The sequence below is a fragment of the Rhodamnia argentea genome, chromosome 6 (genome assembly GCF_020921035.1).
Source record: "Rhodamnia argentea isolate NSW1041297 chromosome 6, ASM2092103v1, whole genome shotgun sequence".
Taxonomy (NCBI): domain Eukaryota; kingdom Viridiplantae; phylum Streptophyta; class Magnoliopsida; order Myrtales; family Myrtaceae; genus Rhodamnia; species Rhodamnia argentea.
In genome coordinates this window covers 15,827,467-15,894,837 of record NC_063155.1, presented here as the reverse complement: position 1 = coordinate 15,894,837, position 67,371 = coordinate 15,827,467, and the positions used below count along the sequence as shown (strand labels likewise).

Below are 67,371 nucleotides of genomic sequence, written 5' to 3'. Positions count from 1 at the left end.
TGAAAATGGAGACTTGAGATAGAATCAAGCTGGATGAAAATTACCAAAGAGTTTCATTGAGGGAAGTTTAAAAAAAAATTGTGGTGAAATGGTTAGTCACAACTCACAGCCATCATCCGGCAATGATGGCATTCGACATTCGGCACCGATGGCATTCGACCAACTAATCAAAGACAACCAACATAATGAGAGAGTACTGAGTGGGCTGATTGAAGGGCAACACACAAAGGCGATGCCACAACCGCTAGATCGAGAGAGAGGCGAGATGAGCATCGACCGAAGTGAGACTTGAGAGAGGAAGCTCGAAGGGTGTCACCAGCGAACAAAGACATATAGAGGCCAGATCTGAGAGTCACAACTAGAAAATGTTTTAAATTCAAGACATTTTAGGGTTTGGTTTTGGCTCACTAGAATTGTTCTTACAAGGCTGCAGAGGCTTTATGTCATTTACAACAACTTTATATGGCGAACATATGGACTTGTCTTCTACTAGTAAAGTGACATGAAAAAATTTGAATTGGACAAACAAACGAGATAAACAATAACCCAATTCAAATGACATAATACACAATTAGTCCAACAGAGAACAAGGTCTAGCATCCTAGTCCAACATCCACATCAAACTAAGCAGGCAAAATCATACTTGTTTCAGGGTCAAAATTTATGAACAGAGAGCAAGCTCCGAGAAAAATACAGTCCATAGCAATATCACCAACCCTATCACTCTCACAATTGGTCCAGAAGGAGTGTAAGTTGTCATCGTGTGTAGGCTTAAAGTTGCCTCTTTTCCAAAAATTCGAATGCATTTCATTATTCTTCCGAAGAAGAAAATGAGAAAGGATAAAGAAATTTAAACCTCCGTTTCCCATTTACACTCCAAGAAATATTGGATCTCACTCCCAGTAGCACGGGGCCATGGTTTTCTTGCACAATTCAATTATGAGTCGAGACAATACCATTTCGCAAGAACTAGACTACAACGCTTCCCCAATTACTCTCTGGAGACAATCATTTCTACAGAGAAATTTTTTCTGAGGCAACACACTTCCATGGAAAAAAAAAGGATCACATGCACATCATCTATCGGCTTTCCTTCTCCATTTGGAGGTACCCACTACCTAAGAAGCAAGAATCAATTTAAAATTTCAATCCTTTTGCACCAGTCAGGCATTTTGTCAAACATAAAATGCTGTCTGCTGGAAAAAGAAAGTAATGTAAGAGGAGATCCTCTTTACTTTAAACAATCATATCAATTTTGGTAAAGTCAGCTGAAGGTCACAAACAATAACAATAGAGAAAGAATTAAGATGTTAGATAACTTGCGTTACTACGTAAATTATGAAGATTCTGAGTAGGAACGGTCTGAAGTAATTTTTGTATTTTACATATTGCGGCATACACATATCATTTTCTTTATTTTATTTTAGCAACTAAAAATTTCGCAACCGATAAATGTCGACATGTAAATCCACATGAAATTTTTTAAAAATTAATATTTTAAATTAGTGGGAATGCGGAAAAACTTACCTTTTGCTTTTCGTTTGTCTAAACAGACCGGCAACATACTCGAAATTGAAAGGGTTAAACTTGCTGAGAAAATATATAGGTTAGACAAAATTTAAGTAAAACGTACGAAGCCAAATCAAGAAATGAAGAGAACAAAAAAAGGTCCTAGAAACTTTTTGGACTTATTTGGAATGTTATTTTTCATGTTTTATTTTTTTTTATCTGAGGTCAATATACATCAAACATTATATAAATTAACTTGTGATATTCACGTGGAAAAATTACCAAGAAAATCCTAGACCTATTACAATTTTGTCAATTCAATTATAAGCATTTTACATTTGTATCAATTAAGTCCATCTGCCTAGCCAATGTTGACGCAACACTATTGATATTGACGTGGACTTTTTTAAATAATATTTTAATAAATTTATGAATTTTTTATAATTTTTTCTTATTTCGTTTCTTTTCCTTTAGCTTTTTCCCCCAACTCTTAGGGCTGGCGAGGGTCACAACCCTCGAGATCCGGGCAAGGGGCTGCGTTCCCTTGCCCTGGGTTGGGGAAAACAATCAGAGAAAAGAAAAGAAAGAAAATCATAAAAAATATATTCTAAAAAAGTTTACGTCGGTGTCGACAATCACAAGTCAACATCGATCAGCCAAATGGACTGAATTACCACATATGCAAAAGGTTTGGAACTAAATTGGCAAAACAAAAAAGATGTTAGGATTGAATCGACACAACTATAATAGATTTAGGCCATTCACGTTACCCCTCTCTTGCAACAATACATTGTAGCACTTTTCTTATCCTAATTTTCGGTCTTCTTAAGTGGTGATATGCTAATTCTACCTGCCAATAAATATAATTATCGAATAATCCTCATTTCTTTTCTTATATCATAATCTCATATAATTGATATTACGATACATTGACACACTTATGTTGGTGGAACACTCGTTCATAACCAATCACAATTTAGATATAAAATCTGAAACTTGCTCATTGGAGTAGCCACTGCAATGCGCTCCAAATTGACCATTATTCTTTTAGTGATCCATACTCATTACGGCACATTTACCTTAAACATTTTTTGTGTCACCCAAAACCCCAAATTTATAATATTGTGACATGTTTATCCTTCGTAACGTTCCCGTTAAGAAGCATTGTTAGAATTCCTAAGTGGCGGCTGACGTGGGCTACGGAATATAAACAGACTCCAAAAGAATTGAAAGTTTAGGTCTTTCAATTAAATTATTGACCAAAAAAAATTGATTGTGAGTTGGTAGTCTTCCGGAGAGTTTCAAACACTTCAATTTCAAGCCTTAATACCGTAAAGCAAAAAGAAATTTCTTAGACCCAACATAAGTAAAACAAAATTAGAAAAAGCGAAATCCAAAAGTAATAAACCGTAAGTCCCTAGCTACACTAATTGAAAAAAATTAAAAAAATATTATGTCACTGGTTCATTATGGCGCAACTCTCGTGGACGTGATCCGCCATACTACCAATCTCCACGGAATAATTCTGAGCTATAGCCCTAATTATAAGAAGCTGGTAGCGGCCGTCTATACTCCGATGGGCCTGGCGCATCATATCTGAGTGACGAACGAAAATCTCCAACTCCGGGCACCGATAATAATCATAACTGGAACTTTGCAACGGCAAGCCGTCCTCCAATGGCTGAATGTCGTCGTCCCTACCACCACTGCCACTCCAAATGCTCAGTCGGGACTTCGGGGGCGGGTTCTTCCTCCGGCTCATGAACAATGCCAGCCGATCCTGCCTTAACGTTGATCCGTGACTATTTGATAAGCGGAGATGGAACTTGGCTACGCTGGTGGCAGCGCTGCCAGTCGGCGCAACTGGAGGGTTATCCCGATGCGCTTCTCGAGGACAAGGACGAGGAGGTGGAAGATGAGGAGGAGGAGGAGGAGGAGGAAGAGGAGGAGAAGGGGCTTTGACTCGGAGTATGTGACTGAGGCCTCCGACTCGACTAGCTCTTCTTCCACGTTCGCACGTTTGGGCCAACTTCATCATGGAGTCCCTCGGCTTCCTGTCCGATTCGTTGCTATTGGACGCCATTGAAGCATTAGATTTAGCTTTTTCAAGGGCCTTTTGAGGAAATGCAATGGAGTTTAGCCTAGAGGGCTTTGAGGAAATGTAAAAATTGATAAAATGAGCTTTGGGAAGTAGATTTTGAGACGAATGCCGTTTGATAAAAACACGTTTGAAAAGTCATTTTGGATGATTAATTTTAAGCTTTTTAATTTTAATTTCTTTAAAATTAGGAAAAAAAAAATAATGACCACAATAATGTGCAATTTGAACGTTAATATATTAACAGATTTTTTTTTTCTGATCGTATTAATATATTTGTAAATGTAAGACAATTTTTCTGTTAAAAAAATAAAACTCGACCAATACAACAATGTATTAAAAAGTTCAACCCGTTTTAGAGGCGTCGTGACAATCAATTAAAATTGCTCAATCTTACACAGAAAGCTCAATAACTATTAGCAATCTCATCACCCAATCTTACGATTTTTTCAATCTCACTTGCAGCCAACACACTAGCCATGCTCGTGCAAAAGTTCTTTTCCATTCTCTGCGGCTTATATTTCTCACCAATCTCAAGGTGCATATATGCAATGTTAAAATCGACTCGAAGTTTTTGATTTTGTAGCAAATTGACATTTCATTGATTAACATGAACTAATTTCATCAAGGGCCAAGAAACAAAAAATGAAGAGCTAAAATGATCCTCCCATCTATTCTGGAATCTCACAGAAGATTTTATGGCCGGACAACTACTCCCTCAACTTGTGACGGAGCTTGAGCCTACGACGGCACTGCAGTGAAATCCGTTGTCGCCATGGCTTCCAACTCTTGAATTGGATCAACGGCGCTAATCGAACTAGTCAAGTGAGACCTCAGCACACCAATGGCTTCGTTGGTCTTCGATTCGATTGCTACAGAACACATACACAATTAAAGGCTGGACAAAACATCGGATGCTAAGTTTGTGCTACCACTAGTCACTTAAAAAAAAAGAAGAAGGCAGGGAAAGATTGTACAACGAGCCTCTGTGCAAAGCTACAGGTAGGGAATGCAAAACCAGTCACCCATCAGTCATCACAGTCAATTCATAGCACTCATTTACATAGTTCACTTCAAGAAGCTGTTGTTTCAATGTTAGAACATAAACACTCATCATCACTAACCTTCCATTTCTGCTGTGTTAAAATAACAAATGATTTCCATGTAATGCCAAACATCGGGTTCCCCCGATGATCAAGCAAAAGCAATGGAAGACATAAATATGCAAATTTTGTTGACCATAATGTCTTTCAACAGCAGAGCCATCAACATGGTGCACTGAATTAATCTGCTCAAATTATAATCACAAGAGCTTGTATACTCGAGGGTTTAAATGCACACACATGCCCATATAAATTCATGAAAAGTACAGGTACACATCCACGCACACGTGCTTGCACGAAGGATGATCACTAACAATGTGCTACAAGCTGTTGTAAGGGTAACTTCGTGTACTCTTACTCTTTGTTTGTTGGTACACAGAATCAAAATGTCTGTTAAGCCACTGTTGCATAAGATGAACTTTTCTCTTTACATCCTTTGAATTCTAAATGCCTCCATTTCAAAAAAAGGCTTTGTGACAGAAGATGCCATCTTCTAGGCACGTACATGAATCAAATCCCAGTGAGAAGATATTCAGCAAAGCCAATGTTCTATTCCAATTGCCCGCACTGCTCGCCACACCACAACTTACTCACGATTTCCAGACATTCGCTAAAATTCATCACTCTGCGCAATCAGCGTGATTACCCAGTACAACTGAATCAAGCAATTTTAGTTCATGCGTAGAAGCGCAAAATTAAAACAGAAATAGGAAAGGGTAAAAAGAATTTGCCCATTCGTCGTATGCGCATTCTAATCGAATGAGCGATGAATAAATTAAGTCGACGCCTGAAACAACCCACAGAAACTGACGACCCATGCCACATCAAACCCATGTATGAGCATCTTCAGACACCCTTTCCTTCCAACCAGCGAGAAACAAAAGGGGATGCTAGATTAAGGCATTTTATTTAAAGGTTAGTCCGCCTCAGACAAGACCCTTTTGGTCTCAGACGACCCTTATGCTAGACCAGCACATAACTCAGAATCCCACGGCCCTTTTGGTCTCAGACAAGACGCAAATGGGAGAAAAGAGCACGCAGAGAGAGGAAATGGCCAGGGGAAGATATGGTCATATATTTATGTGTATCAAATTTGAAATGTGATATGATCTGGTCATGATATTCCGTTTGGGTACGTAATGAACTTACTTCCTACTTCTTTCATGTTTTTGGCTCGATGACTTGTGGAGTCATATGAAGAAAATCACATAAATGCAAACTGGGATATGGACCTTGTTTTATAGTTTCAGAAGCAGAGTGAACTTTTGAAATTATACTCTCCCCGAGGGCGCTTTCAACGAGTGATTTTAATGTTGGCTTCTTTGACCAATGCGACGCGCGACACGGTAAATGAGTATCGGTAAAGTTTTGAAATGCACTTTTCTAATATACATCAAACAGCAAAGCCTGAGCAAAATAAAATTTAACCATGGGAAGTTCATCCAACGCTAAGTCAGAATTTGAATTTGACCTATTTATGAAGAATTTGCTTCCTAGTGGGAGTGGAATGTAACTATACTAATGGACAGTAAAAAACTTCTGGACTTCGTCATTAGTTTCTTTTTCTAAGTGATTTTCCATATATTTATATCACGTAATATATGGTTTAACTTGGTATTCAGGTAAAACAACTTCATGACATTCCATTAAATTCTCGGACAATTGTAAATGCACGTAAATACAGCTAGTCGAGCACATCCGCACATGTAATATTCTCAAACTCTCGTATTCTCATTGAAAAATCGACTTTTAAAATATCTCTTCATGTCCGGACGACGCCTGCAGATCAAGCGAAGTAGAAAAAAACAAGGGGCCATACGACTGATGAAACTTAACATCAATTGCATGGATTTAAACCATCTCAAATCAGACTCGATCACGAATTTGGCGGCCAAGTCAACAAGGCCTATGGCACAAAGCAAACGAGCCTAATCGTATCCTGTATTTAGACATCAAATCTCAAACTTGCTCATTGGAGTAGCCACTAAAATCCAAATCTACAATAAAACCATATAAAACTTGCACAGACAATCATGTGTTCTGGGCCCTTGAATTGTACGTATCTCTTTAGGAAATCTACAAAAATCTCCAAAACATAACACGTAAAAGTTTGAGAAAGGATTGCAAAAATTAAGATACCTATCAGTCATCTAATAAGATATTATGTTTGAGCTGGGGACTGACATGCAGTAATGGTAGATACTGAACTCGATGTAGTGTTTTACAAATTGCAAATCCATAAGGGTAACCCTTAATTCTGGTTTCAAAGAGTAAGGCCAGTTTTCTAAGTGATTCATCTAGCCTAGAGGGTAGTAGGAGAGCTGCATATGGTGTTTTGATGCCAATTGCAAAAGAATGCTCAGTTTTCGAATCTATTCTAATATATGTTAATGCCGGAGCTAAGAGAATGTTCACTCGTGTGCTCGTCATGCGATAATTTTAGTATCTTCATCAAATTTATTCAAATCCCTTCTAGCTTGTATTGTTCTTCCCAACAAATTTATTGTATCTTCTACCCTTAATAACATTGACCTCATTGCTCATCAATATATCTCATCAATATATCTAAAGTATTCTCATCAATCTACACCCAAGGGTGCTTTCCAACATCTTCAAAATTCTCTTCCTTAACAATGTACCTTCCTAGATCTCGAAGTTCATCATGCATCCACAACTTATTCTTTTTATCGTACTTCATCAACGACATGAGGAGAAGAACATCGATCGCTCTGCATCCAGCATACCCATGCAACATATCCGTAATCATCCCATATGCAATGCACTTTCGTATCATCCTTCCCGATGGAATAATATGATATCTGTTGGAATGTGCGTGTGAGTGATGTTAGAGAAGTTCCATATCGGATAAGTAGTGTGGTGTTGAGCAGTTAATATATCCTAATTAGCCCATAACCCATTGGCTTAAGCTCTTAAGTGAAGGTGAATCCAGCTAAATATGTTAATGGACTCTGACTTGGGCTCCTTCTAAATGATTTTCCTGAGCGAAGACATCAGACTTCTACTACGCGCTTCCAACAAATTGTATTAGAGTTGATAGTTAATTGGTGGCCCACTCCCAATATGTATTGGTGTTTGGTGAATATCTCAAGGAAGAAATCTAGTGACCAACACGGTTTCCGAGCCGGTAGTTGCTGTGATGTAGCAACGCTAGTCTGATGTGCATTGATGGAAATTCAAGTTGAGATATATTGATGCAAAATTATACTTGAATTAAAAGGGAGCAAACCTAATACTGAAGCTCATATGTGATGGGGAGATTGTTAGAATGCACATGTAAGTTATGTTAAAGAAGTCCCACATTGGATAAGTGGTATGGTGTTGAGTGGTTAATATATCGTAATTGGTCCATAACTCATTGGCTTAAGCTTTTGAGTAAAAATGTATCCAACTAAATATGTTGACGAGTCGGAATTGGACACCATCTTAGCGATAACCACGGGTGAAGGTATCGAGCTTCTGCAGCACACTCCCAATAATATCTTTAGGCATATGACTTTTTGTCTAGATTCAAACTAATCATCAATGTTTCTCGGACTTTCCCACACGGGACTTGCTTTAAGTCCCTCAATATATCGTTCCACTTCCGTCTACCGTTGGGAGTCGGTTGATCCAAAGGTATTGTATTGTTCCACTTCCGTCTACTGTTGGGAGTCACTTGATCCAAAGGTATCTACAATACTAGGTAGGCCAAGTAATTGCTAGCTCATGTTTCGTTGTCTTCATTTAGTATTGTCCATATGCCCTAACAGTGACAATGATCCCACTATTGGTACCAAATCAATTGCATCTCACTGCGAGTTTCTTGAGTTCCTTCCTCTTGTCCATATTATCTAGAACAATGACAACTTTCTTTTTGCCAAGTCCTGTATTTATGTGATCCATGCCTCCATTGATGTCATAGATTTCTTGAGTAGAGGTCAACCCCAGTGTTTGAGATAGTAGTTTCTTTTGCACGTCTAGAAAACCACGACAACCGAGATCTTCAAGGAAACTACTACAATTGAATTTAGACTAGAATTGATTGAAAATAATGCTAGCAAGATAGGATTTACCAATACCTCTTGTTCCATGGATTATAGCGAAAGGTACATGGTCATCAGAGTCAATATCCAACAATTCATCTATACATTTTAGATCACTCATTTCAACTCAATGGTCGAAAATAAGTGTGTTCTTGCCCCTCAACTTAAGTAGAATCTCTCAAGGAATCGATTTTATAAGCCATCCATACTGCCAAATAGGTGTATTAAAATCTACAGGCATGAATATTTTGGTTGTGAATGTTTCTAATGATCTAATTATTAGAAATATTGCAATAAACATACTTCAATCCCGTCAATATATACTTTTTTTTAAAATCTACAGGTGCTCAAATTAAAATGTAAACCCTAAAAGCTTAATTCACATGCACTTTTCACTAAATTCTTAACACGTGCAATATTTATGCAAAGTATTGCTTTGTAACTAGTTATCACTACAAAAAAACACGGATTTAGCCACGAAAAATTTGCGACGAAAAACATTCGTCGCTAATTTCCGACGAAAATAGCGACAAAAATAATATCCGTCGCTATTTGCGACGAAATTAGCGACGAATATAGCGACGAAAACAAATTTCGTTACTAATTTGTGACGAAAATAGCCACGAAATAGTTTTCGTCACTAATTTGCGACGAAAATGGCCATGAAATAGTTTTCGTCGCTAATTTGCAACGACAATGGCCACGAACAATATTTCGTTGCTAATTTGCGACGAAAATAGCAACAAAAAAAATTTCGTCGCACATTAGCGACAAAAACAGCCATGAAAATATTATTCGTCGCTATATCCTTTGCGACAAAAATATAATTCGTCGCCAATTAGCGACGAAAGGCCACGTTTCGTCGCTAATTAGCAACGAACACCTTTTTTCGTCGCAAATTCTTTTCTTAAAAGTTAGCGACGAACTGTTATTTTTGTCGCAAAATTAACATTATGAATAAAAATAAGAAAGAAAAAATTAAAATTAGCGACGAATAAATATTTTCATCGCTAATTTAGCGATAAAATGTATTATTCGTCGCTAATATGATTTAAATAAAAATAAAAATAAAAAATAATTAGCGACGAACAGTGTTTTTCGTCGCTAACCTCCTATTGTGCATTTAGTGACGAAAACTAAATTTCGTCGCAAATTTGTTGCTAAGCATTTAGCGACGAAAACCAAATTTCGTCGCAAATTTGTTGCCAAGCATTTAGCGACGAAAACCAAATTTCGTCGCAAATTTGTTGCTAAGAATTTAGCGACAAAAACCTATTTCGTCGCTAATTAGTGACGAATCACGTTTTTCGTCGTAAATTCTCTTCTTAAAAGTTAGCGACGAATATTGTCATTCATCGCTAATTTGCGACGAATGACTGTTTTTGTCGCTAATTACTATCCTTAATTTATATTTTTTTCCATGTTTATTAGAACCTTTTTTTTATATTTATTACATATATAAAGTAGTGAACAAACAAAAAATAGAGATCTATTTTTTTGATAAAATATAGCTTAGAAAAATATTTAACTTTGATGAGGTACCAAATAGAGTAGAGTAAGGATCTATTCAAAAACGATTCGCTTTGCATAATATTAAATCGCCATAAATATATATTGTAATTGTGTCATTCAGAAAAATGAAATTGATCGACTCTTTCTTCTAAGATAGATAAGATACTATCAACGAATAAGAGATGTTCTAAATCAATTAATGAAGTTTTCAAAAACATTATCAGAAAAAATGAAGTTTTTTTCAAAATTAGGAAAAATTATTTCTTTTTTATTTTGACTAATAAAATATCATGAAAGCTTAAGAAAGGCATTAGTAGGGGGAAGAATATGCCCAAATCGGAATTTTTTAGGAACATATCGAGAGATAATTGGATTTGATTAGACAATGTGTGGTTGGTAAACAAGGATCGGTTTTCTAGCAAAGTACAGAATGTATCGTCAAATATTAGATATGATTATACAAGATATAGTTTCGTTCAAGTAACGGATTCTAGCCAATTGAAAGGATCTTCCGATCAATCCAAAGATCATTTCGATTCCATTAGTAGTGAGGATTCAGAATATCACACATTGATCAATCAAGGAGAGATTCAACAAATAAAAGAAAGATCGATTCTTTGGGATCCTTTCTTTCTTTAAACGGTGAATGATTTAAATAAGAAATGCCTATAATACGTCATTTAGCTTAGCTTATTTATGTTATTTCTTATATTCTATTTTCTATTAATTTATATTCATTCTTTTTAATAGAAAATGAAATAGAGTGAATATTATTTAAATTAAAAAACTGAATATATTATTAATTAAGTAAAGATTACATTAATAAGCAAAAATGAAGAGCGATCAATTTATTTATTTTTATTATCCTTGTTCCCGAAGTAGAAAGCGTTCCTTCCGTTCCTGGATAGCTTCTTTCAAAAGGGCTTCTATTTCCTAATGTTTTAGTAGAAGATATAATTTATTGGAATTGAGGCTTATTCGTTTTTATCACTTTTTCTTTTCCACGGCAAGTGCCGTGGCTAATTTCGTCGCTAATTGGACTATTCGTCGCTAATTAGCGACAAAAAAAAAATCATTGTCAAATTACCAACAAATATAGATGCGAGTCCTTGCTAATTAGCGACAAAAAACAAATCATCGCAAAATTAGCAACGAATTTAGTAATTGGCGACAAAAAATATTCGTTGCAAAATTTGTCACTACATAGCGACAAACAAGTTTATCTCAAAATTAGCGACAAAAAACTAAGTTTATCGCTATTCTATAGGATAGAGAAGCTTCAGATTGTTCTCATTTTTCGTTACTCATTTAACGACGAAATTTCCAATAGGATAGAATTCCAAATTCGAATTATTTTGAATTCTATTTTTTTCAAAAATAAGAATAGAAAGAAAATATTTAATAATAAATAGAATAAATAAAAATTTAATAAATTAAGAATAAAAATTAGAAAAAAGAAAATATTCAAATTATAACGAAAGAAAAATTCGTTGCTAATAGAATATGAATAAAAATAAAAAAGAATAGCGGCGAATAAACTATTTCGTCGCTAATTTAGCAACGAAAAAAAGGGTTCGTCGCTAAATTAGCCACGAAAAAAAATGGTTCGTCGCTAATTAGCCACGAAAAAAATGGTTCGTCGCTAAATTAGCCACGAAAAAAAATGGTTCGTCACTAAATTAGCCACGAAAAAAATGGTTAGTCGCTAAATTAGCGACGAAACAAATTATTCGTCGCTAATTGAATATGAATAAAAATAAAAATGAAAATATTCAAATTAGCGACGAAACAACAATTTCGTCGCTAAATTAGCGACGAAAGAGTGATTCGTCGCTAATATAATATGAAAAAAAATGAAAAAGAAAATATTCAATTTAGTGACGAAAAAGGGTTCGTCGCTAAATTAGCCACGAAAAAAATGGTTCGTCGCTAAATTAGCCACAAAAAAAAATGGTTCGTCGCTAATTAGCCACGAAAAAAATGGTTCGTCGCTAAATTAGCCACGAAAAAAATGGTTCGTCGCTAAATTAGCCACAAAAAAAAAATGGTTCGTCGCTAATTAGCCACGAAAAAAATGGTTCGTCGCTAAATTATCGACGAAACAAATTATTCGTCACTAATTGAATATGAATAAAAATAAAAAATAAAATATTCAAATTAGAGACGAAACAACAATTTCGTCGCTAAATTAGCGACGAAAGAGTGATTCGTCGCTAATATAATATGAAAAAAAACGAAAAAGAAAATATTCAATTTAGTGACGAAAAAGTGGTTCGTCGCTAATAGAATATCAATAAAAATAAAAAATAAAATATTCAAAATAGCGACGAATCCATTTATTTGTCGCTAATTTAGCGACGAAATAAATTTTTCGTCGCTAAATTAGTGACGTATCCTTTTTTTCGTCGCTAATTTAGCGATGAATATGCATTTTTGTCGCTAAATTGGCAACGAAAATGAGTTTTCGTCGCTAAAGTTCCCAAACAAAACCCATTTGCCGCGTTCTTTCTTTTTTCTTTTCCTTTTCCCTCTCCATCCCCAACCTTTTGACCCCCGCGCCCTGACTCCCTCCTCACCCCTTTTTTTTTGTGGCCTTCCCGTAACGGCACGGCGATTGGTGCGAGCTCGAGATGATCGAGGTCTCGTCCAACCATTTTGAGCTCTTGGAGTCCGAGTCTCTTCAGGCGTTCGTCGCTTTTGTTCGATTCGGCCCGCGATTGCGATGAGAAACGTGCTGGAATTCTCGTCGAGGTAGTGTGCACTTGCTTTTCCTTCTTTGTGCGGGATCTGCTATTATTTGCTTACTCTCGCTCCGTGTTGTTTCAAATCGCGGCGAACCTCGTAAAAATTCCCGTGTCTCACTTTTGATTCCTATCCAAAACCTAGAATGTTGCCGGGAATTCCCCAATCGGTCGGTCATGATTTCCATTCTATAGGAGGGAGAGGTTCGTAGGATGGTCGATCCCGGCACTTCACATCCCTCAAGTCCATCAACCTCAGCCCATTTCGCGGCAATCCGTCCTTCGTCCTCCGCCAGATTGCACAGTTCCCGTTGCCCCTCAAGCGCCTCGACCTCTCGAACCAGGAGTTCCTCCGCTTCGATGGGTTGCGCGAGATGGGGTCCAAGTTCATGGCTTCGAGGGTCTTGGTGCTGTCCAAGATTCGGCTTCTAGGAGACGACGATCTGCTGCTGCATTCCTTGAGAGACGCCGATCCGAGCCGCTGGCCTGCATCGAGGCGTCTCCTGCCAGAGAAGCATGGAGTTGGAGAAGGTTGGATTTTGGTTTTCTTGGCATCTTGTTTTTTGTTCAGTGTTTGCAAATTTCGTTTGTTTCACTAGAATTTCTCTTGGGTACGTAGTTTCTGGTCGATGCTAGACTCTATGAGAGCCAAGAGGAAGCTTTGAAGATCAAAATGATTGGTTTGACAAGAATATATTGCTCCAGGCTTGTAAATTGAAACTATGTGATCTGAAGGGAGCATTGTTGGATGCTGAATTTGCAGTACGTGATGGAGAGAACAATGCAAAAGCTTATTTTCAGCAGGGACAGGTTGGTGATGTGGTTCTGGCAAATGTTTGGGTCTCTTGTGTCTGAGAAGTTATTGATTGTCATAAGTCTGCTTCACGGGTATCTCCTGTGTGCTAGCTAGTTTGATGCAGTGTCTCTGCCATTGTCTGACGGACAAACTCCACTTCACAGGTGGCCATTGTTGGAGCCAAGGTGTGCCCGATCGAGAGCCTTGATTATGAGTAAGTTTATCTCCTTTCTGGGGTCATTTTCTGAGACTTCATTCATCATCATGTTTTGTCTTTTTCAGTACCCGAGTTATTTAACTAGCAGAAATTGGAGCTTTTTTAGTTATTTTTCGTGGGAATTGTTGGCTCTTGGGTGCAAGATTGCAGAAAATGATTTTTTCAAGCAAGATTGGAGGACAAGAGGGAAGATCCAGATCTTCCAGTACATTTTTATGAAGTGGTTGTTGTGCTTTTTGATTGGTGGGATTGTTGGTGTTGGTGTTATTGGGTTCTGCATCAACCTTGCTGTTGAGAACCTTGCAGGAATTAAGTTCGTGATCACTTCAGATATGATGTTGGAACGCAGGTAGTGAAATCACTACTAAAATCATTGCTATTTGTTGTGTTTCTGAGTCAATCTAAGATTAAGAGCATTAAGCAAAATAGGCTTAGTTAAATTGGAGGTCTTCTGTTATCTATGGATGTATGCAGAGTCAAAGGAATTTGCAATCAGAACTGTTTAGTTTTCTCAGAGTCTTAAGTACTCAGAAAAGAAAGCTTTGGACTCGCTTTGTTAGTAGAAGTTTGCTTTTTTCATCTTCCAAGTAGAGGAAACCTTGGTAATATCATCTAATTCCTCCTGCAGGTTTGGAATGGCCTTTCTTGTTTTTTCTCTTACCAATTTCGGGCTCACTTTTTTTGCGGCCCTTATCACAGCATTGGTGTCACCAGCTGCTGCTGGTTCGGGTATTCCAGAAGTTAAGGCTTACCTCAATGGTGTGGATGCACTAGGAATTTTTACATTGAGAACGTTATTTGTGAAGGTAAAATTTCATGCATTTGGTTTCTTGCTTGGCAGGTTTCTAATTGTATGTATCTTGGGATTTCCTTGTTGGTGGTTTCATAAGCATCTCTTCCAACCCTGGGTGTGAGATGGAGCGTAATAGGCTTGTAAGAGAGTATCATCATGTTATGCTTGGAATAGAGTTGCCGTTTGAGTTAACATGATTTTCCCCCATGTCTGGAAGGGTAACTGTTCAGTTAATTTGTCATTTAAGGCATAGCCTTGTAAGGATGTTCTGTCTCAAGTTTGTGAATTTGATGGGGCATTATTCAATCGACAGATTATTGGAAGCATTTCTGCAGTGTCATCATCTCTTCTTGTTGGCAAGGCTGGACCCTTGGTCCACACTGATGCTTGTATTGCATCACTATAGGGTCAAGGTGGGTCAAAGAAATATGGTTTTAATTTGGAAGTGGCTTCGGTATTTCAAGAACAATCGAGATCGGCGAGACTTTGTAACATGGGGATCAGCTGCTGGAATTGCTGCTGCATTTCGTGCCCCAGTTGGTGGTTTGCTGTTTGCCCTTGAAGAGATGGCATCTTGGTATGATGAAGTGTCGTAATACCCTGCTGTCTTCTGATGCGTCAGCTTGTCTATTTAGCAAGTAGAATCCTTGTGATGCATAATCTCATTGTTATCACAAGTCCTGGATATCTGACTTGTTAGCAGGTCATATTTACCTTAGTTCTGAAAAGCTGAAAAAAAAAATTGCTGGTCAAGTACAGAAATCTGATGTTCTGATATTAATTGTTTATGTGAATTCCTATTTTAACTTATTCTGATTACCAGAAGAGATGCTTCTGAGGCAAGGATCAGATCAAGATTTTCATTGCAGTTAATAGAGTTGAAATTTCGTTCTCTCTCCTTTTGGCTCTCAAATTTTCATTGCAGTAAATAAAGTTGAAGATGGGAAGCTTTGTCCATGAATGGTAGATGAATGTATTTGGTTTGCATATTATAATAATATTTAGATCTTGCTTTATCAATGTTAAATACAAATTCTAGAAATTTATTTTGTTTTTAATTATATTTAAAATTGAAAATTAAAAGAAATTATTTTATTATACGATCACAAATTATAAAAGTTTGTCGCAAAATTCGTCCGATGCCCGATCGTCGCAAAAGTCATGGCTGAACAAATTTCGTTGCCAAATTTATCGCTGAATAATATTCGTGGCAAAAAAAAAATTTCGTCGAATCAAATTTAGCGACGAAAAGTTGATTTCGTCGCTAATTTTTCCACGAAAAATTTTGCAAAATTCGTTGCTAATTGACTTTTGCGACGACTTTTGCCACGAAAAAAAATTCGTGGCTAATCCGGCGTCGCAAAATTAAGCGACGAAATTTTGAAATTTTGTCGCTAAATTTTGCGACAAAAATATATTTCGTCGCTAAATTTTGCGACAAAAATATATTTCGTCGCTAAAGTCGTCGCTAAATTTTAGCGACAAAATATACTTTTCGTCGCTAAAGTTGTCGCTAAAATTTTAGCGACGAAATATACTTTTCGTCGCTAAATTTAGCGACAAAAAATACTTTTCGTCGCTAAATGTTAGAGACAAAATGGAATTTTCGTTGCTAAATTTTAGCGACGACTTTAGCGAAGAAATATATTTTCGGCGCAAAATTTAGCGACGAAACTTCAAAATTTCGTCGCTAAATTTTGCGACGCCCGATTAGCCACGAATTTTTTTTCGTGGCAAAATTCGCCGCAAAAGTCAATTAGCGACGAATTTTGCAAAATTTTTCGTGGCAAAATTCGTCACTAAATCCTCATTTTTTTGTAGTGTGTGTCTATAAGCAAATGCCTTAAGGTGGTACTTGTTCCTGCGTTCATATGTGCTATGCATGCTTGATGCATGTGTAAGATGCAAGATAGATTTCCATGACATTTGCAATGTTATGTATGGGATTTGTAACTTTGAATTTGGGTTACCATTCATTATACCCTAAATTAACTTGATAAGATTCACAAATCCTACAGAGCAAAAAAAAAAAAAAAATGCAAGCAAAAAGTGAAAGCTAATGACGAATTGGGCATGCTTTTCGGTCAAAGGAAAAGAATGGCTTTTTCATGCAAGACAAGATGAGTCTGTGTTTATTCTTCTTCTCCACGAATTGAGTATCCACCATTAGGTGGATTGGTTTCGTAGGCTAAGCAGAAACAAAAGACTTCTCTTCTCTAGTTAAGATTTTCAAGGCAAGCACTGTACTACAAGAGGTACGTTCAGAGTTAAGACCAGGCAAGATTTTCACTCTTCAAAAAGAATGCTCTCTTTCCACTCAAATTCTTGCAAATTCTGAAGATGAACTGGCGAGAAGTGTTTGCGTTTTCTTGATCCTTTGTCTTAGAGAAAATGAGGATGACGAAGCGGTAAACCGACTCGATCTCTTGTTCTCAACCATGTCTTTGCAAACAGCCTTCTGGACATCTTCCTTCAGTTCCATGAAACACATCTTTTTACTTCTCTACTCTTTAGCTCTGCCCTTCCCAAGGAAGAAATCGTCTGGAACCTCATCCTTCTTACCTCTTCGAAACAACCAGAAGAACACAAAAGAGCAGAGAAAAGCATCCTTTGCAAAACAGAAATGTCGGTTGATATTGTAGGAACTGCTGTGGAAACAGCATCCAGTGAGCTGTTGTCGGTCGTTAAGAAGGGAGTGTGAACCGTTACAGCATTTCGTCCCCAGGTCAACAAGATTGAATCCATCTTGAGCAAAATAGACCCAATCATCAACAAATGGGATGAGTACAACCAACGGCTAGACCATAGTCCAAGAGAGATGGATCCGATCAAGGACTTATTTGTTGAAGACAAAAGACTGGTCGAGAAGTGCTCAAGGATCCGCCAACTCAACTTTTGGAAGTAATTTATGTATTAAAAGAAGCTGACCAAGTTCGATGCGGAAGTCTTGAGGGAGTTCCAGATTTACATGCCGCTGCTAAACACAAGGACCAATGGGGAGATTTTATGGTAGATGAGTGCGGGAGTTAAGGAGATGAGGATAGGAGTTCAGGAGATGATCCATTCCAATCATCAAGCGAACGGCGGGGCCCTCCAGAGCGGGCTCGGGGCTTCGAGCAACCTCGCGGTCCCTATGGCACCCAATTTCATTGTCAGTTAGGTGGTGAAGGCCATCCTTGAGGAAGCTCAAGGAGCGGTTGATGGAGGAGGGAGTGTTTGTTATTGTTGTGATTGGCCCGAGTGGGTGTGGGAAGACGACTCTGCTTAAGAAATTGTGTCATGACATGGATATTGAAGGTGTGAGTGATTAGTGTCTTGATTGATCTAGAACTAGTTCAAGTAGGAATGAATTCAATGATTTATCCTTGCCAATCAGTCACCCAATGTTGGAAGAAAAAAGCATAAAACAAAAACCGTGCAATATATGTGCAAAGTGGTGGCTTCATAACTGTTATCCATGAATAAAGGCCTTAACGTAATACTAGTTCTTTCATTCGCACATGTTATGCACGTGTTATGCAAGTGCCCGATTCAATATAAATTTAAATTATATTTGCAATGGTCTGCATGGTATTGCATTGTTACTCCTATCATTTCCTAAGGATCGCAAGCGTGGGTGGAATTGTACAAGCAAGATTTCGATGGCTCGTAGTGTCGTGTTATTTCTCCGTTTGTTCGAAACCAAAAAGCTGTGAGTGAGATGCAATATTACATAGTGATCTCTTGGTTGCTATTTATTAATGCCTGTGAAGCAAGGGATATTGAACTAGGGTCATGATTTTTTTGTTATTTTTCATAATAAGTTACTAGGGTCAAATAATTTGTTGGCTTTCACTTTCCATTTGTATTTTTTTCCATACAGGCTTTGTGAATCTCATCAAGATGTCATGTAAATCCATCTTGCATCTTCCACATGCATAAAACGTGCATAGCACACACGAATGAAGAAACTAGTACCATGTTAAAGCATCTAGTTATCAAGCCGCACTTTGCACGGATATTGCACTTGTTAAGAAGTTAGTACTGAAAAGCTCGATCACTCGATCGAAAAGCATCTGCAACACTAGGTAGGCCAAGTAATTAGTACCTCATGTTTCGTTGTCTACATCTATTATTGTCCTCGTGCCCTTGACGGTGATAATGATCCTACTACCGGAACCGAACCAATTGCATCTCACTACGAATTTCTTGAGTTGCTTCTTCTTGTCTACATTATCTAGAACAATTAGAACTTTCTTTTTGCCAAGTCAATGCCTTCATTGGTGTCATAGATTTCTTGAGCAAAGGTCTAGACCAATCTTGTAGATAGCAATTTCTTTTGCATGTCTAGAAGAACACGACTTCGGACGTCTTCAAACAAACTACTACAATGAAGTTAGACCGAAATCGGTTGAAGATAATACTAGCAAGAGTTGATTTACCAATAACGTCAGTCCCATGGATTATAATGAAACATACATGGTCATCAGAGTCAATATCCAAGAATTCCTCTATACATGTCATATCTCCATTTCAACTAGATGGTCGGAAATATGCCTTTTCTTCCCCCATCAATTTCGTAGGACCTCCCCAACAATTGATTTGATAAGTTCTCCCTACCTGCTAGATAGTGATGTGTATAAAAATTGCAAGTATGTATATTTTATATGTGGAAAGTGCCTAATTGTCTGGTTATTAGAAAGATTGCAATGAGCATACCTCGATTTTGCCCAAATAAACTATCAAAATCTACAGGTGCTCAAATTAGAATGTGAACCCTACAAGCTTACTTCACATGTATTTTTCATCGGCTTCTTAACTCGCGCGATATCGGTGTAAAGTGCGACTTTGCGACTAGTTATCTATGAATAAAGGCCTTAAGGTAGTCCTAGTTCTTTCGTTTGCATGTGCTATGCATGTTTTATGCGCATGCCCGATTTGAGGTGGATTTAGATGATATTTGCAATGTTATGTATGATGAGATTCACAAACCCTATATAACAAAAGAAAGAATTGCAAACAGAAAGTTAACAAATCATTTGACCGGATATTGTTGAAAATGTCACGTAGGCACGCCTAGGCTAGTTCTTAGTCTTCAGTTACACAACGCTATTGGCGGGACCATCGGGAGCGATGATAGGAGCCATTTCTTTGGTAGGAGAGGTTTGTGGTTTTCTGTGAGTGGAATCGAGAATTTATATTTGAGAAGGTTTCAGAATTGCTTAGCTTGGCTTGAGTTGATGGACTTATTTGGAGGAGGTGCGCGGTTTATATAGAATTGGAGAATTAATATTTAATTAAGGTGAAATCTTGGAGATAATGAGTTGATTAATTTCCTAATCCCTATTATCGGGACATGGGAAGGAAGCTGCTTGAATCTGAGTTTCATACCGACGAACCAAAAGATTTTCTTCTTAGACGAAGTCGTTTTGGAGCTCCACCTATGGATCGAAGTCCCACGTGGTCAGTGTGAGTCGATCGGACGGTCGGTAAGGCAGATCTGGGCTTGGTGGATGGTGCTAGGAGTTAATGTTGTTGAACCTTTTGGAAGACCAAAGAAGTCCCATTTTGGCGGTTTTACGAATATAGCCCTAGCGACCGACTCCGTAATTACAAGACGGCACCAGGGTATTTGTGTAATTTAAGAATATTGGAAGGGTGATTATGTATCTGAAGTACACATTTTCAAGTTTATAGAATGATGTGGTGGGGGCCAGTTTTTAAGGATAATACTACGTGCTTCCCGGAAAGTGGGAGTCGACAAGTCTATTCTATTGTCGTTCTCATGATAAACTTTTACAATTCTTTTGACTAACCGGAGCCAGGATGAAGTAGAAGGATAAGCCTGGCCAAAAACCAAATAGGTATGAAAAGATTATAATTCTTTATGTTTTAAATTTTACATTTTAATTTTTAGTTTTTTCCCTTTTTTTTTTCTTCTTCCTCCGCCAATTGCCGGCCACCGCCGGCCAGTTGCGGAAAAGGGAGAAAGAAAAAAAAATAAGGAAAAAATAAAAAATAATTTAAAATTCAACTTTTTTTTAGCACGAGATTGAAATCATTTTCCAACCGAGATCCAAACACCAGAAAACGTTTTTGGTCGCATATCAACAAACATATGAAAATAAATTATTTTCTTGGAAAATAATTTCTTGAAAAATATTTCCTTTTCTATGGAGTTTTTCACCAACCAAATGTTTATTGAAGAGAAAAGTCGCCCAATGTATGGTCCTAATTTCAACAAGCCACCTCCCTCAGCCTTCTTACTCTCTGTCTAGAATCTTTGGACCTCTTTCAACAGTGGTAGCAGAAGGTGCTACGGGATAAGGAGAATAAAAACTCCATGAAAAAGGAAAGTAATTTTCCAGAAATCATTTTCCAAGAAACGATATGTTTTCTTTTGTTTGGTGATATATGAATGAAAATATTTTCAGATGATTGGTTCTCATTTGAAAAATGATTTCAATATCATGACTTTATCCTAAGTCAAAAAAGTAATCGAATTTTTAAATTATATTTTATATTTAACTCTTTTATTCTTCTTTCTTTTATTGTTTTATTTTTTTCTTTCTTCCTTCTTCCTCCATCACAACATCCTCTACAGCGATGAAACGACGGCAGCCATGGGCAAGCTCAAGGCCGAGGCTCCCTCTCAAGCTCGCTAGGATATGGAGAGCCTCAATCTCACCGACCGACAACCGTCACTAAGGCCACGCAAGCGGCGAAGGTAGTAGAAAAAAAAAAGGAAGGAAAAGAAAAGGTAAAATAAAAAATAAAATAAAAAAATCCAGGCATTCCTTCTTACCTTTTCATGCACTTTCTTAGGCCTTGTAGAAATGTTTAATTTAACTATAAATATAATTACAATTTTGAATTTTAAATATGAAAAAATTGAACAATTAAAGAAATTGATTGGAGTGATTCCAGAAATTTTTTCACATCTTTAAATTTAAGAATTCTCTTTCTTAATTTTGTATGTGAACTTTCCGTTGACTAGAAAGTGTTATTCATTGACTAAAAGTGTGCATGGTAACATTTTTGAAATTAGGTAAAAGTCCGAAAAACTATTTCCCGAAAAACACTTTCATTCAAACTAACGCACCCTTAGGGGTTTTCCAAAAAGGAAAACTAATTTTCCGTTGATTGAAAAATGTTTTTCATTGACTAAGTCATTTTAGGCTCCTTTCGTTTGGCAGGATATGAAGTGTTACTGGAAAATATTTTCCAAATAGTGATTTTTTTAGGCAAATGATGATATTTTATGGTATTAGATGGAAACCTAAAAATGAACTGGAAAATATTTTTCAGCGCTCGGTAAGGAAAGTCAATTTTCTTCGTGCAATCTTTTTAATAATTTCCAATTATTATTTTAATTTTTTTTAAAAAGAAATTTTAATTTCTTATTTTGTTATTTTTAAGTGTTTCCCCTACTTCTTCGGCCTAGGACAGGCCATAGGCTGTCGCCGTGGCCAACTAAGGAAGAAAAGAACAAAAAAATTGAAACAAATATTAAAATTAAAAAAAAAACAATTAAAAAGAACAGGAATGTGCTTCATGTTCTTGCGCGGAATTTCGGCTACGCTTCGAACATGTGCTCGATGTTCTTGCACGGAATTCCGGCTATGCTTCGAACATGTGCTTTTTGAGAGGAAAAAAAAAAGGCAATGGTGAGGCGGATCTCACCTGCCCTTGGTGAGGCTCGACCTCTCTGTCATTGGGTGAGGCCCAAACTCTCCGGATCCGGGTGAGGTCGGCCGCGCGTCGCCTAGCGATAGCGAGGCTCGCCTTTGCTAATAGATGGTCGGGCGAGCCTCGCCGGCCCTCCCCTCTGGTCAATCACCGAGGTCTAGCAACCAGCTAGAGGAAGAAGGATGAAAAGGAATAAAACAAAAGAAGAAAAAAATATATAATAATCCTAGATCGCGAACAGTGATTCAATTGATGATAAAGAAAGAGAATTTTCAATTCAGTTTTCCACATTAATGACAGAAAAAAGGATTGATCAACAATCAAAAATATGAAAATATCACTAATAATTGATCACTTCGGTGTCCTCGTTAGTGATTTCTGGTCAAAGTTAGTTGGAATGACTGAATTGACATAAATGTAAATGGTTTAGGACTAAATTGGCACAAAAAGAAAATATTTATTATAGAATTTGTATAATTGTAATAAGTTTAGAATTTTTTTTTTATAATTCTTCCGACTTAGATTAGACATGCATCACTTTCCTACAGAGAAGTGGGGAGGATTGTCTTTGGATAGACATGCATCGCAATCCTTAAATAAAAAATAAGAATAAGAAGAAGACAATACATAAGACTAGTATAGGAGACAAATGTCATTAGAGGATTGGGTTTATTAAGAAACCTCGAGAAATTCAACTTTTGACTAAAATTAATATTTATGATAAGTTAGACTTGCCGACATGGTAATTTCCTCTATTTCTAGCTGCATCTATGAAAGCAAAAGAAGGGTGCGTAAGGATTGAGCTACGGGGCCTATTTGGGCATTTCCTTCCCCTCATCTTTTCCTTTTATTTTAAGGTCGTGGGCATGGCCATGGACAAAATTGGGAAAATTTATCCAATTCGGAAGCATTCGTTTGGCGAAAAATAAGCAAATTTAAAGCATATTTTTCGAAAAATGATTTATTATATCGTTTAGAAAAAATAGTCGACGAAAAATGTTTTCATCATCGATAACAATCTCTGTCTAACTATTTTCGTAGACGATAGAATTTTTTTTTTTCCATTCACTTATTTTTGTAAACGAAATAAGCGATTGTTTTTTAAAAAATAATTTTTTAAATCATTCATTTTTCACGAAATAAACACACCCTCTGTCTTGAATCTATTCCACTTTTACCAATTCAATCACAAACCTTTTAATTGTGCTAATTGAATTCTAATCCTTTCACGTTTTGTCAATTGAGTCCAACTGGATTATTTTTTATCGAAAATCGCTGATGTGAAAGTCAGCTTTCCTACATGGCTAGCAAAGCAGATAACATGTAACCTTTTAATTGCTGCAGATGCAACACGAATCAATTTGATAAAGCATGACAATTCAAAGTTTCACTTGGAATGACATTTATAAGGTAGAAATCATTAATTTTAACAAATTAACGACGCGTTAATGACTCCCAATATTTGTGTAAAACGTCACAAGATCATTCTAGTCGCAATTTCATGAAATTTTATTTTCTTGCACGTTAGCAGAGCTGGAGACACACTCCTCTAGAAGGATAATGAATTGAATTATCCAAAGAATCAAGAATATTCCCCATGAGATTCTTAGATTGGTAAGTCAAAGCCACTTCATGCACGGTGATACGTCGGTCCAATCAGAATATTTTAGCTTCCATTTTGATTAACCACCTTATTAGGTAACGGGATTCGTTAGGACCCCCACGTCTTCTTGGTTCAACTAACATAACTAGAAAAGGAGGCATCCCAAGAAGGTGCTCTTTTGCGCCACGTGTCCTTGCACCGTCCTTTGACCATTGAGCCGACACGTGGAAACGTCGCGAGCAGCAATATGAGGACACCCCAATTAATCCCGGTTTCCGACCAAAAAAGGGAAAAAGTAATCCCGGTGGGATTCCACAGCTGGAGCAGCACGCCACAAGCATCCTTGGAAATGCGGGGAAAAGTGTTAAAATATATATATATATAGATACACCGCATTGATACTAAATCAGTCTTCAACTTTTTGTATTTATGTCAAATCAATCTTAAACCTTTTAAAGTTATGCCAATTGAGTTAATCCGATCAATTTTGATTGAAAATCGCTGATGTGGACGTCGGGTGTCCCGCATAGTAGGACTGATGTTAACGTTGATTTTTTTTTAATAAAATAACTAAGGGCAAAGAAAAAGAATAAAATACCAAAAAATAATTAAAATATTATTCATATTATTAAAAAATATTTAAAAAAATTTACGTCATTGCCGGCCATACCATGTAAGACAACTAACGTCCACGTAAACTAATTTTCAGCCATTGGCCAGATTAACTCAATTAATGCAAATGAAAAAGGCTTACGACTGAATTGGTACCAATAAATAATTTAGGACTGAATTGACATAATACAAAATGTTTAGAACTGAATTTGCATCAATAAAAAATTTAGGACTGAATTGACACAAATACAATAAGTTTAAGACTTTTTTGACACTTTTCCCTGGAAATGCGCCGATGGTCGCCACTCCCCATTCTTTCATTTTCATTGAGCAGCATGTGTGCAAAGTTCGGTCCCACCTGAGTTTCACTTGGTGTTTGAAAAAGCTTATGTAGCAGAATTCGATTGATTATTCGCTAAGTTACTCGTTAGCAAAGACAAGAGAAAACTCGCCCTAAATATGTAAATCTCTTATCTCGATGTAAAAAATCTCACATTTGAAAAAGAAACATTGTTGAGACTAAATGATGTGATGAATTGAACGTGCGCTGCACGTTCGATCCCTACTAAAATTTACTAGTTAATCACTTGCAATCAAAGTTTGAAATCATGGAAGAAATAGAACAAAAGAAAGTGCAAGAGACTCCCTGGCATGTTAGATTAATGTGAAGAGGCAGATGATTCCCTACAGATGAATAGTAGCTATTTAGTAACGACATAGATAACGTTGACTGATGACGTGTCATATAATACCTAATTAGGGGTTGATTATCTTATTGTACATTGGTAAAAATCGAGGAACTATGCTTCATTTTTTCTAGTTTCTAGCTACATGCATAGAAAATGCATGAGATATATTGTGTTGGTCAAACACAACAACAGAAGAAAATGAAATGCACATATGGCCACAAACTCGTTTGATTTGCAGCATTACACTCGAAATAATCATAACGGCTAAACCCGCTTCGATACCATAATAAGTTTCGATTAAAAGTGAACCAGATCATTCTACTATGCTAATTTTGAATTAATCGTCCTCTTGTGATAATCGTAATAGGATCTCTCTAATTTCGTTTCCATTCAACTCGTGATGAATGCATTAGTTAAATCATACTTATAAAACCTCACAACCTACAAGCGATCTCAAAACCAAACCAAATGACCTCTCAAAAATTTCTCTTCTAGTAAAGTTGGCTCCATACACAGCAAAACTTGTTCAATCGATTTCTTATTAGGATTAATATCACGAAAAATCTCAAATTAATACATATATGAAAAATTCATGCCAAACTATTTTTTTTTTGTAAAGATGCCAAACTAATTTTTTGATCACAAAAAATCTGAAATTAGTATATTTGTGATAAATTTACCTCAAAATATTTTTTTGACTATCAAAAACTCTAAACTAGTACATCTGTGACAAATTTACCTCAATCCGGTACACTCGTGATAAATTTACCCTCTTTTAGTTTTTGTGAAATTTTACATAGCAATTGATGGATGTATCCATTTGAGATTTTGACATTTATTTATTACGGGAAAATCGGTTTATGGATTTTTCATGATATAAATTCAATTTAACAGAAACAAACGGAGAGTAAATTTATCGCAAGTTGTCATAGGCATATCGGTTTAGGATTTTTGGTGGTCAAAAAAGTTTGGTTAAATTTGTCACAAGTGTACCCTTTTGGAGTTTCATGTGGTAAAAAAATAATTTGAAATAAATTTATCCAAGATGTACTAATTTAAGATTTTTTTGTGGTAAAAAATAATTTTTAGAATAAATTTATCACAAATATGCATGTTTCTTCCCTTACCAAAAAAAATATATATATGCATGTTTCTTCTAAATATTACGAGAGATGGACCCACAAACAAATTCAAAAGTCTGACTCCTCTCAGGGCTTGCCGTGTGTCCGCCACGTGGCCTCCGAAGTTTCCAACACGTTTCGTAACGTACACAGCATCAGCATGCATGGAAGCGAAAGGAAAATAAATAAATAAATAAATCGTGGAATATTCGGGGCGCTGGACGGTGCGGCGGTGGTTAACCAGCGGGTTTTACTAGTGAATTAAAAAAACATTACAAGTTCTACACTTTTCTTAACGATTCTTTCCACGTAAATTGAGAGGAAGCTTCTCCAGAGCGCAAGATCCGGTGCTGCTCGGTCGTAGCTCCCCACGTGGAGTCGCGGCATCTGATCCGTTGATTTCCTCTCTTGGATGCCAGGAGAAAAAATCACGATGCACTCCCGTGTGAAAAAATAAATACGTTTTAGGAAGGTTCGATCTGTTCACGAAAGCATACGTGATTTTAATTGTAAAATGCAAATGATTTAATTAAGTTACCTAAAAAGATTATTTAAATTACAGAGTATCAAATATTTAAAGAATCGTGATCTTATGTATAAGGGATTTAGTTCACTCATGAATCACAATTTGACCATCATTTCGTATTTTTATATTGTTATTCATTAAATGTAAAACAAGCGCTTTCGTGAAATTTAACGGTGGAAGGCCAATGTTAAGATGATCTTCTAACCCAATTGCGGCATTTCAATCTCGAAAACCGAATGTCATTAGTTCAAATCACACCAACAGTTTACAAACCGCTTTCGGTGTTAGAATCACTCGCACATGTCGGTGGTTTGAACTTAATCAATTCATCCAATCTTTAGGGCATTTGCCGGGGTTTCGTGTCCGTGCCCCTAACTATAAAAAGAATAATTCTATATAGTTTGTTTCATTTAAATTGAAAATTATATCTTATAATCAAGACAGCCATGATGAATTTCAAAACGCAATTTTAATTTTCGAGCTAGCACGATATAAACCCATATGTTTATTTGATCAGTATATCACTTTTATTGTATTTTATTTTATTTTTTTGCCTCTCTTTCCGTTTTGTGGAGGTGGGTTTGGTTTCCTACTATAAGTTATATTTAACAATCTTTTCTGATCCGTTTGGTTTTTGGCTGAGCTTATCCTTCGACAACATCATGGTTAGTCAAAGGAGCTGTAGAAGTTTCTCGTGAGAGCGACAATGGCCTTGTTGACTTGACTCCCACTTTCGGGCAAGCGCTTAACATTATCCTTAAAACCCGCCCCCACCACAGCATTCTATAAACTTAAAATGCATGTTTCAGATACGTAATCACCCTTGCAATATTCTTAAATTGCACGAATGCCCTAGTGCTGTCCTGTAATTATGCCGTCGGTAGCTAGGGCTATATTAGTAAAACCAGAAAAATTTGACTTTTGTGGCCTTCCAAAAGAATCAACGGCATTAACTGCCTCTCGCATATTCTTGCTTACCAACCGTCCGATCGACTCACACTGACCCATCACGTGGACTTCGATCTACCGATGGAGCTCCAAAACGACTTCGTTTGAGGAGAAAATCTTTTGGTTTGTCGGAATGAAACTCCTACATTCATGTAGCCTCGATCCCATGTCTCGATTTAGGAAAGTAATCCCCACATTATCTCCAAGATTTACTCACCTTAAATTAAAAATTAATTCCATATCTCTATATAAACCGAGCACCTCCTCCTGCCAAGTCCATCAACTCAAACTCAGCCGAGCAATTGCGAAACCTTCTCAGACACAAGTTCTCCAAACCTCTCACAAAACTTTCTTAGCGCACACAGCCTTTTTTCCTACCACAGAAATGGCTCCAATCATCGCCGCCCATGCTGCCACCAATGGATTCGTGAAACCGAAGGCCGAGAGCCGGCCTAGCTGCGCCTACGTCACGTTTTTGGCCGGAAACGGCGACTACGTGAAGGGTGTGGTTGGGCTGGCCAAGGGGCTGAGGAAGGTGAAGAGCAAGTACCCACTCGTGGTGGCGATCTTGCCGGACGTGCCGGCAGATCACAGGAAAATCCTAGTGGATCAGGGCTGCATCGTGAGGGAGATCGAGCCTGTCTATCCGCCGGAGAACCAGACTCAGTTTGCCATGGCCTATTATGTCATCAACTACTCCAAGCTCAGAATTTGGGAGGTATGCTTGGTTATCAAATATTTCTCTGGATCTTAGATTTTTGTCAGCTTCTTCCAAAGCTAGGATTGAGAAGTACTATTAGCCTGGTGATATTAATCTGGCTTCTTGAATTGCAGTTTGTGGAGTACAGCAAGATGATCTATCTGGATGGAGACATCCAAGTCTTCGACAACATCGACCACCTCTTCGACCTCCAGAGCGGCTTCTTCTATGCGGTAATGGACTGCTTCTGCGAGAAGACGTGGAGTCACACCCCTCAGTTCAAGATCGGGTACTGCCAACAGTGCCCCGACAAGGTCCAATGGCCCGACGACGCTGGCCCGAAGCCGTCTCTCTACTTCAACGCCGGGATGTTCGTGTACGAGCCAAACCTGGACACGTACCACGATTTGCTGGAAACCCTCAAGATCACACCTCCGACTCCATTTGCTGAACAAGACTTCTTGAACATGTACTTCAAGGACATCTACAGACCCATTCCTAACGCGTACAACCTCGTGCTCGCGATGTTGTGGCGTCACCCGGAGAATGTCGAGCTGGAAAAGGTGAAGGTCGTTCACTATTGTGCCGCGGGGTCAAAGCCGTGGCGGTACACGGGCGAGGAAGAGAACATGGACCGGGACGATATCAAGATGCTGGTGAAGAGGTGGTGGGATATCTACAATGACGAGTCCTTGGACTATAAAAACATCATTGCTAGAGATGAAGCCACGAAGCAAACAAAATGGGATCGATTCCTCGCAGTGTTGGCGGACGCCGGAGCTTTCCGCTTCATAACCGCCCCGTCCGCGGCATAGTTGCATGTAACTAGGGTTGTTTTAAGTGTGTAGAGCAATTACAGAGCCGGCTACAATTGGAATCGGCTGCTCATGTTTTATTTTTTTGCCTTGAAAGGGGAAGAGTTTCGTTTTATGTTCCCTTTCAATTCCCTGATTTTGGGGCTGAAGATTAAAGATTTCTTCTATTTTTCTTTTTGTGTTTCTTTTGTTGAGTGATGTACGTATATATTTTAATCGAAATTTCGAATTTGTACGTGCTAGGTTTGTTCTACATCTATTGTCGTGAAATCTACACATGTTACTTTAGCGAAAAAAAAGAAAAAGAAATAAAAGGCGTGGATATGGTTATAATCTATGAATGGAATGAAGAGCTGAAGAAATAATGAACCTCAGATAAGAGGTAGTTTAAGCTTTTTACTTGCGCGGAGAGCAGTGTTTAATGTATTGATCCAACATTTGTTATACACAACAGATGTCTTGAAGGATGAATCAAAAACCATTTTGTAGAGCCGAAGAGCGTGACATTCGTTTCTTCAATTTGAGCCTATTGTTAAAAGGGTAATCAACTTAGTGGAATAAATTACAACACGTTTAAGTGATCTGCAACTTCTATCTAAATTGTGAGAAGACCATTTTTTACTTTTATTGTACTTTCATGATATTGTATTTTCTTGTCCATAGCAGGGGTGTCAACAGTACGGTTCAGTTCGGGATTTTTTAATAACCGAACCGAACTATTATGGTAAATTGATGAACCGAACCGGATCATCACTCGAACCAAATACGTACCGAACCGAACCAAACCGAACTGAATTTTCGGTTCGGTACGGTTCGGTTTTTCGGTTTTCCTAATTTTTTCCCCTTTTTTAAAAAAAAGAATTTACCCTTTAAAACAAGAAAATGACCCTGTTCGGATCAGATCGAAAGGGTTAATCAAAGGCTTGACCCGAAAAGTTTGTTTAAAACAAGAAAATAATCCCTTTGAACCAAAAAAGGGAAAAAATTTTGTTTCAAAACGATCAAGTCGAGCTCGAGTTTGCCTTAATCAAAGGCTTGACCCGACCCGATAAAGGTCCATGTCTCCCCCTCTTTCTCTCTCTCTCTCTCTGCCCGACTCTGGCTCGCCCTCTCGCTGGCCTTCAACGAATCGAACAAGGCGAGAGAGAAAAATGAACCAGCGGGAGTACAGAGGAGAAAGTGAAGATCCAGCGAGTGGTGGAAAAATCTGCGCTTTTGACTAGCCGCCCAAGTTTTACGTGGGAAGCGAGATGGCGGAGTGAGCAATCGCGCCCCAAGGTGTCCACCATTGGGTCGTCGCGGGCGTCCGCGGGAGGACGAGAGCGATCGGGGAGTTTTCCTCTGGAAGGATCTGGAGTCGGAGATCCCGATGGTGGGCGTTTCGAGCCTGGAGTTGCAGGAGTCTGGCTGGGAGGAGCTGAGAACCGAACCGAACCGAACCAAACCAAACCGAGTTTTCCAAGAAAGTGATCTGATCTGTTTATGGAGACGTGGCAATGAAAAGAGAAGCCCAAAAGATGAAAAAATGAAATAGGGAGGCTCAGAGTTAACCCGAGGTTGATCGAGCTTGAGTGGTCAAAATGTTTGGCAAACGTCAAACTTGTTGGTAGAACCGTTATAAATTAAAGGAGGACAGAGAACGTTGCTTCTTAGACTCTTCTCAAAGTCTGAGCTTGCCAACATTTGAGCTCATCATCTTCTGAGTTCGCCAACATCTGAGCTCGCCAACATCCGAGCTCTCCAATATCCGAGCAAGTCATTCGAAAACTGTCCGTTTGAAATAACGATGACTAATTATTGCGATCAAAATTCTATCAAAACTATTGTAAAAGAATATTTCAAAACTATTGAAATGTCCAACATAGACTAAATAACCAAGTGAGGGTTATGAATTTGTGGTTCTAAATTTCTTGAAAAAGAAAGAAAAGAGAAAAGAGACATTTTGGAGTTCGATATATATGTGAATTGCTCCATTTTTGCTTACTTTTTGAGTGGTGGTATCTAGGATCCTTTACATGTACAATCAAGGAAGTATAATGATCTCGATTCAGTTTGAGATTCTAAGACATCCAAGAACCAATTAACATAGTTCTCCACGTATAAAAGAAATACATAATATGAAGCTAACGAAGAGAGGGATTCAACGGTGGAGTTGATGAGGCTAAAGAAAGGGAAGACGAACCGGTTCGAGATCACCATCGATAGACGCGCCTTTGTTGGAGAACCCGCCACTCGTTGCCGGAGAGGTGATCGGCTGCAATCGAAGAGTCGGCCTGCGATCGGAGAGGCGGCCGGGGGTGGTCGAGAAGTGGATGGGGCGTGGCGAAGAGTTAAGCGTGTAATTTGTGGTGTCATAGACAAGAGAAATCCCATATAACTCTGTCCCACCTCTTAGATTTTATCATAGCTTATATCTACTTTATCTTGTTTTGGATAACTACCAAGCACAAGATAAAAAAAACATATCTTATCCTGAGTTGTAGCCGAACGATGAGACGTGGTCTTAATGGAGACGACTCATGTAAAAGAGTAATGGATTGGATATCCAAAGAATCAAAGAATATGCCAATGAGATTCTCAAATTGGTTAGTCAAACTTTATCCCCCTTACAAATCAGTAACGGTTGTAACCCTTCAGTGGACTTAAAATATTCTTGATTGAGAGAAGATTTTAGTTTCCCTTTTGATTAATTCGCCTTACTAAATTAAACGGATTCGGTGGACCCACCTCCCCTTGGTCCAAACTAACATAGCTGGAAAAAGGAAGGAAAAGAGGTCTCTCCCAACAAGGCTCCCTTTTCCGCCAAGTTTCCTCCCACCGACTTTTGAACATTGAGCCGACCCGTGGAACGCTCCGAGCAATATCGGCAACGCAAGAGGAAACTTTAATGGCTGCATGTGGGCCCCTCATTCGATTCCAATTTTCGCAGAAAATAAATAATTATTCAAAAATATTTTTGTAAAATTGATTACTTATATTAAATGAAAAAATTAATTAACGAAAAATATTTTCGCACCCAACGAAATATTTGGACATAAATCATTATTGATAATGAAAATATTTCTTAATAATTAATTATTTCAACCGATCGTCTTTTTAAAATATTTTTTGAATTATTCATTTTTTTGGCTAAATAAATGGAACCTTCGTTACAAGTAAGAATGATATCATGTGCCGGCTAGTTATTCAGTAAAATGGAACCTTTAAGGTAAAGCTCGAAAATTATTATCACGCTGATCACCCCTCCCACTCTGTCAATAATAACACCATGAATCAGTGCAAAAAAATGGCCACAACCTTGTATTATTCCTATTCCTAGCATTATACTTGGAATAATCGAAATAACTAATACAATGTCAAATTAAAATAACGTTCCAATTTGAGAAAATCTTATATTGACTTTGTCTAAATTAACAATCATGCGGAAAAGTGAATTGGAGAATTTTAGAAGATTATTTTTAAAAAAATTCAGGAAAATCAAATCAGATACACATTATAAAAAAATATATAAAAAAAATTAGAGAAAACATAATGAATATTTTTAAATAAGATATATCTAAAATATCTCTATCGGTTTATATAACATTTTCTAGGTCAAGCATTCTGCATTGCGTATTTAGTAAAAGTTAAGCAATACATCCTCAGTCGATTTCTGGATCTTAGGGGAGAAGGGGGGGCCCACAAAGAATTCTTAAGTCTGACGGACGTGTAAGGGATTGCCACGTGTCCGCCCTCGCAACATTGGACCCGTGCAGCTGCCGACATGATACTTACTTATGATTCATGATTCATGCATGGAACGTGAAGGGACATAAATAAATAAGAATATCAATTCCTCTTTTTGACCAAAACTTGTCCGAAATTGAGAGGAAGCCTCTCCAGGGTCCCAACAAATAAGATCCCAGTGGCGTTCTCCATCGAGCAAATATTGGATAACTCTAGCATTCATAACGGAGTACACTGTACAAACTTATTAATTTCGTACTGTGAAGTGACGATTAATTGATTTAACTTACCACAAAAGATGATTTAACTTAACAAGTATCAAGTATTTAAAGCATCTCGAGTTATGTGTTAGAGATTTAGCTCACCGTTAAATCACAAATTGATCATCATCTCATCTTAGATCTTTTGTTAAATTTAAAGGGTGAAAGGCCAATATTAAGATGGTTTGTAATCGTTCGGGGTAGGCGCAATTGGTCGGGGATAACGACATTTTCACCTCGGGTATTGGATGTCACTTGTTTGAAGCCCACCAATGACGTGCAAATTACTTTGGTTAGGATCACCTGCAAAAGCTCAAGGTCTGGACTTAAGTTGTTCATTGTTGGGGTTGGTAAATTGTTCAATCGGCTTCCAAGTAACCGGGTTTATGCCCCCATTTCCTTGATTATGCAAAATGATTTGCAAACTCAAGTAGGATTCACGAGCTGAAACAACATAAACAGATATGTTTATTTGAACAATATAATCATTTTTTGCTTGTTAATTATTATTATTATTTTTCTTCCTTCTACAACTTTTTGTTTTATGGCATTTTGGCTAAGCCTATCCTTGTTTTAAATCTCGGTTGGTCAAAAGAGTTGTAGCAGTTTCTCATGAGATCGACAACACACTTGTCGACTCCCAATTTTGGGCAAAGGGCATAGCGTTATCCTCGCAAACCGCCCCTACCACAACATTCCTCAAATTACAATGATACCCTTTGCGCTATCTCGTAATTACTGAGTCGGTCGCTAGGGTTATAGTAGTAACTCTACCAAAAGCTTTGAGGGGTCTCCCAAAAGATTAACAACATTAACTATTTTCTCGCATTTTCTAGCACCGTCCACCGTACCCAGATCTGCGCTTACTGACCGACCGACCGATCGACTCGCACTGAACCACGTGGACTTCCATCTGTCGGTGGAGCTCCAAAACGACTTCGTTTAAGGGGAAAATCTTTTGGTTTGTCGGTATGAAACGCCAGCATTCAAGCGGCTTCCTTCCCACGTCGCCATCACAGGAATTAGGAAAGCGATCACCACATTATCTCCAAGATTTGCTCACCTTAATTTAATATTAACTCTCCAACTCTATATAAACCGTGCACCTCCTGCTGCTAAGTCCATCAACTCAAACCAAGCCAAGCAATTGCGAAACTTTCTCAAACGCAAACTCTCCATTCCACTCACAGGAAACCACAAGCCTTTCCTGCCAAAGAAATGGCTCCGATCATCACCTCCGATGCTGCCGCCAATGGCTTCGTGAAACCGAAGCCCGAGAACCAGCCTAGCTGTGCCTACGTGACGTTTTTGGCCGGAAACGGCGACTACGTGAAGGGTGTGGTTGGGCTGGCCAAGGGGCTCAGGAAGGTGAAGAGCAAGTATCCCCTGGTGGTGGCGATGTTGCCGGACGTGCCGGAGGATCACCGGAAAATCCTGGTGGATCAGGGCTGTATTGTAAGGGAGATCGAGCCCGTCTATCCACCGGAGAACCAGACTCAGTTCGCCATGGCCTATTATGTCATCAACTACTCCAAGCTCCGAATTTGGGAGGTATGCACTTGGTTTTTCAGATATTTCTTTGTATCTTAGATTTTTGTCTGCTTCTTCCAAAGTTAGGACTGAGGAGTACTATCGGTTATTGATGTGGCTTCATGAATTGCAGTTTGTGGAGTACAGTAAGATGATCTACCTGGATGGAGACATCCAAGTCTTCGACAACATCGACCACCTGTTCGACCTCCAGCGCGGCTTCTTCTACGCGGTAATGGACTGTTTCTGCGAGAAGACGTGGAGTCACACCCCTCAATACCAGATCGGGTACTGCCAACAGTGCCCCGACAAGGTCCAATGGCCCGGCCACGCTGGCCCGAAGCCGCCTTTCTACTTCAACGCCGGGATGTTCGTGTACGAGCCGAACCTCGGCACTTACCAGGATTTGCTGGAAACCCTCAAGATCACACCTCCGACTTCATTTGCTGAACAAGACTTCCTGAACATGTACTTCAAGGACATCTACAGACCCATTCCGAATGTGTACAACCTCGTGCTCGCGATGCTGTGGCGTCACCCCGAGAATGTTGAGCTGGACAAGGTGAAGGTCGTTCATTATTGTGCCGCGGGGTCGAAGCCGTGGCGGTACACGGGCGAGGAAGAGAACATGGACCGGGACGACATCAAGATGCTGGTGAAAAAATGGTGGGATATCTACGATGACGAGTCCTTGGACTACAAAAACATCGTGGCTAGAGATGAAGCCGCGAAGCAAACAAAATGGGATCGATTCCTTGCGGCGTTGGCGGACTCCGGAGCTTTCCGCTTCATAACCGCCCCGTCCGCAGCCTAGTTGTTTGGAGTTAGGGGTTTGTTCAAGCGTGTAGAGCAATTATAGAGTCAGCTGCAATTGAAATTGGTGGCTCTTTTTTTTTTTCCTCGAAAGGGAAGGGTTTTATTTTCTCTGTCGTTTTCTCGATTTAGGGGTTGAAGATAAAGATTCCTTCCTCTTAATTATTTTTTTTTTTGTTGTTTTCTTTTGCTGATTGATGTGTACAAATATGTGTTAAAACGAAATTTCAAATTAATAGATGTTATTTTTGTTGTACATTTTGTGTTTCTTCGGAATTTTTCTTTAAGTAACAATGTATTCTCTCCATGAATATCTTTTCATAGACCATCGAGGAAGAGAATGGAGAACTACAGAAACAAATAGCGGAGTGAAGAAAAGGTGCTATGCACTCTTTCTACACACATTCTTGTTACGCTATGATATATTAACCCTTGTCAATTTGATGAATATAGAGAGAAAAAATGGCATGGAAATGGTTATAATCTTTGCATGGAATGAAGAGCTGAAGAGAAAATGAACATTCTGGATAAAGGGAGGGCCCTAAAATATTTGAGAAGTTTAAAGCTGTGAAAGCGTTTATCTCGGATCTCTCGCTTAACCACGGATCCTATGTAATTTCCCTTTTATCTACCTTATCAAACTTTTGGCTTCCAAGTGAGAGAAACGTTAAAGAGTTGTCCCTCATCATTTGCCAACGGGTAATAATTAATTTATAATTTAATTATACACAACAACCAAGCAGATTATCCCACGAGAATCAAAAATCATTTTGTAGATTTAAAGAGAGTGACTAGTTTCTTCATCTGAAATGTCAATTGTAAAGTACTTTTAACTTAGTTGAATAAATTGCCGTCCGTTAGTGATATGCGACTTCTATCTAAATTGCGAGAAGATCATTTTAACTTTTATCGTAATTTTATGATGTTATATTTCCTTGTGCATACTACGCATTTTTTTCTAGTATTATCGATAATGGAACTGGGGATGCGGTTCCTATAGGAGAGTAATGAATTGATTATTCAAGTTGAATCAAAGAATATTCCAATGAGATTCTCAGATTGGTTTAGTCAAATTTTATCCCCCCCTTTAGAAATCATTAACGATTATTACCCTTAAATGGACTTGAAATATTCTTTGAATGGAAGAAGATTGGTTTTACCGTTTTTGATGAATTCGCCTTATCAAAACTAAACGGATTCGGTGGGACCCACCTCTTCTTGGTCCAACTAACATGACTGGAAAAAGAGGCGCCCTTTCTCGCCACGTGTCCTTGCACCGTCCTTTGAACCGTGAGCCGACACGTGGAACGCGGGGGAGAAAATTTCAATTCCATTGAGAGGTGCCCACCTATAAAGTGGTGGAAAAAAAATTATATATGCAGATTTCAAATCCCATTGGAATTTTTATTTTGCACATTTTGATTAATAATAAAAGTACTGTGAAGAGTATATTTATGGGCTTTATGAGAGGATTACCTAAAAAAATAAATGTAAATCAAATTAAATATAAAAAATTAGCAAAAATATCCTAAATTTATATTAAAAAATATCTAAAATATCTCCAACACTCCACGTAAGATTTTCTAGGTCAACCATTCTGTATTTGCTCATTTAGTAAAAATCTACTTTATACGCAGCAATACTTCCTCACTCGATTTCTGGATCTTGTGGGAGAAAGAGGATGGGGGGGGGCCACAAGCAATTCTTAAGTATGACGGACGTGTAAGAGACTGCCACGTGTCCGCCCTTACAAACGTTGCCCCGTGCAGCTCCCGACAGGTTGACGTATGGTACTTGATTCATGCATGGAAACGTGAAGGGACGTAAATCAATAAGAATATCAATTCCTCTTTTTGACCAGACCTTGTCCGAAATTGAGAGGAAGCTTCCCCAGGGTCCCAAAGAACAAGATCCCGGTGGCGTTCACTATCGAGCGATATTGAATAACTCTAGTAGCGTTCATAACGGAGAACACTGTACAAACTTTATTAATTTCGTATTGTGAAGTGACGATCAATTGATTTAACTTACCACAAAAGATGATTTAACTTAACAAGTATGAAGTATTTAAAAGCACCCTGAGCTACGTATCGGAGATTTACCTCACCGTTAAATCGCAATTCGATGCTCATCTCATCTTTATTATGTTATCATTCAATCAACGTAAAATAAGAGCTTTACTGAAACTTGTTGCAAAAAGGCCAATGTTAAAATGGTCTATGGCATTTTCTCCTTGGGCATTAGATGTCACGCATTCGAAGTCCACGGATTACGTGCAGACTGTCCGGATGACCTGCAAAAGCTTAAGGTCTAGACTCCAGCAATCCTCTACCCGCGTTCTCCCAATCATACCAAAATAATTTGCGAACTCTTGTTTTTATTCTATTGAGTAATATATCTGTTAATCAAGAGAATCATGATCAACGCCAAAACTCAATTACGATTCACGAGTTGGCGCTGGGTTTGTTTCTCTGGATTAGTCAAAAGAGAGCTTTAGCAAATTTCTGATGAGAGCGACAATAGACCTGCTGACTCCCAATTTCGGGCAAAGCGCAAAACGTTATCCTCACAAGCCGACCCCCGACCACCAAATTACAATAATACCCTTTGTGCTGTCTCGTAATTACCAAAGTCGGTTGCTAGGGTTATAATAGTAACTCTACACGAAGCTTGACTTTTCGGGTCTCTAAAAAACATTAACTATTTTCTCGGATTTTCTGGCACCGTCCACCGTACCCAGATCTTCGCTTACCGACCGTCCGATCGACCCACACTGACCCACGTGGACTTCGATCCATTGGTGGAGCTCCAAAACGACTTCGTTTAAGGAGCTATAGCCTAGCTTTAACCCCATTGGACAGAGTTTGTCGGCAGGGAACTGGAAACTCCTAGATTCAAGCCAGCTCCCATCCCATGTTCCCCAGATCATAGGAATTAGGAAAGTAATCACCACATTATCTCCAAGATCTAGTCACCTTAAATTAAAAATTAATTCTCAAACTCTATATAAACCGTGCACCTCCTCCTGCTAAGTCCATCAGCTCAAAACCAAACCAAGCAATTGCGAAACCATCTCATACACACACGCTCCAGACCTCTCACCAACTCTCTTCACACCACAAATTTCCTACTAAAGAAATGGCTCCTGTCATCGCCGCCGATGCTGCCGCCAATGGCGTCATGAAACCGAAGCCCAAGAGCCAGCCTAGCTGTGCCTACGTCACGTTTTTGGCCGGAAACGGCGACTACGTGAAGGGTGTGGTGGGGCTGGCCAAGGGGATGAGGAAGGTGAAAAGCAAGTACCCGCTCGTGGTGGCGATGTTGCCGGACGTGCCGGAGGATCACCGGAAAATCTTGGTGGATCAGGGCTGTATCGTGAGGGAGATCGAGCCCGTCTATCCGCCGGAGAACCAGACTCAGTTCGCCATGGCCTATTATGTCATCAACTACTCCAAGCTCAGAATTTGGGAGGTATGCTTGGTTATTAAATATTTCTCTGTATCTAAGACGTTTCTATTAGCCTGGTGATTTTGAGTTATTCATCTGGTTTCTTCAATTGCAGTTTGTGGAGTACAGCAAGATGATCTATCTGGATGGAGACATCGAAGTCTTTGACAACATCGACCACCTCTTCGACCTCCCGAGCGGCTTCTTCTACGCGGTCATGGACTGCTTCTGTGAGAAGACATGGAGTCACACCCCTCAGTACGAAATCGGCTTCTGCCAACAGTGCCCCGACAAGGTCCAATGGCCCGACCATGCCGGCCCGAAGCCACCCCTCTACTTCAATGCTGGGATGTTTGTGTACGAGCCGAACCTCGACACTTACTACGATTTACTGGAAACACTCAAGATCACACCTCCCACTCCATTTGCTGAGCAAGACTTCTTGAACATGTACTTCAAGGACATCTACAAACCCATTCCTAATGTGTACAACCTCGTGCTGGCGATGTTGTGGCGTCACCCCGAGAACGTTGAGCTGGAGAAGGTGAAGGTCGTTCATTATTGTGCCGCGGGGTCGAAGCCATGGCGGTACACGGGCAAGGAAGAGAACATGGACCGGGACGACATCAAGATGCTGGTGAAGGGGTGGTGGGACATCTACGATGACAAGACCTTGGACTACAAGAAAATCGTCGCTAGAGATGAAGTGGCGAAGCAAACGAAATGGGATCGGTTCCTTGCGGCGTTGACGGACGCCGGAGCTTTCCGCTTCATAACCGCCCCGTCCGCAGCCTAGTTTGTGTGTAATTAGGGTTCTTGTTTTTGAGTGTCAAGCAATTACAGAGTCAGCTACAATTTCAAAGTTATATATGTTTTTTTTTTTTTTTGGTAAGTACAAAGTTATATATGTTTATTGGTTGTATATCTAAAGTTGTAGATTAAACCTTATTTTTTATAAAAGTACAACTCGCTGTACCACGAGATGTTTTCAAAGTTATATATGTTTATTCATTGTATATCTAAAGTTTAAACCTTATTTTTGATAAATTCGCTGTACCATTTCGATGTTTCCATGTAATTTGTAGATGTCAAAAAGTGAAAATTACTCTAAATTTTTTTTTAAAAAATGTTTGGTTCATGTCTCGATGTATTACTCGTTTGTCAAATATCGCTTTTCAGCATGTCCCGTTAATTTGAAATCGGCTTTTATAAAAATAGTCAAATCAATAATAGATCGTATTGAGATAGGTAAAAGCCCTCACCTCAAGACTATGGAATGAAGAGTTATCGAACCCGCAAAAATTCGGATCAAGTCAAGGGATTGGCCCCAAACCTATGGGAGTTAAGGAACAATGGAAGAGAATAATTCGATATTGGCTTGAACTTAACATCTTGGCTACGATCAAATTACAATTTTTATACAACAAAAAGTTGAGTTAGTTTTTTGTCATAGGCTATTTAGAACGATATCTTGATCGTCATTTTATAAAATAGTAAATCAATTTTGAATTTTCATTGAAAGTTAGAAATTTTTAATTTTCTTTTGTAATATTCAAAGATCGACATCTTTGACAGCTTCAAAAGTCTAGTTTAGTGGGTAAACAAGTTCTCGAAGAAGACAATTTAGTCACCAATCTATTGTGTTTTAGCTTTGCCATTAGTGATTAAATTTCTTTGGATAAGTAACATGGGGCCCTCCCTCGGATCAACTAACATAACCGGAAAAAGTAGAAAAAAGTGACTCCAAGCACCCGCCCCCTTTTCGCCACGTGTCCTTTGCACCGCTCTTTTTATCAGGAGTTCACACTTGGACAGGTGTTATGAGCCCAAGCGAAAGACGCGGAAATGGATAACCGGTGGTGGGGCCCCGTCCCCGACCGTTGGAGAAAATTCTGATATGACATCTCGGACTGCCGCTTATCCGTAGTATCCTATCTGATTAAGTGCCTCTTAACACGTCATGGGATTAGCACATCAAAGAATTGAGCGATGTGACGGAAAATTCCACGGTTCAAAATACAAATCAATGCTGATTTTTCATTTATCTAGACTTTACACAAGAAGGCACAACATGATTTTTTTCACTGAGCAACCATCAACGCATCACAGGCAAGAAACCAATACAAGCAATATAAATATATTATAAAAAGACAACATACTCTTGTGGGGACCACAACTATGGTTACACCTTTAACCGGTTCTCTGTAAACCTAACACAACTACTTTTTCGTTTTAGCTGCCATTAGCGCGTAAATTTGTCTGGACAAGTAAAAGATGGGCCCCACCCTCGGATCAACTAACATAACCGGAACAAGTGGAAAAGAGAAAAGTGGACGCGAACCCATTTTGCCACGTGTCCTCCGCACCTCCCTTTTAATCAGGAGTTGACACTTGGGCCTGAGTTATGAGCAGGGCAAAGGACGCGCGAATAGATGCCGCTTGTGGGGCCCTGACCGTTGGAGAAAATTCTCATGCGCCGACCTACTTAGGTGCCTCTTTCTGCCCGACCGAAACAAAAAGTACGATGCCTCTCTCTGGGTTTTTTTGGTCAAAGCTTAGGTGCCTCATATAGCAATTTCAAGAACGATATTACATCAACGATGCGTGCATTAGGTAAAGGACACATTACATGAACACGTCATGGGACGCGCGAATTAGGCAAAGGACTTCTAGTGGCGCGAAAAATTTTGGTGGAATGTCAAGAATCAGTATCGCGGGCCATCTGTAAGGCTTACGTAGCGTGGCGAATCTTGTCACGACGTCTAAGAAAAGCATCCCGAAAGTATCCTCGAATGTTCACTTTAACAAAAAATAGAATCTCGTTAACGAGTACGCTCGAGACACCGATTAAGCGTGTTGTACAAGCAAAGCTTCCACTTCTATCGTACCGGTCGCAAATTTCGTTATAACAGCATGTGGACATTACGTTGCACACGGCACCAACTAAAATCGCAACTACATTTACTTAAAAAAAAAAAAACAGAAAAAGTCACTATCGTTCGGAATTTGTTATTAAAACAGTGTAAGGATTTGTTGTATAGTTATCCCGAGATCACTACTAAGTCCATGGCGAGTGAAACTCCTCTGGTGAAAAAGATCAAGAGATTTTTATTTATTTTTGTATTATTATTATTATTATTATTATTATTATTATTATTATTTTGGTCGGTGGTTTTCTAGTTAGTACATTATCCTTTTACTGTATCGGCGGTGGGTGAGTAAGAGCAGATTCTCGGGAGAGCAATAAAGAAGAGATGTTGACTCCCAACTGTGGGCCGAATCCGGATCTTCCTTCTCGGCCGTCCGATTGACTCGTGGCGATGCACGTGGGCTCCGATCTATCCGGGCAGCTCAAAAAACGACCTCGTTTCGTGGCACGACAGCCTTCATCTGGATTGGTCGGACCCACCCCATCTTTTTCATCTGTCGGCGTGAGGTGGGAGCTTCCTAGATTCGAGCAGCTGTTTCGTTACTTGTCGGTAATGTCACGGCCATTGAAATTACGAAATTAATCACCGCATTATCTGTAACAGTTTAATCACCTTAATTGAAAACAAAATTGGTTTAACGACTCTATATAAACCTCGCGCCTCCTCATGCAAACTCCATCAAACGCCATCCAAACCTAGCAACTGCAAGCAAGAACACACACAACAAGAACACACCTTCCTAGCAGACAAGATGGCTCCCATTGCCGCGGCCGATGCCGTGATGCCGAAGCCTGAGGACCAGCCTAGCCGTGCCTACGTGACGTTCTTGGCCGGGACCGGTGATTACGTGAAAGGCGTGGTTGGGCTGGCCAAGGGGATGAGGAAGGTGAAGAGCAAGTACCCACTTGTGGTGGCGATCTTGCCGGACGTGCCGGCGGATCACCGGAAGATCCTGGTGGAGCAAGGCTGTGTTGTGAGGGAGATCAAGCCGGTTTACCCGCCGGAGAACCAGACTCAGTTCGCCATGGCCTATTATGTCATCAACTACTCCAAGCTCAGAATTTGGGAGGTATGCGCATGGTTTCTAATTTCATCTTAAGTTTGTCATTTCACTTGCTTAAGATTAACGTGTATCGCATCGTTGATCGGGTTTTCGGATTTTGAATGCCGCAGTTTGTAGAGTACAGCAAGATGATCTACTTGGACGGCGACATCCAAGTCTTCGACAACATCGACCACCTCTTCGACCTCCCGAACGGCGGCTTCTACGCCGTCATGGACTGCTTCTGTGAGAAGACATGGAGTCACACCCCTCAGTACAGAATCGGGTACTGCCAACAGTGCCCCGACAAGGCTCGATGGCCCGACCACGCTGGCCCGAAGCCGCCTCTCTACTTCAACGCTGGCATGTTCGTGTACGAGCCGAACCTCGAGACCTACCGCGACTTGCTCGGAACCCTTGAGATCACGCCCCCGACTCCATTTGCCGAGCAGGACTTCTTGAACATGTACTTCAAGGACATCTACAAACCGATCCCCAACGTGTACAACCTCGTGCTCGCGATGCTGTGGCGTCACCCCGACAACGTCAAGCTCGACACAGTCAAGGTCGTCCATTATTGCGCTGCGGGGGCGAAGCCGTGGCGTTACACGGGCGAGGAAGAGAACATAGACAGAGGCGACATCAAGATGTTGGTGAAGAGGTGGTGGGATATTTACGACGACGAGTCCTTGGACTACAGAAACGTAGCCGCGGCGGAGGAAGCCGCGAAGCAAGAGAAATTGGAGCGATTCCTCGCTGCGCTATCGCAGGTCGGAGTGCGCTACATAACCGGCCCACCGGCGGCATAGGTGTAGAGAGCTCGGCGATGTTTAAATGTTTGTATAAATATTATTAGTGATGATTAAGTACTTAAGCACAGTTGTAAGAGAAGATTTTAATTTCTTTATTTCGTAAGATGAAGATAAATAAATAAATATATATATATATATATATATATATTTTGTGATATGTGTATGCAATAAATGAAATATAAACTATTAGTTCTTATTGTTATCTAATTCCAGCAAAATCCTTCGACCAAAAAAGAAAAAAAAATTCCAGCAAAATTCATCTTCATCCCTTATCTATCCCGATCTAGCAAATTCCTAATGCATTTCACCGAAAGTGATACAAGATGAGTTATGTGACTATTATCATGTCAATTGAAAATGGTCGATGTTCAGCGACTGTCACCGCCGTTAGGTTTAGGCCTCGGCTAGTCCGGAGGGATGTTAAGGATCGAAGCTCAACCTGGACACCGGATGGTTGGAGGTAGTCAACTGCGAGGTCGCGGATGGAGGTGGCGTGGTCGGCTAAGACCGATGGGTTGTGGTGGCGAACAATGAAAGTGCGATCAAGGAGCGCGCCGATGAAGGTGTGATTTTGGGACTTTTCACGTCCGAGAAAAGTTTGTTTATATCTATTGATTTAAAATATTTATCTCAATTACTTTTTGTTATTATTGTATCGACTTGAATTTCATTGATAGCCACGTCATTGCCATAGAGTTGGTAAAACCTTTTCATAAGGCCAGCATTACTCTTAAATATATGAGCAGTCTGTACGCCCGTGTGAGTGATCTTTCGCGAGATTTCCTGTTTTTATTCCGTTTGATTGAAGATTGGAATCTTAATAACGATACTTTGAATCTTTTTTTTTTTATGCCGCTCTAGAGTAACGATAATTTATCATTCGCTTCTTACATACTCGAATCGTCTCAAATTTTTTGCTCAGGAAATACTCAATGGTTATTATCCTTAAGGATAGCTTCAATTTCGTCTCCGAAGACAACAAGTTCTCGAAGGGACAAGTGCTAATTTATAGGATTAAAGCTGCAATTAGTGCATAATCTCTTGAATAAGCAAAAGAGATGGAGCCTCCTTCGGATCAACTAACATAACTGGAAAACCGGAAAAACGGAGACCCCGCCGCTTCCCGGCCAAGTGTCCTTGCACCGCCCTTTAAATCACGAGATGACACGTGGACCACCGACAGGGGTCCACCAAAAAGACACGCAATGGATGCTTGTGGGACCCGATGGCGCCTCACCCTGCCAAGAACTTATAGGTGCACGAGGTGCAGTGATCTCATTGCATGTCAATCGCTCGATTGTACGGGCCCACGTGGCTTACGCTAGATCGGAGGGACCGCATGCACTGGGCCCCATCTGCCGGTGGTACAGTTAAGTTGATAATTTCGCCTTACCGACTGCAAAATTTACCTTTTCTCATAAATCTGTCCATGTTTTTTTAAATATAAATTAAAGTTTTTTTTGGTCGGAAGAAAATATAAATTAGTTGAATTGTAGAGACTTTGAGATCCACTAAATATTTCAAGTAACAAGTTCGATCTTAACAGAGCCCAAATTGCGGCCAACCTTCTTTTCTTTTTGGTCGAAACGAAATTTTACTGAATCCGAAAGTGTACTTAAAACACCACGGCCGACAATGAGGCATCAAAACAAAAACAAAAGTAAAAATTGAGATGATTCAATAAAAAATAAAAAAAAATTTGAGATTGAGAATTTTTTTTATCAATAATTCGGGTACCTGCAAGAATTATGACACGTGTTTTCATGTAATTTTCTAGTTATATGCCGTAAAAATCCATTTTGAGGATCTACAGAAACCCCTCGGATAGTTTCACGACCTGCTTTGTGTACGTGCTCGGCAAAATATATTCGAGTGATTAATTAACCCTAAAGCCCATGTTCATGTAATTATTAAATAATTTACTCTGCCAGTACATCAAATTTCCTGTTTGTTGGCCAAATTCCAATATATAAACGAAGACGTGCAATGACATCGAAGTTTCGTGCACCGTCCAAGTCCACAATTTTCTTTCCAACCGTTGACGGTCTCAACCAAAACACGTCGAAGAAAACGACGTCGTCTCATGCAAAAGTTGTTCCTAGGAATACGCTGGTCCCTGGTGGGGCAGACACCTCAATGTCGGCACGAACGCCCCCAAGACACATGCAGCCATGTTAGTTGTCACGATCAAATCCATAACTTTAATTTTGAATATGGTTCGTAAATATTTTCTCTAGTTAATAATTATTTCCTAAACTCTATATAAACCCTGCAACGCCTCCATGCCAAATCCATCAAGCTCAACAAGACCAAACTCAAGCAATCGTTTACTCACTCTTACTCAAAACCTCTTCATATTCTTTCCTAGTTTAAGAACCCGACTGAAGAGATGGCTCTTAATGCCGCCGCCGCCGCCGCCAAGCTGGTGAAACCGAAGAACCGGCCCAGCCGGGCCTACGTCACGTTCTTGGCCGGGGCCGGCGATTACGTGAAGGGCGTGGTTGGGCTGGCCAAGGGGCTGAGGAAGGCAAAGAGTAAGTACCCGCTTGTGGTGGCGGCCTTGCCGGACGTGCCGGAGGATCATTGGAAGATACTGGTGGATCAGGGCTGTATCGTGAGGGAGATCGAGCCGGTGTATCCGCCGGAGAACCAGACTGAGTTTGCCATGGCCTACTATGTGATCAACTACTCCAAGCTCAGGATTTGGGAGGTATGCTCAGTTTATAAATTTTGATGGATATGGTTCAATGAATATATGCTCCGCACTTCTCATCAATTCACCGACTGTCAATAATATGGTTTCTTCAATTGCAGTTCTCTGAGTACAGCAGGATGATCTATTTGGACGGCGACATCCAAGTCTTCGACAACATCGACCACCTCTTCGACCTCCCGAACGGCTTCTTCTACGCCGTCATGGACTGCTTCTGCGAGAAGACATGGAGTCACACCCCGCAGCACCAAATCGGGTATTGCCAGCAGTGCCCCGACAAGGTCCAATGGCCCGACCACGTCGGCCCGAAGCTGTCGCTTTACTTCAATGCCGGCATGTTCGTGTATGAGCCAAACCTCAAGACGTACCGCGACTTGCTCGAGACGCTCAAGATCACACCTCCAACTCCATTTGCTGAGCAAGACTTCCTGAACATGTACTTCAAGGACATATACAAACCAATTCCCAATGCGTACAACCTTGTGCTCGCGATGTTGTGGCGTCATCCTGAGAACGTCGAGCTCAACAAGGTCAGGGTTGTTCATTATTGCGCTGCGGGGTCCAAGCCATGGCGGTACACGGGCAACGAAGAGAACATGGATAGGGAAGATATCAAGATACTGGTGAAGAGGTGGTGGGACATTTACGACGACGAGTCCTTGGACTATAAGAACATTGTCGCTAGAGACGAAGCTGCGAAGCGAGCGAACTTGCAGAGTTTCCTCTCGGCGCTATCCGAGGCCGGAGTTGTGCCTTACATGACTGCCCCGTCCGCCGCGTAGCCATTAAACAGTTCTGGGGATGTAAAACAAGTTTGTAGAGGGATTTCAGTGCATTATGTTCAGTTTGGACTAGGCATTTTTCTTTCTTAAGATGAAAGGCTTGTTTTTTGTCCGCCTTTCCATTTCCTTGATTTCTAAGGGGGTCTGAAGTGAATTTCTCTACTTTTTCTTCTTTTGCTTACTTTGGTAGACTGAAAAATGTATCTTCAGTTGTAAGATTGCACACGATTTCCTTTTGCTACACATAACATGGAGTAGATTATGTTATGATCATATCTTCTTTCGGTCTTAACCTTAAATCATTCATGCCTCTGCATCATTGCCTGCACGATCGAATGACTGGGCTATGGCAAATCGCAGCCAGAGTCGGGATCCGAGAGGTTGTAACAATGAGCTGATTCATAACTGACTGTTAGAATTCCTCTCTAATTATTCCGTAACAAATTTTGCAGAGACGACCCAAACAAGTTTTCGACACCAGATAATTCTTCCTCAATGCCCCTAACCGGTGCTAGCTTTTTTCTCTCGTTTCTATGGACTTCTCGAACTCGTGCCTCGAGAAGTCCCCGCAAGCCAAAGCTTCCAAGTTACGACCTTGTACAGGCTAGGCCATGTTTGTGGCGTCCTCTGAAGAAGATCGAGCTCCATAAAGCTGTCCTCTACTGCTGTCATGCGGAAAAATGAAAAGAAGGAAGCGGAAAACGAAGTGCAAAGGGGAAAGATCACTTAGTATATTTATATATTTTGCGAAAAACGGAGCAACAAATGGCCTATTAGCTCAGTTGGTTAGAGCGTCGTGCTAATAACGCGAAGGTCGCAGGTTCGAGACCTGCATGGGCCAATTCTTACTTTTTGTCTTTCTCTTATCTTTTTGTCCTTCCCTTTCCTCACCCCTAAACTTCCGAGAATTATACAAAAAACGTGAATTATTATTGCATATTCCCAATTAGAATGTTGTTCGATTTATCCCTATTCTGTGAAGCTTTTTCGGCTTCCCATAACTCCATATCTTGACATCTATAGCCGTGTAAAACCTCTCCATATCACAAATTAAAAGTAATTACCAACTGAAACACATATCGTTTTAGACGGTATTAATTTGTTCCTTTGTTTTCTCTCTAATGACTACACGAGTGCTGTTTCCGGCCGAAGTACAGCCACCCGATTTTGCCGAAATTGTACGGTGTCTGCAGTCTTCTTCACGACAGAGGACGCCGGTCGAATTGCAGCATGATGATAGGAGAAGAAATTCCATCACCTTCATTAGACAATCCCCAGGGGATATATAGACTCAATTGTACACAACTGCTGCGCAAATCATGTAGAGAAAGGAACTTTGTAGCTGGAGTTGAATGGGGCTATGGCCAGATGGAATCTCCTCCATCTTCTTCGAAGAGCCTAGTCATAGAAGAATTCCTACTGAAAAGAAGTGGTACTCACTGCCAACATCTGTAAAATCTGTAAACTTTCCCGAGCCTGCAAAAACCACCATGTTCGGAAACGTGAGCCAAGCATATGCAGACGGATACTGGACAAAACACTCATACTTAATTTTTCTACAGCAAAGGTCCATACCACGCTGGCGACGAGGCTAGTGTCACGGGCCAGAAAGTGGGAACATCGGGCCAGCCTTCTCTCACTTAGATCGTTCTCAACAATGGAGTAGGGAAATATATAAATCACGTTAGCACAATCACTGATTTCGGCTTGCCATGGCCATCATCAGAAGAGCGGCATTAGCTCTCAACCAATTTATGCGCGGAATGCCAACCCCGTCTTTAGAAATCCTCTTAAATGATAATATCCACATCCTGGATTCCTAGCACAAAGACTTTGATGCCACTCCCATAAAACAGTTGTATGAACCCTTCTGCATCTCTCGCACTTCACTTCGATGCCACCGAGCCCCCACTTTTCAACCCACGTGAGTATGAGAGAAATCAGAACTTGGAGGTTCTCCCTCATCCAATTTCAGCAGCACCCTTGTTGCGAGCTATTCTGTCGCTTCCTTGCGCTCTTCAACCATTGCCGCCACTCCCAAGGGACTTGTACGAATGGCAAATGCTCGCCCAACAGAACAAACCACCCTTCATTCCATTGGTTGCTCCCCTGATCAAAGCAATTCGCGAATCTCCATTCACTTGTGCTCTCCCTGACAAGTGTGGCATTCCGAGCCAACCGCACTCCTTGAGCAGCACTTTCTTTCGCCTACTGAGAACTTCGTTAAATTGTTCTGTCGCTTCCTTGCATTCTTCAACCATCACCGCCACTCCCACGGAACTTACATGAATAGCAAATGCTCGCCTAATAAAACAGGCCACTCCACTCCACCAGTTGCTTCCCTCGATCAAAGCTGTTGGCGAATCTCTAGTCACTTGTGCTCTCCCTGACAAGTGTGGCATCCCGAGCCAACTGCACTCCATTCGCAGAACCTTCTTTTGCGTACTAGGCGTCTCTTGATCTCAGCAACTCTTGAACTCAGCAAACCAACAGGTTCCTCTTCTTGTTGAAAATGGGGCAACAAATCTCTACTTAGAATCCGCATATATACCTTGCGAAACTTGCTCGATATGATTTGTGGCAAGCCAAAAGTTTCCTGGCCGAGGATGAGCCCTTGTGGTGCCTAGTGAGCCAAGACACTAGGCCAACCTTCTCTATAGATCGTTCCCAAGAACGATATCACGAATCGCATCCTCACAATCGATTGTACCAAAATCCAATTTAGCTCGGGCATCTTAGTCCCTCGAGCGAGATATACAGGTCATTTCAACACAACAATTGATTTCAGCTTGCCATGGCCTCATTAGGAAGCTCATCAACTCCCAACCAGTTTGTACATGAAAGGTCAACCCTATCTCCAGAGATCCCTCAAAATGATAGTCATCCCTTCCCAAGATTGCTAGTACAAACACCTGATGCTGCACTACAACAAATTAATTGTATCAACCTTCTGCATCTCTCACACTTTACCCCAATGACACAAAGGTCCACTTTTTAGTCTACATAGTCGTGGGAGAAATCGACCGGGACAACAGTGAGCCAGTTCACTCCATGCTAGAGCCTGCCAAATTTGAACTGAATATATCCTCAAAAACCCTAAAATGAAGGTACACACAATGGTGTTTAAGAGGTTCATTGCTGGGCCATTGGGCATTTGGCTGCTTCTACAAAGAGTGATTACCTAACTTATCAGCGATTCCAGCAGCATGCACTGCTTCCAAAAGGTCTTGCTAATTAGCAAACACAAAAGGACATCAGTTCATCCCTACTTAATCAAGCATGTCGTACGAGGAACTTGAATAGAGGTAAAAGTAGTAAACATTGATGATGAAACATTCTGATGGCACTCATTTTCAGCACTTTAGCTAATTCACCTAGAATGCTTGTCAAACATATGCGATAATGTGCATTCTCTAGTTTGTGAGCGTAAGTGGATGAGAAGGATAGAAAGAAATGGACTAATGGACTGAAAGGATTAAAAAAATCGTTTTTACCCAATGTACATGAATATCTGCCACATTTTGGTTAGCTTTCCCTATAATAGCAAGAAGAGAAAGCTAGCGGAGAAACTGTGGCATGTAATTGTAGCTTAGGTTTTATGTTATGTACTGATGGAGCAATAATCAGCACAAGACCGTCCATAAGCACTTCAAAGTTCCTACTAAAGCTGATGAAGACAATGAAGCAGATGTTGTCTGCCACAGCGTGGATAGCCTTCCCCCATTCAGACGAGGTGAAAGCTGAAAGACAAGGTGGCTCTTGTCGCTCTAGCTTATGCTTATGTTGTGTGCTAATGCAGCAATACCCAATTAGCACAAGACCGTCCATAAGCACTACATGGATACAGGCGGCTGAAAAATGGTAAATTTTTCACAGAAGCAGACTCCTATAGATAGGAAGCATATCAAGTTCATCCCACCATATCAATCAAGATGTGGGATTCTGGTGCCAAAACTCCGCTTACTTGATCCTGAGTCCTGGCATCAGACGTCCTAACTGCTGGCTGATGTCTTTGTCTTCCATATCTCCACACCAGAACCTACACAGAAAGAAATGCACGAGTTTTTCTTATTGATACCAGAAGGTACTTCATGGACTTCTGCCGACGAATTCGCAGTAAAAATCCTGCATAACTGGCCTGACTTTGACGTACTAATTCTCGGGGAAATACATACCAATCCGTTGGTGTGTTAAATCACAATCCCGCCATTGTTGAGCTTCTATGCTTGCAGAATCGAGGACAGACAGACAGAATTCCCACCAAAGAGGACAACCCGCCTTCTGTTTCCACTGCATCAGGCACAACAATCAGTGACACTTGGTAAAGAATCTCAAATGATGTAAAAGCACACTGATTTACGTACAAAGAACTCTCATTTACGAAGCGCGAGCGGCAGAATTAGCAACATCCCCTCATATGGAGCGAGGGGTCTTCTCCTTGTAATTTATAGCGAACTTCCCTGGTGAAAAGAACAGAGGATCTGGCGGCTAGCTTGAGAATTGGCAATGCCTCGCATCGTTACTCGTTAGGGTTTCTTGGGAAAGTATCCGGTGTGGAAAGGTGTCGCCAGCCGAGCGTTTTTTAGACGTTGGGCTGAGGAGTAATAGCGAACATGAGCCGGTGGAACCGGTTTCAATTTCGGCCCACAATTTCGGCCCGTGTAGATTATTTATGATATATATATATGTCTATATATATATATATATTTTGGAATCTTATTTATCTTTGGTGTTAAATATATCATGACAAAGAAAAAAGGTCAGAGTAAATAAGGTAATCTTAGTGGTACGAATTATGCTGTTGTGCTCCGAATTCTGCGACATCTTTGTGATATTTTAACACGTTTTGTTTTTCTCTCATTGACTTTTTCACTTGCTCTTCGTGCTTACTTTGACATTGATAAGACGGCGGTTATTACTGACTATAAGTCTATCACTGGATTTTATGTCTTTTTGGGTAATACTCTTTGGTTTCTTAATGTACCAAGAAGCGATCTGTCATGTCTCACTCCTCTATTGAGTCTAAGTATCATGCTATGGCCGACATTACGGATCCGGGTGTTGCCTCCTCTACTCTCATTCCTCTTCATTGCGACAACAAAAGTGTTATTCATATTGCTACAAATATGATCTTTTATGAGCATACCAACTACATCGACAACGATTGTCACATTACCCGTATCGGCTCTAAGCACGCATCATTTCTCTTTCTTTGGTGGCCTATGTAGCCTAGCTTGCCTATTTCTTCACCAAATCTCTTACATCACAATGATTTGCTGCTCCTCTTTCCAAACTCTTGTCGGTTGAGCCACCTTAAGGGAGCTATTAGATAAATCGTATATATTAGGGTTAGGATTTTTTTTTCCTTTGTAGTATGTATTTAAGCTTATACCCTTCTTTGTATGTATATTTATAAGGATGCACTATTTTCACTCTCATTTTGGCTAAAACACTCGCTCTTTTTCAATCAATAGATCAAAATACCCATCTCCGTCTCCAAGTTATTGTTTCTCTTATTTTTATCAACCTAACCAACATAACTGCCTTGTTTCAAATACACATTACACCCAATAAAATATCATTCTATAATGCACCATGTTATCACTTTTCATAGAGAAGTTCATTATTCTTAATTTATGATATCATGTTCTTAATTAGAAAAGGCTATAGAAAATGTTAGAAATTTCTAGTTATGATGGCTTATGAACACATACTTAATTGTTTTACCAAAAAAAAAAAACATACTTAATTGTCTATTTTTTATAAAATAGTTTGAGGGAAACTTTATTTCAAAGTTGAATTGAAATTTAAATTCCAATATAAATATCAAGAAGAGAAACAGACTTGTAGGTTTCTGAAGTTACAAATCGCTTATTTGTGCTTTTTCTTTTTCAGCTTTTCACATTTTAATATGAATTGCAAGATGGGGTTGAAAATTTGTTTACACATTCCGCACTTTCAAACTCGCATAAGATTCCTTTTAGGGAAAATTTTAAGCATATTTTAAATTTTTAACTTGCTATGAGATTGAATTTACAATCGATACTAATTCTTTTCTTTATATCAAGAGTTAAATTGCACAAAATTTCATTTTTTTCCTTAACGTGTTTATCTTTTGTTAATACATATCTAAATACAAATATTTTCGACATTTTATTATGCTTTTAACAAATTAATCTTTTCCATTTTGCGATTAAATTTACTTTTCCGTTTTATCAAAATCTACTAAAAATAAAGGTACATTTGTGGACTAGCCTGGTGAAAAAAAAAACATTTAATTCAAGAAAGAGGAGGGTCTTTTAGTAAGTTATCTAGCAAAAAGGAGTGTCTTAGTCAAAATGGGAGTGAAAATATCGCCGTTCTATTTATATAGACATTGTGCCTAATGAGAAATGTATTCATTTTATTATCTATTTCTCTAAACCCGACACGATCCAATTCTATCCCGTTACTAACTTAGGATCAACTTCTCCTTATCGTTGGAAAGCTGCCATTGAGAAAGAAGGTGCTTACTACTCGCTGTCTACTAAGTGAGCCTTCAGGCATCGGAAAGGACCTGTTTAGTTTAGTTGGTTCGTTAGGCAATCTGCCAAATCATGATTGGAACAATTAGGTGGGAAGACAATTCTTAAGATCAAAGCAAACTTTTCCGTTTGCCAATTCTATGCTGATACGTAGAACACTGACTACTAGCTAAAGTGATTGGCATCACTTTCCAGATTGGAGGTTGGGATGCTCTCTTGGCTGAATGGGCAGTGCAGAACTTTAAAGGGAGGGCTCAGTAGAGATGAGAATGCAGAAAAATGAAGAGGCTGCGCTGCTGTCCATCACTTTCTGGAGTGCTGGGGACAAAATCATCCATGACTTCCGATTTACTTTTTCGATTTGACAACGTTGAGATTATATGCAGACGTAAATGTGAAGCAATGTCTGTTGGTAACTACTTGGGGTTTCTAGCAGACTCAACCTCCTGCCTCTGGTTGGTGATCTTCGTGAAACGCTGCTTGCTTACGCAAAAAGAGAAGATGATGACAAAGCAAAAATACTTCAAACTTTTGCCATGTTATGTGATTTAGCTGACGTGGACCGCCTACGTGGAAAGTTTTAAGGCTAATTGTTTTTGTTTATGTGGATCGCTTACTAAGCATAAATTATTTTACTCTATATCTCTATGTTGACATGACGTCTTTTTGAGAGGCTACGTCGGATGCCAATACGGATGATAAAGGGCTATTTATCGGTGTTGGAGTTCAATTTAGCATTTCGAGTATGCGATTTAGAAGGTCTTATATTGAGTCACAATTGGAAGTTGGGGTACTTGATTGAAAAGAAAATATGTGTGTGGTATTAGATTTTATAAGGATCATGCTAATGTGTGTTATAAGCTACAAAAATATGAATAACACATAATTAAAAAAAATTTACGGGATCCCTTTTTTTAAGAATTTATAGCTCACAACATGCTATTTTTCTCTCAGTCACAAAAAAAATTATTATGCTAGCAAAGTCAATTTTATAACAGACAAAAATTTAATGTACATGTGATGTCATAACTCTAAAAAAAGAAGAGGAGGGACAGTCACACAAAGGCGTTTATAAAAAGCATTAGCTAATTAGGGGAAAAGAGTGGCTAACATGACAGTGGAGTGAAAGATGACAGCATAACGGTCAAATTCTAGCTACAAAATCAGAGAAGAGCCCCACTTTGACTTTTATCTTTTGTTTTTCATCTTTGCAATTTGTGATTGAAGTTTGACCGTGCCACTTTCTCATCAAATGACACGATCATACAAGCATTTCCCTTAAGGAAAGATGAGGGACTTCACAATTAAGAGAATCCAAGATGGGTCAAATTCATCTAAAAGTTACCATTTAGGTATCTGCTGCATCACCTAACAGCAACAACAAAAGTCAAACAATTGTAGTAAAACTTCGGTCCCATGACACAATTGAAATACACTCGACGCGAGTTAAAAAAATCATAGTAAACGGCCCAAATATAAATCCTTTCCATTTGCGAGGAACCAAAAGGTTATGGTTTTCCTAATTTACATTAGATATACATGCATCGCATTGAATTCATGATCGAGTTATCTAACCGACTTGATTTACACATCACGCAACATGATATCGGTTGCATCGGGCAAATTGTCCTAAAAATCCTAAACTTATTTCCATTTTATCAATTGAGTTTATCCAGCCAATTAAAAATTGTCAACGTAGGCTATTTCTAGCAAAAATTCGTTGAATGGACTTAATTAGCAAAGTGTAAAAAGATTTAGAACTCAATTGGCAAAATTAAAAAATTTAGGACAGGATTAACAAAAATGCAATAAATTTAAGACTTTTTGGACAATTTTCTCTGATTGGATGTAGTCCATCTTTCCCTTTTTTGGTAATAAGATCCGATCCATGTCATCTCCATCCTTTCATCTTTTAATAACGATTGATGCATCTCCCGTCAATAGTGCTAATTTATCTTCACATCTACTAAAATAACAGTCTCTAGATGGCTATGAGAGTAACAACATATTGTAAGGCACAAATTCTTGAAGAAGTAGACCTCATAACAATTTCTAATTACCCGTCATTTATTTTTTTATGGCCCAAAGCAAACGATTGATTTAAAAAAAAAAGTTTAAAGACAATCACATAATCATTTCTCTTTACCTCCCCTTGATATCAAGAGAGTTCATATCCATTCTTCCGACTTGAGACCTACATCGCTTGGTGGCTCAGTTTCATTCAACTCTCAGTCTTTCTAAACATTATTCTTTCCAACCCTACATTAGAGTAGACATCTAAACTATTCGAGAATCTTGTTGAAAAATTCATCATTTCCTCCATTCATTTGACTATGTACATTATTGATCACACACTATTTGGTAGGTATAAATAATTTCCCCAACCCTTCTAGAGTGATTACATAAAGATTCCCAAAAGTGCAATAATTATATAGATTCCTGCCTATTTTCCTAAACGTGCATATGAACATTTAGGAAAATAGGCAGGAATTTATTACGTAAATGCAAAAAAAAATTGCAAAAGAAGCATTGCTTCATTCATTACGTAATCCCAACATATGCAACCAACTTTCGATAACATTGTGCTAACCGCTGAAGATATGCTCTATCTTCTACACAATATATGTATATGTGTATATATATATATATATATATATATATATATGTAACACTTTAATTTATATATGTATACACACATATTAATTTCTATATTAATGTATAATATTACCTTGCGAAAAAAAAATGAAAATGAAATCTTAAAATAATTGCAGAATATCTACGCACGGGCTATTTCCCTAAGAAAGCCCCAACTTTGGGTCTAACGATGTTTCTGGCTTGAACCTTTTTTTATCTCATAAAAAAGCACCAATTTTATGTCTAATGACGATTTGGGCCTGAACTTTTTTCATTCCATGAAAAAGCACAAATTTTAACTCGAGTCCAAAATCCGGCCTCCCTTAATTTGGAACCATTAGTAGTCCAACATAACAATTCCACGTCATCAATAAATCCACGTGGCTTGTTGATGTGGATTTAAGACACTATTTATCACTATTCATCTTGTTCTTGGTATGGAATCCGAAGTTGTTCATTTGCTTCGGGGAAGGGATAGGGCTGGGCTTGTTAAAAAAAGAAGGCTCTAGTCATGAGCTTGGCGGATCTCGACCATGGCGTCTCTCCATCGGTGATAATACACAACTTCAGATTCCAATTAAACAGCTTATGCTTGCGGGTGAAGTGAAGAAGACGATGAATAGGTTAATCGTGGCCCTTCAAATTGTGCCAAAGGTGAAGTAGATGAACAACTTCAAATTCCGTGCTAAGAAGACGATAAATAGTGCCTTAAATCCATTTATTGATGACCTAAAATTGTCTTGTTGAATAAGTAATGGTTCCAAATTAAGAGGGGCCAGTTTTGGGACTTGAGTTAAAGTTATTATTATTATTTTTTTGAGACAAAGAAAAGTTCGGGCCAAAATCGTCATTAGACCTAAAGTTGGTGCTTTTTTAGGGAATTAGCCCGCCTGCGCACGTAAAACTCAGAATCACATGCTTCGATGCTGTTTTTTTTTTTTTTTTTTGGGCCCTTTCTTCTTCCCCTTTAATAATTTTTGTTAGTAGGGTTCAGACCAACATACTACAGAATCAATATGGTCCAACCAGCAGACAAAGAATAAAAATAAAATAGCCCCATAACCATTTGACGTCAGCAGTTACGTCATCCGAACGCCTTTGAACCCCCATCAAACCCTAACCGGAAATCAAAGCCCTGCAAGTTCATGAAACTACAAACAAATTGTTCTCCTGTCTACGTGCATCGTGGCCGCACATTACAAAGAAAGCTTAAGATCTAAACTGTCGTCACCATTGTCATCGTCCTCGCCGTCTTTTTCTCTTTTCTTCTTATCATCAGCGTCGTTTTTTCCTGCGTCGTCGCGTTTACTTTGTGAAGGACCGGCTTGAGCTTCGTGGCCGCTCGAGCTCGGGACATCGGGAGTAGTAGGAGTAGTCGAAGATTTGTACAGAAAGGGATCTTGGCTGAAGTCCTCGGGTCGAAAGGCGGGGTTCCATGCGGGTTCTTTCGGTCTGGGTTGATCTTCCTCGGCTTTCCTTCGGTCCTCCCGCGATTTCTCGGTTCCTTCTGAGGATGACACGCCGCTGCCTCGGAGATGGTCGCGCACTTCCCGCGTGCTTTGGATGAGAGCGAAGAACTTCTCCATCTTCTCTTCTTCGCTCTCTTCTTCTGCTACCGGTTCTGTATCGATCTTCCTCTTCTTTCTGTCTCCATCCATTCTCCTTTCTAGCTCGCGCTAAAGGGGGAGAGAGAGAGAGCTTCAAAGATTGGTGATGGCTTTTGGGAGAGAGAGAGAGAGAGAGAGAGAGAGAGAGAGAGAGAGAGAGAGAGAGATTTTTTGAAGGTGAAGGGATGTGGAAGAAGAGTGGATAATATAGTGGGTGAGAGACAGAGAGATTTTGAAGGTGAAAGGGATGTGGGAGAAGAGTGGATAATATAGTGGGTGAGGAGATTTACTGCCGCCGCTTTTCCCATACGAAGTTTTATCCAAATTGAACTAGCATGCTTCTAATATTGTATTATTTGAATTAAAGAGCCATGATAAGCTTTTCATATTAAATATGCAAAACTTGATTTATCACTTCACTCAAATGTGCACAAATCGAAATTGGTCGGTAATTATTACCATCGAAATTCATATTTATACGTAATAATGGCTGACGGTTTAAAACAATATATATTTTCTACAAGTGATATATTAAATAATAATACGCCGAAGTTTAATTTAGCTGGCCGGACAATAGTTACTCACCATGCATGTACAACGAAGCATGTTAGAAGCACGATTTGCGAGAACTTTATCTTCACAATCGTATTTATATAACTACGTTATAACTTAAGTGTAGCCTCCGGTGTGTAGAACCGATACTCTCCGATATGCGATGGACACGTGGTCAGCCCTTCATACATGCTAGTGACACGTCCGACGTAACTCTTTTAATATACAACGTGTCTTAACGTGTCGAAATTTCTTATTTTTTTAGAAATTACGTGTCAATGTGTTGTACCGTGTCGTGGCACGTGCCACGTGCTGCGTCGGCGTTCATAGCTCTTCATTGCAAGAACAGGTTTCATTGATGCTTTCTCTATAAAAATAGCCGCCACCTAGATGCCGCCTCAGCAAAAATTATTAATTTCCTCAGTTGACGTGTTGAATACGATTTTGGTTTTTTCTTTTCCTCCTATTTAATCCATAATTTAAATTGCCAATTAAAAGTTCATTGGCCTAAAAAAATTTCATGCCCTTTATGATATATCCCATGTGTTATATTTTCCAAATTTATAAGTATACATAGGAAATCCATCTGCCATCTTTCAATCATTTGAGAACGAATAGAAGAAATTTACTTAGAGTATCACGTAGGACTTTTGTATAGCTTATAAATTGTATGTAATAGGTGCCAAACCTTCCCGTCAATGTGAACTCTTGAGGAAGATCAGCCTGTTATCCCTAAGGTAACATCTTATTATGCTTCAACACATATGTCCTTCATTAAAGCACTTATATAAATTTTCCATAGTTTTTCGCTTTTTAGTTTGATTTAGCCTTTTAATACGCTAAAAAAAAATCATATGGTTGCTATTTTTCTCTATTTTTTTTCTAAGTTTTCCTTCTCAAAAAATTTTCAAACATTTCGAGGCCCAATGAAGACTAATAGCAAATAAGTTAGTATGGAGACATCCATTACATTTCATCTGTAACTTTCTTAATATGACCTTCCATTTATGGTGCAAGAACAATGGTTTATTTAAGATAATAAACAATAAAAGTTGTACTATCATTTGCATAATTTACCGACATTTTTTCTCCAGCGATGTCTTTGATTATTTCTCAAGGGTATTAATTTCTCAAAACATGCGGGTCTCCATCTAGTTTTGTACTGATAATACATAGTTGAATCACATACGTATACCAATAATAATCCAAATGCGGTATCAATTCAATCCTAAATCCCCGTACCAAAAAAATCCCATGAAGAACTCCTACATGCATTCAAGAGTTTACTTTGACCACATATTGTTAGAGATAAACCAAATCGCGATTTGCAAAAATCAAGATAAGCGTAAAAAAAAAAATATCCCAAGAAATATTTTAAAAATCAAGATAATAGTCGAATACTCCAATCATCTACGGCATCTCCGATTATACGAAAATCAATTTCATTTTTGTTAAATTGGATCGAACCCTCACACAACAATTTGCTCATTTTACTAACTTAAAAACTTTCTGGGTATACAAATCATGCATTTTGACGAGCCAAAAAACGACTTATTTAAGAAGAACTTCTCTACTTATAAATGATACAGAAAGATTCTGACCGTACACATGGGCAGGTCTTTTTCTATACGCCTCTTTTGGTAAGGTCTTTGGCTTCATATCGATGGCAGTGGTGGTTGGGAGGAATAATAATGGCGTCGTCTCGTCCCTGCCCCATGACGTTCGCATTCCCCTATTTAATATGACGACTGCAGTATGACATGAGACTGAGAATGCTTTCTCAGCCACTTCCTGGACCGTACAAAATTGTATTTTAATACCTAATTTTGGCCGCATAAGTTTTTTGATTAATCTATTTCTCAGCAATTTATAAAATTATTTGCTCCTTTTTCGTCGGGCCCGGTTTTCTGAGGAAGCACTAACTTTAGGATGAGTTCTAGTTCTGATCCGAACTATTCCTGTCCCGTGAAAAAGAAAATATGTCAATTTTAGGTCGGGTCTCAATTATGGCGCAATTTTTCTTTTATCTTTTCGGGTTTCATATGAGGGCACTATGTTTCATCTGGTACCCAAATCCGGCCGTCGTCCGAGTGGAATGACATCTCGAGGGGAGAGTGAGTTGTGTACATGAAATGATACGTCGAATCTCTAATGACAACATTGGACGAAAACTTAATTGGGGGCAAAAATTGAGTATCAATTGAAACTTGAAATTTTTTTATGAGACAAAACGAAGTTCGGGTCGGAATTGTGATCCGACCTAAAATTTCTGTGTTTTTTTTTTCCCCTTTTAGACAACAAAGTTTGCGCCAAATTTGCATCCCTGCCTACGGTTGATTCTTACTTTAAGGCAATGAGACCTTTTTTTGTTGTACTAAAGTTAAAGAGAAAGAGCTAACGAAGTGGAAGAGATGCCCGACAATTGGAATTTCTCCTCTTTATGGCCGGCGTTTTGTTCATTGGGACCCTTGATTGCTTGACAACCATTTCAAAGATAAATTATGAGATCGCAGGTGCTAATAAATAAATAATTTTAGGATAGGCTCTCTCTCTCTCTCTCTCTCTCTCTCCATCAAGTTGTTTGTCCCGATCGATGAAGTTGATTTTGTACTAGACCTCATATTCAACAATTTCATGTTGATTTGGTTACTGAAGTCTTCTGCATATGGTAATGATAAGGACTATATAGTTATTCAAATATATAAGATGACAAGGTGGAAACGATTTTGGTTTTGACATGGGGCCAGGTAGTGTTTAGAATTTGAGTTTGATTAGGCAACCTCGTCTTTTGACTTTGTATCGCAAAAACTAACGCACAAAAAGGTTACGCGGCGGCAAGCGATTTCGACGGCATAAGCAAGTGACACGAGCTCGGGTCCTTGATTAAGACTCGAGTGCAACTAATCAATATAGCTCGAGCTTTGAGCTCTTGATCATTTCAAGTATCTTGTCGAGTCGAGCTAGCGCCTGAGCTCGTCAATGCTCGACTCGATAGGCGTGCCAATTTAATCATCCTCCTATCTATTTCATAAAAGTATTTAGTACTCAATAGAGTCAAACATAAAAATCAAGTTACATATAAGGAAAGGCATTTGAGTTTTATGAAGGTAAAACTTGTGATGGAGCTCAATGGCAACCTAATTATCAACAAGCCAAGTCAACCCGATTTCAGAGTGTCTCAATTTCCTATTCGGGTCCAGCTCAAGTATCCTCTACCGTAACCCAACCGAGTTTCGACCATGGAGCATGCGGGTCAAGCTGAACTCGAGCTCGACATTAACTTTTTCGACTCGACTCGACTCAACTCGGCTCGGCTCGATTGACCCCGTAGGAAGCCCACTTTCGTTTCGATTCAGCTTTACTTTCGATACCATCACAGCGAATTATTAAAGCACGACCTCGAATTCTCTTGGAAATGAACTGGAAAGGAGAACGTGCTGGACAACCAAACAAAGAAGACAATGAAACAAACTCAAACTCACGTGGGTCATTAGGGCCCCGTTATAGGGTTGTTTAACTGCACAATTTATCTCCTAGAGATCTCTAAAATCATTAGAAAATCGAAATGCAGCTGGAAAGATTTATAAAGAAATCGATCACAATCGAGAAGCAGATACAGATGCCACCTCATTAGTCACTGCATGCTGCAAAACATGCCCAACCAGCACCCACCTCAATCAAGATTAGTTGCAAAGCAAAACCAAATCAAACCGTAGCAGGAGGTCCACTTTCAGGTCCACCTCTTTTGGATTGGTTTAGATTTGGTTTGAGAAAATATCGATAATCTTAGGTTACGTTTGTCCAGAAGGAAAACTGTTTTCGAGAAATTATTTCCAGACTTTCGGTGTCTGGATGACAGAAGGCCAATCAATCTACAGAAAACGTTTTTGACGGATTGAAAACAACAAGATCGCTTTCCCTAAACCACCAAACAAATGAAAACTAACTATTCTCCTTGAATATGATTTGCATGAAAAATATTTGCTTTTTTTATGAAGTTTCCATTTGTTAAGTAGCTTACAGAAAGTGATATCCTTCTTACCAGAAGATGAAGTCTTTTTTTCCCAATCTAAGCTTGTTGTTTTCAGTCCATAGAATTTTTTTTTTAAATCGATTAGTTTCCCATCATCCAAACATTGAAAAGTCAGGAAATAATTTCTCCAAACCAATTTTCCTTCAAAAAACCAGACCCTCGGCTTTGATAAGGTTTGAAGCTTCTCTCCAAAACTGATCGTTGACAGTCACTGACGCTCGTTTTGGGCCACCCACAAAGGTGTCAAGTGCAGAATGGAAACAGATGGTTTGAACTTTTAAGTATCTTCCCCTGAACATCCTCAGTCGGAGAAACACACAAAAGCACCTGGAGCTCACAGAAGACTCGAGCACAACGGCGTGAAAGGAAATATACAATACAACAGATCTCCACTCAGTCGGAGAAGGCTTGGACTTCTGTTTTTTTCTCATGGTTGTGGTGGTGGTGTTTGTTGATCACCTCACTTAGGAAATGTAAGAATCAATCGGTATATGCATTAGCATTTACTACCAATAAGAGAGGTGCCCACAAGCCGATATAGAATGATCGACCGCAAAAGTATGAAAAGATTCGGACAACCAGCCCCGCTTTCCGCTTAGTAGGAAAAGGCTCGGAATTGTTGTCGTCAAGTTGTTATTGCCATCATTGACGACCTCAATGAACAATGTCGAGGTCATCGTGTGGCGTAGAATTTACTACTAAGGAGAATAGTGACATTACCTAAAAACCGCCATCCACCACCGCACCTCAACCATATGGTGTACATGAAATTCACATGCAACCTTCCATTCAGATGCAACCCGGCTACTTCACTAACTGATTGTCCTTGTAAGAGAAACATAGAACATGTACCACTGAAAGACCAACAAAATGTTTACTTACCTGAGTCAGAAGGCAACTCTTTAGAGCTTTCATTGCAAAGGTCTAAATACAGGAGAAAAAAGCACTTGCAATTCTTAAATCAGACAAAGTGGAATCCTCAATTTTCCCAGCAAACCATAATCTTGCATAATTTCTCTTGGCTCCCATGAGTCAAGTTGAGCAATTTAATGTCGTTCAGCAGTACATGCCGACAGCTTATTTAGAAGTTATAAGTTGAGCAATTTAATGTCATTCAGTGGTATATATGTCGACGAAAACTTATATAAAATCTTATGCTTGTCTGGCCCGCCCGTCAGAATTAAGGAATATAGACCACAAGTGACATCAGATCCAGGCAATGTGTTCAATGAGAGTAAGTGCCGACAACAATTTACCTGACAATGGCAAGATCGGACTTGGAATGAGATCCTGGATCTCAAAATTCAAGCCAAGCTTGTTATGAGCTAACTTGTTAGTAAAATGATCTTGTTTGAAAACAACTACTTAACCTCCTTTAATGGTTGACACCGGCGATTGCATGTGAAGTATGTCCACATCCAGTTCTACTTATTAAATAGCCGTCGTGCCAATTTAATGAGAGATAAGACTGGTAACTAGAGCTGTATAAATGTAGGATGTCTCCATACATTCATCAATACGAATGAATCCTGCATTATGCCATAAGCTTCACATCAAGCAGAGGATACCCAAACTCATGCAACTCAAGTTTTGTAAACATTCAATACCTAACGAGACTTCTCACTTACATTTGTAGTGAATAGAGGTGCCAAAGATCCGCAACAGGGATCAAGCTGATAAAGCTATTTTTCACTATCCAGATTCAACAGGAGAAAAGCGTACGATGATACTTCCTTATTTTGAAGACTGATGCATGCACAAGCTGCACTTGGCTCGACATATATATCTTGGCTTTTATAATTTGTATTTTCATGCACAAGTTTGGACACATCTCCAGGAGTTGGGATAAGAGTTCGATACATAACTTATGAGAAGTCCTACTTGCAGAAGTTCATATGTTTAGTTTACCATCTTTTACTTCCAAGGGGTTATTCGTTATGGTTCTCAGGTTTTTAAACACAGGTTTTGATGATTCATTGACCAGTAAGCAAACCACATGCAGAAAAGTAAACATAAGGAACTCACCAACCCACTGCACCAAAAAGTAACAATCGGCTACATGCTTCAGGCTTCAGGAGCAGTAGAAGACTATGACCAAATGTTGCTACATCCTACATACAGTCTTTTCAGCTCATGGCTGAACAAGAATGACTAACCACATCACGCACATTGAAGATGACACTCTGATTTCTTGCTACATCTATCCCCGAAGCTTCAGATGAAACAACATGTTTATCCCCAGTCAAGAAAAGGCAAAGGCAGATATCCACCCTCGGGTGGAGGCTTTAGCGATGGGGGGAGATTCCCCCAGGCTGTGGCCATGCCCGTACCATCTGCCACCACCACATTGCCTGGCAATGGAGAAATTCATAGAAATAAGCACTGAAAGAACACAAATGAAGAGCGCACTGGAATATCACGGTTTCGAAACATAGAGAAATATTTCGATTGTAGCTAATGGTGATAACCAGATTTGTGCATAATACTAATAGATACACGTTTGGAACAATTCTAGCTAGTTAGAGATGCTCTCTTCCCCAGTAAAGTAAAGAAGTCATCAGTAGAAAGCTTTGAAAAGCATAGACTTTATCACTTCTGTCTACAATTTCTTAGCAAATTATTTCTGAACCACAGGCTGATCAGACTTCCGATTACCGCTCCATCTTCAACGCAAACAATTTCTACAAGCAATGCTTTGAACCCAATGAATGTACACTTGAATTCGAAATCATCTCAGATTCGTTCTCTTTCTCTCACTGGCAATGAACAATACAGCAATCCAAAACAGGCAAGCCAGAACAATAAATTCTCATCAATAGTACCTTGTGAAGAGGTGCCCCCGACTAGATGACTGCCCGGGATCACCGTTGACCGAGCATTATCTGCGATGCCAACCCGAACAAATTACAAACCATCAAGTAAGCAAAGAACACGCCACGGACGTTTAATGAGGGTGAAACAGGAAAAAAAAGAAAAAGAAAAAGAAAAAAGAAAGATCCTTCGACAGCATAAAAGAAACAGGACACAAATGAAAAAAATTTAAGAACCCACCACTTGCGGTTCGCGGAGGTGGAGTTGGAATGCTCTTGGGGTGAAAGTATTTACACGAATCCCCGTACTGACAAAAGCCCTGGCGAAACCGAGACTTAAATAAGCAGCGACCACGAATACATACATGTTCATGCATCAAACACATCGTGGACAACACCGATTCAAGAGTCACGAGACAATCAGGCGAGCACAATTAACCGACGCGACAAGACGAATTGACCCAGAAAAGAAAAGGGCTACCGTATTGACGAAACGATTGCAGACTCCTCTGACGTAGCCCTCGGCGACGGCCCGGTTCGGTTCTGCAATCAGTAGCGAAATGGGTCAACGATCATCGGCTTGCAGCTGCGCAAAACACACAGACACACACACACACAAAAGCACGGATTGAGGGAGGAGGAGGAGGAGGAGGAGGAGGATGAGGAGGGAGGAGTTACCGTGGAGGGAATCGAACCAGAGAGCTTTGGCGCGGAGGTGAGAGAGGCCCTGAAGATGGCGTTTGCGAGCGGAGGGGGTGTCTTGGAATTGCTTGTCGCAGTAGTCGCAGTAATACTTCCCCAACGGCATCTCTCTCCCTCCCTCCCTCCCTGTTTGTTTTGTTATTGTCGTTGGAGAATTATCTTACTTAGCTTTTCTACGGATTCTGTTCTCTTTAATTTTCCTGACTTGAACTTGGAGGGAGATAAAAAGAAATTAGACTTAATCTAATTTTCATTTAAATTAACTTTAAAAAAAAAAAAAAAAGAACGCAGAAGCAGAACCAAGGGCGAGGGGGTCTATTATTAAAAATCAGATTTTATCTAAAATGACGTCGTTTTAGCCACGTCATTGCCACTAAAGAGAGAAAATATTAAGAAAAGCCACCTCAACATTTTTCGTTAGCGAAATTGGATGGAATTTACTGAAGGACTCGACGTACCAATATGACAAGCCTTAAGACTCGATTTACACTTTTTGCGAATTTTAGATATCAATTATACTTTCGTGATACGTTTTAGAATCTCTAATGAGTATAGAATTATTGGTGTTAGAATAGTACAATGCCGCGCTTTGAAAAGTTCAAATCTACCTTAATGTGGTAGAACAAACAAATGGGACGGTCTAAACCCATTACAGTAAATCCGTTGACAAAAGCCTGGGATCACTTAGTGGCATTGTGCTACTTGTGCAAATGGCTCACCATGTTGTTGTACTGACCGTGGCTGTTATGTCTGTGCTCGCGGTGCGGTGGCTATGATGGCGGTGCTCCCGGTGCGGGAGGTGGCGCGGCGGCAGTGTGGCATCACGGCGGGGCTCGTTAGCTGTCTTTTTCTCAACAGTTCCTCTTCACTGCCATCTTGCTCTTTCCGTCGATTGAAATTTTTTTTTCTTATTTATTACAGTCGAATTTCAGGTTAGACTACGGAAATCTGAATTGTAGG

At 39.4% G+C, this 67,371-nt stretch overlaps 7 protein-coding genes, 1 long non-coding RNA gene and 1 other non-coding gene across 10 annotated transcripts; 6 read left to right on the top strand and 3 right to left on the bottom strand.

Annotated features, from left to right (window-relative positions):
• Positions 1-28,305: 28,305 nt before the first annotated feature.
• Positions 28,306-35,988, top strand: LOC125315619 (galactinol synthase 2-like). The gene is made up of 3 exons (XM_048281112.1): positions 28,306-28,393; positions 34,725-35,031; positions 35,144-35,988. Exons 1-3 carry the CDS (start codon positions 28,365-28,367, stop codon positions 35,822-35,824), a joined length of 1,017 nt encoding a protein of 338 aa, XP_048137069.1. The 5' UTR covers positions 28,306-28,364; the 3' UTR covers positions 35,825-35,988.
• LOC115756172 (galactinol synthase 2-like) lies at positions 28,346-29,634 on the top strand. Its single transcript, XM_030695866.2, has 2 exons — positions 28,346-28,697; positions 28,814-29,634. The coding sequence occupies exons 1-2, from the start codon at positions 28,365-28,367 to the stop codon at positions 29,492-29,494; spliced, it is 1,014 nt and encodes a 337-aa protein (XP_030551726.2). The 5' UTR covers positions 28,346-28,364; the 3' UTR covers positions 29,495-29,634.
• Positions 35,989-38,882: 2,894 nt separating the features above from the next.
• Positions 38,883-40,141, top strand: LOC115756174 (galactinol synthase 2-like). The gene is made up of 2 exons (XM_030695868.2): positions 38,883-39,294; positions 39,386-40,141. The coding sequence occupies exons 1-2, from the start codon at positions 38,962-38,964 to the stop codon at positions 40,064-40,066; spliced, it is 1,014 nt and encodes a 337-aa protein (XP_030551728.1). The 5' UTR covers positions 38,883-38,961; the 3' UTR covers positions 40,067-40,141.
• A 2,755-nt stretch (positions 40,142-42,896) lies between these two features.
• LOC115756177 (galactinol synthase 2-like) lies at positions 42,897-44,119 on the top strand. Its single transcript, XM_030695870.2, has 2 exons — positions 42,897-43,269; positions 43,374-44,119. The coding sequence occupies exons 1-2, from the start codon at positions 42,952-42,954 to the stop codon at positions 44,049-44,051; spliced, it is 996 nt and encodes a 331-aa protein (XP_030551730.1). The 5' UTR covers positions 42,897-42,951; the 3' UTR covers positions 44,052-44,119.
• A 2,222-nt stretch (positions 44,120-46,341) lies between these two features.
• LOC115756175 (galactinol synthase 2-like) lies at positions 46,342-47,809 on the top strand. The gene is made up of 2 exons (XM_030695869.2): positions 46,342-46,764; positions 46,869-47,809. The coding sequence occupies exons 1-2, from the start codon at positions 46,444-46,446 to the stop codon at positions 47,547-47,549; spliced, it is 1,002 nt and encodes a 333-aa protein (XP_030551729.1). The 5' UTR covers positions 46,342-46,443; the 3' UTR covers positions 47,550-47,809.
• Positions 47,810-48,316: 507 nt separating this feature from the next.
• TRNAI-AAU lies at positions 48,317-48,390 on the top strand. Its single transcript has one exon. It is a non-coding gene; the product is annotated as a tRNA-Ile (tRNA).
• A 771-nt stretch (positions 48,391-49,161) lies between these two features.
• On the bottom strand, positions 49,162-52,065 carry LOC125315620. Of its 2 annotated transcripts, XR_007198877.1 has the most exons (4): positions 51,914-52,065; positions 51,725-51,830; positions 51,514-51,588; positions 49,162-50,779 (listed from the first exon to the last, which is right to left on the bottom strand). It is a non-coding gene; the product is annotated as an uncharacterized LOC125315620 (long non-coding RNA). The 2 variants fall into 2 exon arrangements; XR_007198876.1 differs by having other exon boundaries at positions 49,162-51,588; positions 51,914-52,061.
• A 5,591-nt stretch (positions 52,066-57,656) lies between these two features.
• On the bottom strand, positions 57,657-58,447 carry LOC115756178 (NRR repressor homolog 1-like). The gene has a single exon (XM_030695871.2). It carries the CDS (start codon positions 58,363-58,365, stop codon positions 57,904-57,906), a length of 462 nt encoding a protein of 153 aa, XP_030551731.1. The 5' UTR covers positions 58,366-58,447; the 3' UTR covers positions 57,657-57,903.
• Positions 58,448-64,907: 6,460 nt separating this feature from the next.
• Positions 64,908-66,560, bottom strand: LOC115756179 (zinc finger CCCH domain-containing protein 3). The gene is made up of 5 exons (XM_030695872.2): positions 66,388-66,560; positions 66,191-66,252; positions 65,951-66,029; positions 65,722-65,781; positions 64,908-65,250 (listed from the first exon to the last, which is right to left on the bottom strand). The coding sequence occupies exons 1-5, from the start codon at positions 66,515-66,517 to the stop codon at positions 65,132-65,134; spliced, it is 450 nt and encodes a 149-aa protein (XP_030551732.1). The 5' UTR covers positions 66,518-66,560; the 3' UTR covers positions 64,908-65,131.
• Between the last annotated feature and the right edge of the window lie 811 nt (positions 66,561-67,371).

Excerpts from the sequence above, each read along its gene's own strand:
- LOC115756172 (XM_030695866.2), top strand. The coding sequence starts at position 28,365 with ATGGCTCCAATCATCGCCGCCCATGCTGCCACCAATGGATTCGTGAAA. Across the intron at positions 28,698-28,813 it reads CCAAGCTCAGAATTTGGGAG|TTTGTGGAGTACAGCAAGAT; the intron begins GTATGCTTGGTT and ends CTTGAATTGCAG.
- LOC125315619 (XM_048281112.1), top strand. The coding sequence starts at position 28,365 with ATGGCTCCAATCATCGCCGCCCATGCTGC. Across the intron at positions 28,394-34,724 it reads ATCATCGCCGCCCATGCTGC|TGCCGCCAATGGCTTCGTGA; the intron begins CACCAATGGATT and ends CACCTCCGATGC. Across the intron at positions 35,032-35,143 it reads CCAAGCTCCGAATTTGGGAG|TTTGTGGAGTACAGTAAGAT; the intron begins GTATGCACTTGG and ends CATGAATTGCAG.
- LOC115756174 (XM_030695868.2), top strand. The coding sequence starts at position 38,962 with ATGGCTCCTGTCATCGCCGCCGATGCTGCCGCCAATGGCGTCATGAAA. Across the intron at positions 39,295-39,385 it reads CCAAGCTCAGAATTTGGGAG|TTTGTGGAGTACAGCAAGAT; the intron begins GTATGCTTGGTT and ends CTTCAATTGCAG.
- LOC115756177 (XM_030695870.2), top strand. The coding sequence starts at position 42,952 with ATGGCTCCCATTGCCGCGGCCGATGCCGTGATGCCGAAGCCTGAGGAC. Across the intron at positions 43,270-43,373 it reads CCAAGCTCAGAATTTGGGAG|TTTGTAGAGTACAGCAAGAT; the intron begins GTATGCGCATGG and ends TGAATGCCGCAG.
- LOC115756175 (XM_030695869.2), top strand. The coding sequence starts at position 46,444 with ATGGCTCTTAATGCCGCCGCCGCCGCCGCCAAGCTGGTGAAACCGAAG. Across the intron at positions 46,765-46,868 it reads CCAAGCTCAGGATTTGGGAG|TTCTCTGAGTACAGCAGGAT; the intron begins GTATGCTCAGTT and ends CTTCAATTGCAG.
- LOC115756178 (XM_030695871.2), bottom strand. The coding sequence starts at position 58,365 with ATGGATGGAGACAGAAAGAAGAGGAAGATCGATACAGAACCGGTAGCA.
- LOC115756179 (XM_030695872.2), bottom strand. The coding sequence starts at position 66,517 with ATGCCGTTGGGGAAGTATTACTGCGACTACTGCGACAAGCAATTCCAA. Across the intron at positions 66,253-66,387 it reads CTGGTTCGATTCCCTCCACG|AACCGAACCGGGCCGTCGCC; the intron begins GTAACTCCTCCC and ends TACTGATTGCAG. Across the intron at positions 65,251-65,721 it reads CGGGGGCACCTCTTCACAAG|GCAATGTGGTGGTGGCAGAT; the intron begins GTACTATTGATG and ends CTCCATTGCCAG.